This window comes from Acomys minous, assembly GCF_964271855.1.
Source record: "Acomys minous genome assembly, chromosome: 8".
NCBI classification, from domain to species: Eukaryota; Metazoa; Chordata; class Mammalia; order Rodentia; family Muridae; genus Acomys; species Acomys minous.
The window spans coordinates 41,018,277-41,069,016 of NC_140489.1; the positions used below are offsets into that span (position 1 = coordinate 41,018,277).

Genomic DNA, 50,740 nt, shown 5'->3' on the forward strand with positions numbered 1-50,740 from the left:
CCGAGTTTTCAGAGCGTGGTGGGACATCTGGAGTAACTTTGTCTCGCTGTAACCCTCCTAGCAGGAATGAGGACACTCTAACGGGACAGTTATATTCTGCCGGCTGCTGAGAAACAAAAATATCCCAGGGAATTGAATTTCCTTCTGGAATCTTGTCGGGAGAGAAGCTGCTTAGTGTCAGCCGGAGTAGAAACTTCTTTCCAGAAAAGAGATTTCACACAGATCACCTTGCCGGAGAAGACCACACCTTGACTTTAACTATTTAGCTCTTGTATAAGTCTGACTCTCTACTTAAACCTTACCCTCACATTAAGACCCAGAAGATAAGATTTCTTTTTGTCCTTCTTCCCAATGTGGCCTCTTTGAATAAATCTCTTTTTTTTTCTCTGTATTTTACCATTACTTTTTAATAGGCTTATTAAGGATGGTTGCCAAGCAGGGCATGGTGGTGCACGCCTTTAATCCCAGCACTCGGGGGAGGCAGGGGCAGGCGGATCACTGTGAGTTCGAGGCCAGCCTGGTCTGGTCTACAAAGCGAGTCCAGGACAGCCAAGGCTACACAGAGAAACAATGTCTCGAAAAACCAAATAAATAAATAAATAAAATAAAAAGGGGAGAGGGATCAACCTGGTTTCTTGGATTGTCAGGGCCCAGGGTCTGACTCCCAACTAGGGAGACTCACACAGTCTTGGCATATAGACAAGCTCACTACCACTGAACTAGAACCTAGCTTTCTATAACTTAAAAAATTCTGTCCTACTGGCTACCTTCCCAGGGTTGAAGCCCAGAGACAGGTTCAGCCTGCCGGGTGTAGGGCTCCTGCCCTGTGAGGGAGGGCATCAGGAGTCAGGGTGAGTGATCCTCTGCTCTCAGCAGAGACCACCTCGGGCATTAGCTGGAGGCCTGTAAGGCCGACACCTCTCCCTGTCTGCCCTGATGTGGAAATCAGTGTGAGCATTTCCTTCGGAGCCCGGTAGGACAGGGTCGGGGCTTTGCCTGTTCTGCTGCTGTAACTGGCCTGTATTCTTACCCTCCTCTGGTTGCAGTTTTCCCGACTCAGTTCTAAAGATAAGTCCTTGGAACTTCCCCACATAGCTGTTGACTTGTCAATCATTGTTAGAGTGCCACCTTTCAACTAATGGCATGACATGTGGTTGCCCTTGACCTTTAACCTAGGGCCTGCATGTTAGGCAAGGGCTTCCACCAACAGCTAGGTTCCAGCGCCAGAATAGAACTTGTACTGAACTTGACTTTTTTTTTTCTGCCCTAGTGTGCGGATTTTAGTTTGTAATTTTTTGCCTGAACTCACATTCATATATAGTTAGAAAATCTTCTGTGTTTCAATAGCAGTTTAACTGATGTATAATGTGCATACTGTGTAATTTGCCACTCCGCCTTTTTTTTTTTTCAAGATAGGGTTTCTCTGTGTAGCCCTGGCTGTCCCAGACTCATTTTGTAGACCAGGCTGGCCTCTAACTCACAGATATCTGCCTGCCTTTGTCTCCCAAGGGCTGGGATTAAAAGCGTGTACCACCATGCCCAGTTAATTTGCCCATTTTTAAGAACACAAGGCTATGATTTTTAGTTTACAAAGTTTACATTTACAGAGCTGTGCGATCATCACCATGATGTAATTAGGAAATTGTCACCGTCTTCAGTGTTGGTTGGTAATATATATATATATATATATATATATATATATATATATATATATATATATATTTTATCCAACTCAAGGCCTCTATTATGGTTAAACATGAGTTCTATTACTGAACTACAGCCCAAGCTTCTCCTTTTTTCTTTCTTTCTGTCTTTTCTTTTCTTTTTTTCTTTTTTCTTTTTTTATTTTTATTTTTTGAGACAAAGTTTTTCTATGTAGCCCTGGCTGTCCTGAAGATTGCTCTATAGACCCAGCTGGTCCCTCAAACTCATAGAGATTTACCTGCCTCTGCCTCCCAAGTGCTGGGAATAAAGAAAAGAGAGAGAGAGAGAGAGAGAGAGAGAGAGAGAGAGAGAGAGAGAGAGAGAGAGAGACCTGGAGAGATGGCTCTGTCTTTAAGAGCATTTGCTGCTTTTGAAAAGCACCCAGGCTTGGTTCCCAGCATCCACACAACAGTGTGGTTTACAACCACCTATAATTTCAGTTCCAGACAATCCAACTCCATCTTCTGACAGCCATAGCTCACACAAGCAATACATTTACAAACACATACAATAAATGTTTTAAAAATATTTATTTATTTATTTATTTATACAGTATTCTGCCTGCATATATGTCTGCAGGCTGGAAGAGAGCACCATATCTCATTAGAGATGGTTATGAGCCACCATGTGGTTGCTGGGAATTGAACTCAGAGCCTTTGGAAGACCAGCCAGTGCTCTTAACCTCTGAGCCATCTCTCCAGCCCCCTACAATAAATATTTTAAGTGGAAGAACATGGTCCTGTAAATTGCAGTTAGTATTGCACATTGCATTTCAAAGGAGATTTTTACCAGTTTAGCTAGCTTGTTTGTGAGGATGAGGCCCAACCCTGTAAACTCACATGCCAAAGCTATGCCTAGGTTGGGCTCCAAGCCTTGATGCCTCACCCCTAAGTCTGTTGCCTTTGACATCTCAACAGACTGGATTTCAGCTACAGTATCTATGTGTGACCTGTATAATTCATCCATCAAGCAAATAACTGTTGCATAGCCATTTCCTGCCCATAATTCTGCTCCAAATGCCCAGAATCACAGTGAACTGTTCCTGATCCTAGCTTATATTCTGGTGGAGGATACAAACATCAATTATATATGTAATTTTAGCGATGAAAAATAGTCATGCTATTTTTAAATTTTATTTTTCAGTGCTGGGAAATGAAAACCAAGATCCCGTACCTGCCGGGCAAACTCCATACTGACTGCTATATGCAGAGACTTGGGACTGTCTCCTAGTCCAGAGACAGGCTATAAAAAATGAAAATCAGCTAAGCCAGTGTGCTAGTTACTTTTCTGTTACTGTGACAAGAGGTATTTATAAGAAGAAGGTTTTATTTGGGCTTACGGTTCCAGAGGGGTAAGAGTGTCACTGCAACAGGAGGCACAACAGCAGGCTAGCATGGCACTGACAGGTAGAGCAGCAGCTGTGAGCTCACATCTCAAGCCCAAACAGGAAGCAGATAGTGCACTGGGAATGGCAAAGGCTCTAACACCTCAAAGCCCTCCCCCAGTGACGTGCTTCTTTCAGCAAGGCTGTACTTTCTAGTCCTCCATTAACTGGGGAGCAAAATATTCAATCATCTGGGCCTGTGGAGGACATTCTCACCACCAGAGCTGGGCGGTGGTGGCACACGCCATTAATCCCAGCACTTAGGAGGCAGACGCAGGCCTGTGAGTTCCAGGACAGCCATGGCTGTTACACAGAACAACCCTGTCTTGAAAACAAACAAACAAACAAACAAACAAACAAACAAAAAGAACAAAAGTTAAAAATAAAACAAAACCTCAGCTAAAAGAATAGGAGGTGACATCAGAGGAGATGAGGAAATGATGGGTTTTGTATGTTTGTCAGTTTACACTGCTGAAGGTTCAAATACACACAAGTACACGCTAGACAAGTGCTCAGTTGCTGTTCTGCACCCTCCGTCTAAGTGCTGTGTTTACAGGTGTGGTGAGAGAGGTTTCACTGGGCACCTGATGTGGGAGAAACCCAAGTCAAGCAAGGGGCTTGGAAGGTAAGAGAGAAAGCAAGGATCTGGCCTGAGCAACTAGGCAGGTAGAATAGCCATATTTAGCTTTGGGGGTGAAAGGATCACAGTGCGTGTGGCGGGGGTGGGGGTGGGGCTGCTACTGGTAAGATTCTCAAACCATTTAAAATATTTTTAGATGTCTCCTGGACATCCGGTCCCTAGAACATCTCAATGTTTAGAATCCCAGAAGATGGGCAGGTGAGATGGTTCCCTGGGTAAAAACACTTGCCATGCAAGCCTAACAGCCTGAGTTCTAACCCAGACCCAAAGTGAAAAGGTGGATGCGCTGGGGGTGCATCTGTCAAGCCACACTCCTCCCGTGAGGTGGAGGCAGCGAGAGGAGAACCATGTAGAAGCTAGAAACAGTGGAAACAATAAAAGACCCTGGCTCAAAACCGTGGAAAGAGAGAACTGACTCCTGAAAGTTATCCTTTGGCCTCCACATGCAGGTTTGGTGGACACACGTGTATGTACACACACACACAAAGAATGTAATGTCAGAATCCAGCCAGGGCTCAGGCTAGAGTACCCTGAAGCAATTCTACATCCGGCACAGATACCCACAGGCATGCTGCTGAGCCACTCTCTGTGAGTCTCTGGATTAGACTTTCGGGTGGTACGCTCTGATCTGAGGGAGTGGGCTTCCATTAAAGTGGGCGTGAGTGGCTTTCACATCCTGTTTCCCACCACCTTCTCTGTCTCCTGCCTGGGAATCCGAGGGCCTGGCTTCAGGTTTGTGTTTGTATCTACCCTCAGGATGGTATAAGAGGAGAACCCTGCTTCTGCTTCATGAGCCCTGATTTCCTTTCTTCAGAGTTCCCATCCATGGTGTTGTCTGTCTGTCTGTCCAGGGCACTAATAGCTCTTCTCTTCTTATTCTCCAACAATTCATCTCTGTGTCTTCTTGAGCCTCCACATAAGACCTTACACACGCACACGCACATGCACACTTCTCTAGACCCCCTCCACACAAATCTTTTTGTTGTTTAAGATCTTTTATTTATTTATTTATTTATTTATTTATTTATTTATTTATATTTTTTGGTTTTTCAAGACAGGGTTTCTCTGTGTAGCCTTTACTGTCTTAGATTCACTTTGTAGACCAGGCTAGCCTCGAACTCACAATGATCCTCCTGCCTCAGCCTCCAGAGTGCTGGAATAAAAGGCCTGTGTGCCTGCACACCAGAAGAGGGCACCAGATGTCATTGTAGATGGTTGTGAGCCACCATGTGGTTGCTGAGAATTGAACTCAAGACCTTTGAATGAATAGACAGTGTTCTTAACCTCTGAGCCATCTATCTCTCCATACATACACACACAGGCCTCCAGGAAATGAGGAGCTAGGGGAAAAAGGAAGGGAAAGGAGAGCCTAACATCTGAGTGGAAAACCATAACGCCTGCTATCTTAGAAAGCAAACGAGGAGGCAACCCCCAGTTGGCACCACTTGAGGAGGAAGCCGGAGAAGACCCCTAGCCCGGTGCCAAATAGGCCTGGGTGGCCAAACCTCAACCAGGATGTCCCCTGCTCCATGCCACATGGCATGCTGGGACATAGCAATCCTGAGATGACCCTAGACACCCAGAAGCCCTGGGCACTACTACTAAGATGAGCAAGTAAGTGGTGGAAAGATGTCAGAGAAAAAGAAACTTGGAGGTTCACTTTAAAAAACTATTTCAGAAAGAGTCAAATGGTATATACTCACTTATATCTGCATACTAGCCCAAGGGGCATGTCCCATGAAAGCCTTCACTAACCAGGAAACTGGGACAGAGGGGAGGACATGCTATTGAGACTCTAGATGAGAGAAGCATGGGAGAATGGCAAAGTTGAAGGATCCAGAGGATCCTAGAAACCTACAAGAAGAACATTATGATAGGCAGATTTGGGCCCAGGGGTCCTGCTCAAACTATGGCACCAGCCAAGGACAATACAGGTTGTAAACTTCAAACCCCTACCCAGATCTAGCCAATGGACAGGACATTCTCCACAGTTGAGTGGAGAGTGGGGTCTGACTTTCACATGTACTCTGGTGCCTCATATTTGACCAAGTCGCCTGAATGGGGAGGCCTGGTGGCACTCAGAGGAAGGATAGAAGGCTACTAAAAAGAGACTTGATACCCTATGAGCATATACAGGGGGAGGAGGTCCCCCTCAGTCATAGTCATAAGGGAGGGGAGTAAGGAGAAAATGGGAGGGAGGGAGGAATGGGAGGATACAAGGGAGGGGATAACCATTGAGATGTAATATGAATAAATTAATAAAATCTTAAAATCTATTTCAATTGGAATTTGTATGCCTCTACCTCCCTTCACCCCAATCCTTCCAACAACCCAACATTAGGTAAGAGAGAAAAGGTTAGTGGGGAAAGGAGGCATAGCTCTCTTTCACTACTTTCTGCTAGTTAGGGTCACTGAGTTCCTTGGGGCAAGTCCAATCTTTGTTTCAGGATATCTCCAGCTTCTCGCCGAACTGCATCAACAGCAACCAGGAGCAGCAGGGGGAGCAGCAGCCTCCTCCTTCTTTCTCGGCACCCCTGTCTCTCTCCTGGCTCTGGCATTTATTCCCTCTCCAGAGCGCTAAGAATTAAATTATCTGCAGCTGGCAAAGAGGCCCTCTCAGAGCCTGCACAAGGCAAAAAGTTTGCTGCTGTGGACAATTTGAATAAGCTTTATATCCTACACCTGGGATTAAAACAAAAAGATGTTTATATGAACATGACTGAGTTTTTTAAGACACCAAAACTTTTCACTACAGAAGTGGAAGGATCTGGAGACTGGAGAGTAGTGAGGAACAGCCTGAAATGAGTAGCTGCTGGCAATGCCCCCTAAGGCCATGGTGTGGTCCTGGCCTATGTGGCCACCGAGGGCCATACCTGAGTCTGTGGCCCTGCATCAGGGGTCTGTTACCAGCAAAGACCAGGCAGCTGTCCTTGGTCTGGGCTGCCATCTGGAGGCATGCTGATGTCTAAGGGCTGTGCAGACATGGCCCCACTCCTCACATGGACATCATGGGAGTGTGAGAGCAGGAGAACTGGTCCTGCCCTTCACAGGCTATGACACTTGGGAAAGCAGGCCCTGCACCTAGCCTGGACAGCACAATAGAGCTGTACCCTCAGGTGAGCCAGCTCTGAAGGCATGAGAGCAAGAGAGCTGGCTCTGGCCCTTGCCAGCTTTGACATTTGGTGAGCTAGCTAGCCAGAGCAGTGCTGAAGAGCTCACCCTGGACGTGTGAGTGCAGGAGAATTGGTGGGCTGACCAACAGCTATCATCCAGGCCGAGAGCTAGGGCTTTGAGTTGGCCCACCACAACATCTACCCCATCTATGAACTTCTGGTGTGCATGAAGGACCATGTCCTACAGATCCAAAGCGGCAGGATCTTCATGATACAGGGCAACAGCAGGATATCCGAGAAGAGTGGCCATGAGGATCCAGTATTGATGGTGTAGCAGAAGCCAGAGGCCTCCCACCAGACCAATGACTCATTGCAAGGAACATTTGCAAGTAAAGACGTGTAGACAAAAGTGGATACTGACAGACACATTGTGATACACTACAGCTCCCAGAATGAAATTTTTTTCTTTTCCTGGGGAGGTTGCAAGGGTGAAGGGCAAGCACAAAGGGACAGGGAGACCAGTGGGACTGGGGTGCATGATGAGAAATTCACAAAGAATCAATAAAAAGTTAAAATTTAAAAAAGCAAATGAGGATACATTTCATAGAAAGAAAGGCAGTTCTGCAGGATACTGAAGACAGAGCAAATAAGTAAAGACAAAAACGACCCTTTGTCTGAAACTAGAAAGACAAACTATTTAAATTTAATAATGGCAGTCACTACTAATACTCTGTATCATTTTTGCCTAGGCCCATTTTTAATGTCATAATATCTATCAAAAATTTAAATGTAGCATGGTGGCGCACTCCTTTAATCCCAGCAGTTGGGAGGCAGAGGCAGGGGAATCTCTGTGAGTTCAAGGCCAGGCTGATCTACATAGGGAGTTCTAGCCCAGAGGTACATAACTGAGACCTTGTTTTAAATATATATCTATTTAAATGTCAGGGTGAAATGGTACGTGCCTCAATGCCTCAAAGGTCCTCACTGTGGAGGTGCAAGGCTGATCTAGGCTAAACAAATTTTGTGCTACAAAAACAAAACAAAACAAAACAAAAACCTAAGCCAGTTGAGTGGTGCATGCCCATAATCCCAGCACTGAGATCTCTGTGAGTTCCAGGCCAGCTGGGTCTACAAAGTGAGTCCAGGACAGTCAAGGCTACACAGAGAAACCCTGTCTTTTTTTTTTTTTTTTTTTTTTGGTTTTTCGAGACAGGGTTTCTTTGTGTAGCCTTGACTGTCCTGGACTCACTATGTAGACCAGGCTGGCCTCGAACTCACAGCGATCCACCTGCCTCTGCCTCCTGAGTGCTGAGATTAAAGGCGTGCACCACCACGCCCGGCAAGAAACCCTGTCTTGAAGAACTAAAAACCAAAAACCTAAATGGGAATTTAGGTTTTCAGCTCTAAGAATTTATCCTACAGTAATATTTACACAGAAAGACGTATATATGAAAGCATTATTAATCAGAACATTAATATTAATAGTAAACATAAAGATCTCCATCATAACCTATCACTTTGCTAAAGAAACAGTAGATACACATATGAAGACAAATAACATATGTCCATACTGTTTTGTTATTGCTTATGTTATTACATGTTTTTTGAAACATGATCTCACTGTGTAGTCTAGATTGGCCTCAAATTCTTAATCAGTTACATGCATATCTCACAAGCCTGGCTTTTTTTTTTTTAAGAGGTGAGTTTATTAAAAAGGAAAACTGGGTTAGTCCATCCAGGCCTTCAGTGTCCTGATGATGATCTGTTTTTTGTGGTTTTTTAAAAAAATTTTTTCTGAGACAAGGTCTCTTTGTGTAGCCTTGGCTGCCCTGGACTCACTTTGTAGACCAGGCTGGCCATGAACTCACAATGATCCGCCTGCCTCTGCCTCCCGAGTGCTGGGATTAAAGACGTGTACCACCACGCCCGGCTTGATCTTGTCCTTTTCAATGATGTGGACAATGATGCCCATGCCTGATATGGCAGCCCGGTGCACAGCATTCAGCATGGCCTGGGAAATGGTATCAAACAGGTGTTCTGGATCCATGCTGGGCTCTCAGAGAGACTAACACATCCTGTACATTTGTTCAGAGCAGGTACCACTGACTACAAAGCCATCAGTCACCATGGGGCAGCCAATGAGGCCTAAAGAGCAAATGAAGGCCTTAAAGATCTTCCAGTCCAACCCAGCAATGGCAGGCTCTGTGTAGTAGGCACCAAACGGTTTCTCATACAAGCGGTTGGCCACTCTGCTCATGAGGGTGTAAGGCTTGATCGGCTGACCTTCCTTCAGCTGGTACTGGTTCAGCCAGAACTTGAGGCTCTGGGCGACTGTCTGGACGTTGTCGGTGGCCAGCCCAGCCAGGCCTATGTAGAGCCTGTCACCCATGGGAAAGATCTTCTAGAAGTCTATGGTTACCATCTGGCCCTGCATCCCAGAATGTCTGTCTGCAGCGATGGCCACACGGTTCTTTCCCTTCACGATCATGACGGCCTCTCTGTTAGAGGCCACCACTATGGTGCCTGCAAGCTGGCTCTGGCTTTCTCTGGGCCAATGCTCTCCCTGGCTTTTTTTTTTTTTTAACAAGGTCTCATAAGCCCAGCCTGGCCTTGAACTCCCTAGGTAATTGAGGATGGCCTACAGCTTCTAAACTTCCTGCCTCTGAGTGCTGGATTCACAGGCCTGTTACACACCTGTGCTGGCAGGATGCTGTCACCGTGTGTTGCAGGGCAGATCTTTTTCTCTGCCACTTTAAAGAATGAAAAGTTAGAAAAAGCAGGGCCTCAGAATTGAGTCAAGTTTTTACCAACACTGAAAGCACAGGGCCTCTGTGCCTCCGGGGAAGCCCTTCTACCACTGAGCTACACCCAAACCTCAGAGGATTTCATTTTAGAAATCTTACAGAGAAAATGTTGTTTTTCCTGGTTTAATTATCTACTAATCTCATTCTTGTGAATCAATTTCTTTCTGCTTAATTTTATTATATGTAAATAGACAGTGGACAGTCAGTTTCATCCCTAAACTTACATTTGAATGATCTTATAGATTAAAAAATATTTATGCCTAGGCTTCACCCTTGACTCAGAACTTGCAATGAGGTCAGTCTATCAATATTATTTGATATTTGAAGTGTCTTCTTAGCTATTTTGGTATCCAGAACATTACACACACACACACACACACACACACACACACACACACACACACATATACATATATATACATATGACAAACTTTCTCTGCTGTGAAAATATTTTCCTAGAATAAAAATTCTAGTTTTTGAGATAATAATCTTTTCCTTAGGAATAGTGGGTAGAACCATCATTTTTTATCCTCTTAGGGGTCTATTCCACAAAAGCCTCCAAATAGGATGTTTATGTTTGATGGAGTGTTTGTTCACTTTGGTAGGCTCACTTTCTTAAGCATTGTTTTTGTTTGCTTGGGTTTGTTTGTTTATTTTTTAATGTTCACTAACACTTGGTGAAAAATACTGTGTGCTTTTACTTCCTTAGGAAAATAACCGTGGTCTAACCGCCCCTTTGAGAGGGCCCTGCCTTCCTTGCTCTCTGTGATGTGTTCACCTAGCAACGGTTTCCATGGCGTGCAAACATTCCACGGGCAAATTGTTCAGGATGCCTGCTCATTTAGGTGTCTCCTGGAAATTGATCCTGGATTTGGGATTTTCTCTTGATCGTGATATGGTAAAAAAAAAAAGAAAAAAAAAGTTTTGTTCTTTCTACTAAGTGAACTATAGCAAACTGTATCTTATGTGTATGAAAGTAAGACACACAGAGAACATGAGGTGGGGTTTTCAGAGTTGTAGAAAGTAAGCTGGGACCTTAAATAATCTTAGCTAGAACTCAACTTCCATTTAAATAAAACAATTTTATTTACATATGTGCACATGTGTACTTAGCATTGTGCAAGGACAACTTGCAGGTGTGTGTGTGTGTGTGTGTGTGTGTGTGTGTGTGTGTGTGTGTGTGTATACACAAGTACATATGTCATTTGGAGGTCAGAGGACAACTTTCAGGGGCCAGTTTGCTCCTACCAGATGAGTCCTAGGAATTAAAACTCAGGTTTCAGGCGTTCGGTGGTGGCACGCAGCTTTACCTGGATAAACATCTCTTTGGCCTTCTTCCTTCTCTTGAGCCGCCAAAAAAGGAACTTCTAAATGATGAACAGGGCCCCTGAGTACCCTGACGTGTGTGGCCACCACTCTAGGGTAATCTGATGTGAGCTAACCCTCTGCTTCACACACTTTCCTTGCTGCTCTGCATATCTGTGTGTGCTTACTTCAGTGCTTTTAGTAAGACACCAAGAACCCGGGAACACAGGACTGGAGGGAGGGCTCAGTGATGGAGGACCCTCACTTCTCTTGGAGAGGAGCCGGATTCGATTCTCAGCACACACATGGTTGTTCACAACTACCCACAATTTCAGTTCCAGGAAACACAGTGCCCTCTTCTGACCTTTGAGGGCTTATATACATACCCACTTCATATACAGACCTCAGGTACACACATATGCACATACAATAAAGTAAATATTAAAAAAGAACACCCAGCCCAGACCTGGCCTCCGGTAACACTAGCACACTCAAGGACTTTGGTTTTGATCCTGATAACTGAAAGAAACCTATATATATATATATATAGGTTACATTTTGCTTTCCTTTGGGGCACAAAGAACTCTATAAACTATCATATGCATATTATCAATTTACATTTGAGCTTTTATAGGTTGGATGTTTCTTGAGTGCTATAGTTAGTATTTTTGATTGGTTGAAAAATTAAAAATGAGGGAAATTCACAGGTCATAGAGCTATGATTCAGACATAGCCTTAGGAATGACGTGTATATCTATACATATATTAGAAATATATAATTAAAAATTAAATGTATAATATAATGTAAATAAAAATATTTTAGAAAAAATATGTTCCTATAACTCCAAATGACCCTTCAACTATTTTACATTCTCTTCAGAACTAGGTTCACGTTGTCTCCAAGAAACAAGTTCAGCAGGCAGCTCCTTCTGAGACACTACTGGAACCTTCTAGAAGTCTTTGCTGTCGGCCCTGGACAGAGCACAACCTCTTCTCCTGAGCACTATACAGAAACTTCCCTTGGAAGCACCGTGGGTGACCGGTGGATCTGTTTCATGCTTCCGGTGCCTCTAGCATGTCAAGGCCACTCCAGTCTGTAAGTCACTCGGGTCCAGGGAGGCTTGCTAATAACCTAAGCAAAGAGGCCTGGGAGGCTTAGCCACCAGAAGCCAGCCACCTGTCACTTCACAGCTTGGGAAAATGTTCCAGTGGTGAATTGGACCCTGGCATGTTCTGTGTCCCCATTTTCAGAAGGAAGCAAACCATTGTTTGGGTACTGTTGAGAACCAATCTAAGAAAGGGACGGTTTGCTTCTGGTTGTCCATTTGTTGGTGTGGCTTAGCATTTCTTTGCTTCAGAATTATACAAAAGATAAATTCAGGGGTCTGCTGACAGAGTTCAACAGGTAACGGTGTTTGTTGCACGAGTCTGATGACCTGAGTTTGATTCCCGGGACCCGTGAGTTGGACTGAGAGAACCAAGTCCCAAAAGTTGTCCTCTGACCACCACATGCAAGCTGTGGCACACACTTGATCATACACACAAAAACAAATGTTTAAAAAAAATGAGGTTAAATTCTATTCTACTTTCTTGTTTCCTTTCTGAGACATGTCCTCTCCCTATAGCCCGGGTTGTAGCCCAGGCTATGGTCTAGGCTAGCCTCACATTTATGTCTCCTCCTACGTCAGCCTCCAGACTTCTAGGCTTGCAGGTGTGAGCCACCATACCTAGCCCTTGTATTTTTTTTTTTGACACTGTATCCATGACTGGCCTGACTCTATGTAATCAGACAAGCCTCACACGTATGCTGATGCCCTTGCCTCTGTTTCCCTAGTGTTGGAATTACAGGTAGGCTATCGTGCCAGTCTTCTTCCACTTACATTTTAAAAATGGTATTTATTTATCTACTGTGTATCTATGGAGGTCAGAGTTTAACCTGTGAGAGTCAGTTCTCGCCTTCCACCACATGGGTCTTAGGGACAGAACTCAAGCCTTCAGGTTTAGCAGCAAGTGCCTTTACCTGCTGAGCCATAAGTTTAAGTCCAGATCAAGAAAAAAAGTGAATCATCTAGATCTAATGACACCTCCAATAAGTTTTGGGGTCGCCTATATTTGGTAGTTCAGTTTATTAGTGCCCATTACTCCCAGTCAAAATGAAAGCCCACTGCAGAGGGTCTCTGATCTTACCATTTTATAGATTAGGAAATCCCACTAGAGAGTAGCCACAGTGATTTAGTAGCATCGCAAGATGGTCCAACTCTTCTCTGGTGCACTGCGGTGCTGCTGGGTTCATAGACTTTGTTCATGACCTTGATGGGGATTATTTCCACACCTATAAAGCTCTTATTATTGGGGTGGATTTGATCAAAATACACTTTATGCATCTATGAAATTCTTAATAGTTTTATTATAGTACCATATATATATACACACACATATATATATTCAGCAGAGTTAACTAAAATCTTAGTCATTTGAATTTTTTAATATTAAACTCTTGTAGTACTTCTTTTTCTGTTCTTTTTTGCTTTGTTTTGTATTTTGTTTTTTTGAGACAGGGTTTCTCTGTGTAACAGCTCTGGCTGTCCTGGAACTCTGTAGACCAGGCTGGCCTTGAACTCACAGAGATCTGCCTGCCTCTGCCTCCCAAATACTGGGATTAAAGGCATGAGCCACCACTGCCTGGCTCTTTTTCTGTTCTTAATAAGTATACCTTTAAAAATGAAATTACTGACGGGTATGATGGCACACATCTTTAATCGTAGCACTAGAGATGCTGAGGCAGGCAGATCTATGAATTCAAGGCCAGCTTGGCCTACAAATTGAGTTTCAGGACAGACAGGGATGCATGGTGAGACCCTGTCTCTAAATAGAAAAAAAAAAGTGCTTGTATTGTTGCTTTTCTATCGCTGTGGTACAACACCACAACAGAAAGTGACTATGGAAGAGTTTCTTTCAGCTTATGACTCTAGGCGGTTAAGAGTGTATCATGGTGGGAAGTAATGGCAGCAAGCAAGCAGGTGTGAGTGATGTCAGCATCAGGAAGCTGAGAGATCACATCTCAACCACAAGCCTGGGGGGAGAGATCCAGCTGGAAGTGGCAAGATGCTTTAAACTGGCAAAGCCTTTGCAGTGATGTTCTTCCTCCAGCAGCACCTCCCCAAACAGTGTCAGCCAATGGGGACCAAGTGTTCCGGTGCTTGACCCTAATGGGATTGGAGGAGCATTCCTTGTTCAAGCTGCCATACTGCTTTTATGGTGTGTGTGTGTGTGTGTGTGTGTGTGTGTGTGTGTGTGTGTGTGTGTGTGTGTGTGTTATATTTGTGATGCATGTAATTGTGTATGGTATATGTACACATGTGCCTGTGAGTGTACAAGCCTGTGCCCGGGCAAGTGGAAACCTGAGGAGGGAGTTGGATCCTCTATCACTCTCTGTCTTATTCTTTTGAGCCAGTATCTCTCTGAACACAGTTGCTAGGCTAGAAGCCAGCTACCAGCCTTGGAGATAACCACTGAGGCATCCCTCTAGCCCAGCCTTTTAGTACCTTTATTTCCTACTACCATTTAGGACTCACATCATATTCTATTCTGTTCTTCTTTTTGTCCTCCCTCTCCACTCTTTTGGCAATACTCCGTGGGTCCAGGTTGACCACAGACTCAGAGCAGTGTTCCTGCTTCGGCCTCACAAGTGCTGGGCTTATAGGCACTAGCCACAGCATCCAGCATGTCTGCCTCCTGTGTCTCACACTTGATAAGCTTGTTTTCTCTCTTTGCAGAATGCATCATTAGAAGCTTTCTAAAGTAAGCACACATTGTAGTAAACTCTTTGTATAAAATGTCTTTATTCTGTTCTTAATCTTTTTTGTTTGTTTGTTTTTCGAGACAGGGTTTCTCTGTGTAGCCTTGACTATCCTGGACTCGCTTTGTAGACCAGGGTGGCCTGGAACTCACAGAGATCCACCTGCCTCTGCTTCCCAAGTGCTGGGATTAAAGGTGTGCACCTGGCCAGTTCTTTTTTTTTTTTTAATATTTTTTAAGGATTTATTTATTTATTATTATGTATACAGTGCTCTGCCTGCATGTACACCTGCAGCCCAGAAGAGGGCATTAGATCACATTATAGATGGTTGTAAGCCACCATGTGGTTGCTGGGAATTGAACTCAGGACCTCTGGAAGAGCAGCCAGTGCTCTTAACCTCTGAGCCATATCTCCAGCCCACCTGGCCTGTTCTTAATATTAAAAAAATAATCTAGGCACATATTCCAAGTACTTGGGAGACAGGCGGGTCACAGTTTTTTTGAGTCCAGCTTGCGCTGTATATCTAGACCCTTCTCAAACACACACCTAGACATAACTTAATTCAGTATGAGCGTATGTTTCCAGCTAAGTACAAACAAAGCGAATTGTTTCTAAAATGCCACCCCAACTGCCAAGATAAGAAAATGTGGGAGGCTGGAGAAATATTCCCTTTTTAAACTGCATATATCATAAACATGAGAACCAGAGGTCAGTTTCTGGCACCCACATGAGCCCACAGGCACAGCCAAATGAGCCCAAAATTCCAGCGCTGTAGAGACAATAGAGAGACACAGGCAGATCCCTATTGGATGAACAAAAAGCCAGTGAGAGACATCTAAAAAACAAGGTGGATGGCACCTAAGGAAACACACACACACACACACCATAAAGGAAAATATGAAAATTTATGCTTCTTGGAATGGATGAAATATGGTACATTTTTCTTAGTACATTAAAGACGCCATTCTGCTATTTTCCCGTTTCTGTGTTACTAGTGAGAAATCACTTCGATTGTTTCAACTATCTTGCTTGTGTCTAGGCTACTCTCAAACTCAACATATAGTTGAGGATGCCCTTAAATGTCTTATTCTTCTGCCTCCACCTCCAGAGTGCTAGTGTGTGTGTGTGTGTGTGTGTGTGTGTGTGTGTGTGTGTGTGTGTGTGTGTACACATGAGTATAGGTGCTCTCAGAGGCCAAAAAGAGGACGTTATCTTGTCTTGAACAGGTAGCTGTGAACCACCTGACTTGGGTGCCGTGCTCTAGAAGAGCATCAGGTGCCCCTAACCTTTCTCTAAGCCCTAGAAATGACTTGTCTCTTTCTTTTTAGATTTATTTTATGTGCATGAATGTTTTGCTTTCATGTGTGTAGCTGCACAATGTGTGCCTGGTCCCCTTGGAGGTCAGAAGAAGGCATTTGATCACCTAAAAGTGGAGCCACAGATAGATATGAGTCACCATTCTGGTGCTAGGAATTGAATCTAGATTTTCTGCAAGAGCCACATGTGTTCTAAATTGTTATCTGTCCAGAAACTACTTTAAAAATTCTTAGTGCACATGCATTTGTGTGTATGTGTGAGGTGTATGCACACTTATGTCTATATCTGTGTTCATCTGCAAACATGCTTGGAAGGCAGAAGAGCATGTTGGGAGCTCTTTATCTTCCTCTATTTCTTTGAGGCAGACTTGCCCCCTGAACTTGGAGCTGTAGGCCTCCGTCCCCCTAGCCTCCACTCCCGTCTAGACTGGCAGCCAGCAAGCCTGGGAAATCCTTTTGTGTCCACCCTGCCCTGCCCTGGGTGGGCTACAGGTGTGTTCAGGGCCCTGATTTGCTGGAATCTGAACTCTTTTTTTTTTTTTTTTTTTTTTTTAAAGATTATTTATTTATTATTTATACAATGTTCTACAATGTTCTGCCTGCATGTACACCTGCACACCAGAAGAGGGCAGCAGATTTCATTATAGATGGCTATGAGCCACCATGTGGTTGCTGAGAATTGAACTCAGGACCTCTGGAAGAGCAGACAATGCTCTTAACCTCTGAGCCACCTCTCCAGCCCCCGGAATCTGAACTTTTGATCTCATGCTTGCCCACTGAGCCCTCTCCCCAGCCCTCTATAGAATTATTAGGTACACATGGAAATGTCTCCAGATGTTTTGTGCATGTTGTCTTGATTCCTGTACTTTCGGAGATCACGTCACACAATTCAGATAGTCTGCATTTGCTTCCTGCCAGTAGAAACTTTGACAGGTGAGTATTCTATTTAGCAGAAAGTAAAGCAGGTTAGCATGATCGTGGCTATTTCCCTGAAAACTGGGGGTTTGCTAGGATAGTATCTCAGAGTAAATACTTTTTTTTTTTTTTTGAGACAGATTTTCTTTGTGTAGCCCTGGCTGTCCTGGACTTGTTTTATGGACCAGGCTGGTCTTGAACTCACAGAGATCCACCTGCTTCTGCTTTCCTGAGTGCTGCTGGGATTACAGGCATACCCTACTGAGCCTGGCTCAGAATAAATAAGTATCTTAAATCCAGGTCCTGTTTGCAATTGTAAGAGTTTGTGTGGGCAACAACGTTTGTGGGTTTTGATCCGCAGGGCACATATTTAGTTAATTAACTGGCCATTTCTCTTTCTAGGCTTGCTTTGATGTACCTCTTGAAGTGGTTTCTGCCAGGAACCCAATCACATACAACAAAAAGGCAGCTGACCCAGTCCATCCTGACCTTGCCAGCTTGTTGGTGAAAAACAAGACTCTTTTAGCTGAGGTACACAGCTTAGAAAATAAAAGTGGGGATTATGTCTTCCATAAAGGTTGGGAGAGAGATTTCTGCTAACAGCATGAGGCGTTATCCTAACCCAGCTTTGTCCCTGTCCCTCCCACCCCCTCATACTGAACTCTCTCATCACTGAGGAGCACAGTTTGTACTCATGGCCACCTTTAACACTATGCTGAAGATGGCGCCTAGTTCAGTACTTTTGAAAGTCAGCAGGTTGCTTATGGAAAACCATGCCCACACTTTATGACATGGGGGCTAGAAAGATGGCTCAGCAAGTGACGAGCGCTGACTGTGCTTGCAGAGGACCCATGTTCGGTTCCTGGAGCCCACATGGTAGCTCTCAGATGTCCGTAACTCTGGTTCCAGAGGATCTGGTGCCTCCACAGGCACCATGCACACACGTGGCACATAGACATACATGCAGACAAAAACACCCATATGCATAAAATTAAAAAAAATATTTTAAGCAAATAAAAAATTATGGCCTAACAATAACCAATGTGAACTTTCACATCTAAGCAGGGCCAGCATTTGTGGAAGCGGCTAGAAGAATGTGCACCTCATCCAATCACAGTCTGGGGTGGGGTTTCTTCCTGTCCATATGAGTGACACTGAGTATGGATGGCCTTGTGCAGAACACCAAGTTTATGAGGGAAAAGGAAAAGCACGGGCTGGACTCGATGATTCCATTACAACTCCAGGGGGATTCCACTGACACCTGAGACGATCCGGCTTCAAGTGGACATTATGAAGGAAAGCAGGCGACCCTCGGGGAGCCCTACGCACTTCCTAGCTGCACCGTGCTGCACTCAGCAACCGAGCACCGAGCACCTGGGATGATGGCCTTCCAGAGGGGCAGCCCTGAGGGCTGAAGGGCAGCACAAAGATGGGGATACGTGGAGCTGTTTCATGTTAGGGACAGACGACGGGACGTGCTCCCCGGGAGCACCATAGTCTCCTCCTGTTGTCCAGCCTTGTGCAGAGTGGTTGCCTGCTTTATTTGGGAAGTCCTCCTCTTCCCACACAGGTTAAAAGCACCCACCAATCTTACAGAAGATCCAGGTTCCATTTCTAGCACCCAGCACCCACATGGTAGTTCACTGCTCTCTGGAACTCCAGTTCCAGAGGACCTGACGGCCTCTTTTAGCCACATATACATGCAGGCAGACACTTTTAAAATGCACAGAATTTGTATTCAACTCACAATATTCGACTTTATATATTACCAGCGACTTCTTAACTCATCACTGCTGCAGTCCACCTATGCAAGAGTTTTATCTCAACAGTATACTTGCTAAACCACACAACCACCAACTGAATAGGCTCATATTTATACCTTCTATATCTGGCCTTATCCGAATATAGATCTCTTGCACCTGTTTCTCCATTATAGAACAGGAACACTTTGCAATTATTTTTGTATGTTATACAAAGAGATAAGCTTAATTATAACAAAAAACTGACATGCATGCTGTGAAGAGGAAGAACTGCCTTATCAAGACAATTGGGTCCCTGTGGGACTAAATGCTGGGTTTCCGGGGAAGGCAAAGATGACTCATGCTGAGGAGCAGGTATCTTGTTGCAATCACTAAACTTCTGTTTGTGACATCAACCTGAGGATACCATATAATAATAACTGTCACCAAATTTTTATGTTTGAGACAAGGTCTCATTAGGCAATCCCAGCTAATCTTAGACTTAACACCTTATTTACTCAAGCTCTGGAGTACTGCCTCTATAGGAGTGTACAACTGTGCATGGCTTGATTTATGTTTATTTTTAAAATTATGTGTGTGTGTGTGTGTGTGTGTGTGTGTGTGTGTGTGTGTGTGTGTGAAATGCCAAGGTTCTCTTTCCACCATGCATACCCTGGGGACTAAACTCGGGTTGTCAGTCTTGGAGACAGGCCTTTACCCTTGTCTCTGGCTTGGGCTTGTAATGTTTATTAGATTAGAATAGGAGCAATAGGCTTCTACTTGGGAACCATGCAGTGGGTACCACAGCCTTTAATCCCAGCACCTGGGATGCAGAGGCAGGCTGATCTTTGTAAGTTCAAGGCCAGCCTGGTCTACAGAGCAAGGTCCAGGACAGCCAGAGCTACACAGAGAAACCCTGTCTCAAAAACAAAACAAAACAAAAAAACAAAAAACAAAACCAAAAAACCAAAAAACCCCAAAAAACAAAATACTATTTAGACAGGCAGATGTGGCTCGGTGGTGGCATATTTGTCCTATATGCGCATAGAGCTTCTTCAGGTGTACACACACACACACACACACACACACACACACACACACACACACACACGTGAGAGAGAGATACTTATTCACTATACATCTTAAATGAAGCATGTATTTTATTTACTAGCAAACACAGATGTTGGGTCAACACTCCCACCCCTATGGCTTGGGTCTGCAGCCCTGACTAGGAGCGCAGAGGGAAGGAAGAGATGACCAACACACAGATGCATGTGTAGAAAAGCTGGGGTCAGGTGGCTGTGCGTGCACTAACGGAACCGCACCTTCTACCGTAATAATCAGAAACCTCAGCACGTTTATTAGGTGCAGCACTGGGGGAGGAGTTAGCTGTCTCCACAGGACGTCTCTGTAGTGGAGTGGCTTCTTCCCATGGGTCAGATTCCTCGGTCCTTGGCATCACAGGCTCTTGTCAAACAATGCACACACACTCAGAACTTCCGTAGCTCGGGGCTTCACTTGTTGCCTACAGTGGCACAATTATTGACGAGAAACACAGCGAGACTGTGAAACACATCTTACCAGTCTCTGCAAACACAGCAGGAACCAGGTCCCGATGCGGGCAGGGTGTCGGGAAGCCCTTGGGAACTATATAAAACAAAGGGACATCACACACTGCCTACAGGAAGTAGGCTGGCACTCTGCCTAGCCGGGGCTGGTGGAGCTCAGCAGTCACGTGAGTGAGACAGTGGCCTGCCCTGCCTGGCAAAGAGGAGAGCTACCTGAGGCATCTGCCCAATATCTAATGCCATCAAGACCGTGCTTTGACTGTCTTCCCGGTTGTCTGTGGCTCTGGGCTCTGGTGGAGTGAGCTGCTTAGCCCTAGGAGGACTAGCCGGCAGCATGTGCCGCGCTCTGTCAGGCTGATACACTTCAGAGGAGCCGCTCTGAAGCCAGGCAGGTAGATTCATTCCAGCATGTAGACAGACATTCGAGCGGGTGAAATCAAGAGCAAAACGGATGTTTGCAAAGCAAAACTAGACACACCTGGATTTCAATCCGGAGATTTGGTGACTGATGAGTTCATGTTGTTAAACATTTTCATTTGGAACCTGAGCATGGGCTTAGATCTATCACTGTGGCTTTATTAATTGGGTGGTGGTGGGGTGGTGAGGATGATGATGATGATGATGATGATGGTGGTGGTGGTGGTGGTGATGGTGGTGGTGATGGTGGCGTTGGTGGTGGTGTGGTGAGGATGAGGATGATGATGATGATGATGATGATGATGATGATGATGGTGGTGGTGGTGGTGATGATGGTGGCGGTGGTAGTGGTGATGACAATGATTGACAGGCTTTCACTATGTAGCTCTGGCTGGCCTGAATGAACACCCTTATCTTCTCACAAGTGCGAGCCACCACACCCCACTGGTGGTCTCCTCCCCTGACCTCTGCTGTTCTTAGACTTGCTTTTCCTCTAGCGAGCTGTCTCTCTTACTTCTTTTCATAACTTTATGATCTCTTCTTCCCTTTATCTGTCTTTACATTTTAATTTTTATTCTTTTATGTGTATAAGTGTTTGCATGGGCATCTGTGCACCACAGAGGCCAGAAGAGGGCGTCAGTTCCTCTGGAACTGGCAACACAGACAGTTATGAGATAGTATGTGGGTGGTGACAATTGAACCTGGGTCCTCAGGAAGTACAACCAGTGCTTTTAACTGCTGCTGAGCCATCTTTCTCCTTCATCACACAGCTATTTATTTATTTATTTATGCATAGCCCTGGTTGTCTTGGAACTTACTATGTAGACCAGGTAGATCAGGCTGGCCTTGAACTCACAGAGATCCTCCTGCCTCTGCTTTTCGAGTGCTGGGATTAAAGACAGGCACCACCACACCCAGCTACCATTAGCCATTTTAATCTGCTCTCCTCTGGATTCTCTCCCTCTATTTTTCCCACTAGCACAAATGAGACTAGGAGCCAAGACAGACCTGCGAACACACCTGTGAGCCACACCAAAAAGCGCGACAGCTAAGGCTATAGCATTGCTCCTCTCTGACAGAAATCCCCAAACCCATTATTCCTGTAATTTAGGAGTTACAGAAGTACTAAAGACTCTTAGGACTTTTAATGTTGATAAACTATTCCAAATGTACTGCTCCATTGTATTGTATTTATTTTATTTTTGTTGTTGTTTGGTTTTGGGGTTTTTGTTTTGTTTTGTTTTTGAGACAGGGTTTTTCTGTGTAGCCCAGTCTGCCCTAGACTCACTTTGTAGACCAGGCTGGCCTCGAGCTCACAGAGACCCACCTGATTCTGTCTCCTGAGTGCTGGGATCATAAGTATGTGCCACCATGCACAACTCCATTGTATTTTATTTTAAAGGGCTTTTAGACATTAGGATATCCTGTCAAGGAACAGATTTGAAAGGCTTCACTTTATGCTGTAGGGACCTAACATCATGACGGGTTATTTTAAGTTGCACTTTCTTTCCCCCTTCTTATTAGCTGAGAAATCTTCAAAGCAAGCTTTTCATGAAAGAAACTTCATTGCAAAAGATAAAGACCGAGTTAGAGAGTTACAAAGAAAACAACGCCCAGCAGTCACTGCAGATGATGTCTCTGAGAGATGACATCAAGAACCTTCAGGACCTTATTGCTTCTCTAATGAAAATTAAGGTTATGAAAAACACAGATTCGCAGAATCTTGGAAGAGGCAACTGGAACCTAACTGAGCGAGTTGTGGACCTAGAGAACCATCTAAGGTAGGGATTTTCTAGTTTGTTTTCCAACATGTCTTTTGCCGTATGTTTCCAAATCTCATATAAGCCAGTATTTCTGATCAGATAATGTAGTAGAATTTCACTTAGTACCTGATGCTTTCAGTGCGTGCGAGTTAATTTTGTTTCTGTTTCTGTTTTTGTCAACTTGATGAAAGTGGATAATCTGGGAAGAGGGAATGTCAATTGAGAAGGTATCTCTATAAGCCTGGCCTGTAGGCAAGACTGTGGGGCATTTTCTTGATTAGTGATTTATATGGGAGGGCACAAGATCTTGGGCCATATAAGAAAGCAGGCTGAGCAAGCTATGGGGAGCAAACCAGTGAGCAGCACTGTCCACGGCCTCTGCTTCAGTTCCTGCCTCCAGGTTCCTGCCCTGAGTTCCCGCCTTGCCTTTGTCTCCATGTTACCCTCTAACATGGAAATGTAAAACAGGAAAATCTTCTTTTCCCACCAAGTTGCTATTGCTCATAGTCTGTATCACAGCAATAGACAGAAAACAGATGTTCTTTTCTGTCATTTGTTATTTCTGCTGGAAAGTGCACCATCTGCCTTCTTGCTCTTTGAAGTTCACATGGGCCTCTTGCAGTTTTTAATTGGTAGCAGCTTGACTGTGGTGTGGCTGTATATTTGTCCTGTTTCAGATTTGCAAACCTTACTGGATTTTCAATTAATGTCCTTGATTTTTATTAAAAATCAAGAGCTATTTTTCTATATATAGATTTTTTTCTCACCTTGTTACTTGTCTTATAGTGTTGAAGTTACAGGTCTATTAGATTTTTTTTTCTTTAGAGACAGGGTTTCTTCTCTGTGTAGCCTTGGCTGTCCTGTGTAGACTAGGCTGGCCTTGAACTCACAGCGATCCACCTGCCTCTACCTCCCAAGTACTGGGATTAAAGGCGTGTGCCACCACCGTCGGCTTAGATTTTTTTTTTACTTGACTCATTTATTAATGTTTTTAAATGTGAAAAAAATATATGTCTGGACATTGTGGCACACATCTTTAATCCCAGTACTCAGGAGGCGGAGACCGGTAGATTTTTGTGAGTTTGAGGACAGCCTAGTGTACAAAGTGAATTCCAAGACAGCCAGGGGTGTTACACAGAGAAAGCCTGTCTCAACAAAAACAATTTTTTAGTCATATTGAAAACTGGTTGAACCAATTTCATTGCATCACTGACCACTGGTACCCAACACAGAGAGCTCCTGGTGGAAAGAGAGAAGGCAGAAGGAAAGGCTCAGCTTCTGGAGAAAAGGTGGTCCTGCCCCAGCAGATGCTCTCCCTACGTACATTCGAAAGGACCAGAAGACTCCTTGGATATTTTCCCAGTGAAGGTGAGAAGGAGTTTTGACTATTTCCCTGGGTAAGTGTTGGGCAGGGTGCCAATTCTTTTGTGAATGGGAAACCGGAAGAAGCATGGTGGACCCGACGCCAGTGGTACTGCCAGGAGGACAGGAAGTTCCCTGTGATTTCACAGAAAGCTTTGGAGGGGAGAAAATGAGATGCCGGAGCTGCCCATTTCCTGTTCAGATTGGCTCCTGCAGATGAACACACTGGGCTTTGTGTGTCTGGATGTGGAGCAGCAGGCCCAGGCACCTCAAGCCAAGTTGTTGCTGGTCATCAATTTTTGGCGATTGACGTCTAGCAGTACAGATTCCGGGAGGAAGAGCACTTGGAAGAGAAGGGGAGGAGGCAGGTCATTGTCAAGGGGGCCGTGAAAGTTTATTGTGAGCTTAGATGATCACAGTGTGCTATGTGAAACAAGGGCCTGTGTGACTCAGTCAATGTGGGGGATCCCTTAGGAAAAAAAATCAAGGGCCGAAGAGATGGTCCAGCAGTTAAGAATGCTTGTTGTGAGCCGGGTGCGGTGGCACACTCCTGTAATCCCAGCACTCAGGAGGCAGAGGCAGGTGGATCTCTGTGAGTTCCAGGCCAGCCTGGTCTACAAAGTGAGTCCAGGCCAGCCAAGGCTACACAGAGAAAACCTGTCTTGAAAAACCAAACCAAACAAACAAATAAACAAAAGTAAAAAATAACAGAGAGTGATAGCACGGGGCACTCAACACCTTTCTGTGGCCTCTGTGTGCACACACACAGCTGTGCACATCTGTATACACATATATGTGTATGACACACATACATTCAGCAAGTACTTTCAATGTAATTCCAGTTTTTATATGCATCTCAAGTAATTGAGTTTTTGTTTGTTTGTTTGGAGGGTGTTTGTTTGTTTGAGACAGGGTTTCTCTGCTAGCCTTGGCTATCCAACACTCACTTTATAAACCAGGATGGCCCCAAATTCACTGTGATCCTCTGCCTCTGCCTCCCAGAGTGCTGGGATTGCAATCGTGTGTCACCACTCCCAGCAAGTAATTTTTTTTTTTAACATTTTTCCCCATTTGAACTTCTGTTATGAAACTCTCATGTCTAAAAAATATTCTCCAAGGGGGCTGGAGAGATGGCTCAGTGGTTAAGAGCACCGCCTGCTCTTCCAAAGGTCCTGAGTTCAATTCCCAGCAACCACATTGTGGCTCACAACCATCTGTAATGTGATCTGATGCCCTCTTCTGGCCTGCAGGTGTATGTGCAGGCAGAACACTGTACACGTAATAAATAAATCTTTAAAAAAATATTCTCCAAAAATTGCAATCCAAGCAGTTCTTTTTTGTTTTTTTTTCTATTCTTTTCCCCTCTAGGTTTTTAATGATATAAACTCATCCTGATTTCCACTATACTTTTTTTGTTTTTGTTTTTTAAAAAGATTTACTTACTTATTTATTATGTATACATTGCTCTGTCTGCTTGTACCCCTGCAGGCCAGAAGAGGGCATCAGAGATCACATTACAGATGCTTGTGAGCCACCATGTGGCTGCTGGGAATTGAACTCAGGATCTCTGAAAGAGCAGTCAGTGCTCCCAACCGCTGAGCCATTTCTCCAGCCCTTGTTTTGTTTTTTATCTCTGAACTTCACCCAAGAACCATCCCAACAGCAACTGAACTTGCTGACTCAGCAGGCAGACATCTCCAGTGGGAGGAGCTTAGCAGGGCCAGCAACGTGGCTCAGCTGGTAATATCTCTTGCTGAGAAAGCCTGATTACCATTGTTCAATCCTCAGATCCAATGGGGGGAGGAGAGGATCAACTCCCCAAAGTTTTCCTCTGACCTCTGGACTTGCACCGCACCCACCTATACACCATACCTACCCAACAACAATAAATACCTGTTAGTTACAACAACAACAACACACTCAACATTCTCTTCTTTCTTGTCATATTTACAATATAAATAGTCCAGGAGGAAGAGATACAACTTCTTTCACTTACATTAACAAGGTTGTTACATTCGATAAGCACGATTCTTTGATTCTTGTCGTACTGTGGATTGAACTCAGGACTTCTAGAATGTTAGGCAAACACTCTGCCACTGAGGTACCGTTTCAGCCCTATAGAAGTATAATTCCTTATGAAAACACATTTCCCTGAAGGCTCTTTACATAATGGCTTCAGTAGTCATTGGTGACCCTTGCCCAAGTCAGTTATTAGGAGTCACAGAATGATGTTTTCCAGCTGGGCATGGTGGCCCACAGCTGTAATCCCAGCACTGGGGAAGGCTGGGCTATGGGCTCTCTAGTTTGCAGTAGCTTGGACTGTACACCAGGACCTCTCAAAAAACCAAACAGAGTCAGTGCGATGGCTCAGTGGGTAAAAGCACATTTTTAAAAATTTATTTTATTTTTTTTTATTTAACTTTAATCTATGTACATTGGTGTGAGGGTGTCAGATCTTGGAGTTACAGACAGTTGCAAGATGCCATGTGGGTGCTGGGAATTGAACTCCGGTCTTTCGGAAGAGCAGGCAGTGCTCTTAACCACTGAGCCACCTCTCCAGCCCTACATTTTTTTTTTAACAGTCTGATACTAGACTTTGATTCCTGGTACCCTGTGATAGATTCCTCCAACTGTCTCTGCCCCTCCACCCCCCCCACCCCCCCGAGTGCTGGGCTTACAAGTGTGTGCCACCATACCTGGCTCAATTTCTACTTTTTGCAGTTATCATCTCTTTTTTTAAATCTGTCCCCTTGCTTCTTATGTGACTCCAATGTTTCAAATTAAGGGTCTTTTCTCTTGTGGTTTCCTGTTATTACTGTATACATAGTTCCTAAGAAGGGACACAAATATCTGCATGTTAAGCTTCAAATGGGGATTTTAATGCCTCTGTTGGTTGGTGTTTAGGACAATGGCGAAGCCTTCAACCTTGAGAGAGACAACATTGTTTACTCTGAAGGATCAATTGATGGACAAAACATTGGGGATAAATGTCAACAAGATTCGATCCACAAGGAAAAGCTGACATTTGAGGTGGGCAGACTGCCATCTTCCTGCCGCTGGGAAGCTACACCCGAGCAAGCCCATCACCAGAACTTCCTCAGTCAGCTGGCTACTCTACTGAGTGACAGCATCGGCCCCATCCTAGCCACAGAGGAAGCAGTGAAAGAGAGGATCCGGGAACTGGGCACAAACGAACAGTTGTGGAAATCTGTGAGTGTACCATCAGAGAAGTTATTCTCTCCTGCTTAATTCTTTTTTGTCTGTTTCGAGACAGGGTTTCTCTGTGTAGCCTTAGCTGTCCTGAAACTCACTCTATAGACGGGGCTGGCCTGGAACTCACAGAGATCTGCCTGCCTCTGCCTCCTGAGTGCTGGGATTAAAGACGTGTGCCATCACCGCCCAGCTTAATTCTTTTTTGATTTTGTTTTTTTAAATGTGTGTGTGTATGTGTGTGTGTGTGTGTGTGTGTGTGTGTGTGTGTGTACACACGCATATGCATGCTAATGTATTTGGAGTCCTGAGCTTGAGCCTGGGTGTGTTCATTGGAGGGCTCTGATTTGCAGTCTGGCTGGGCAGTGGGCTCTAGGGTTCTGCCTGCCTCTAGCAGTTGAGTGTGCACTAAGCTTTTTATATGAGTGGTGACTGTTCAAACGTGGGTCCTCATGTTTGCACAGCAAACACTTTACCATCTGAGCCATCTCGCCAGCTCTCCTGCTTTATTAGTTTAATATGTAGATTGTGATATTAGTCAACTAATAAGCTCTTTGGCTTCATTGTGACTTTTTTTTTAGTGATTTGTTTCTATTTTATTTACGTGCGTGTGTGCATGTGAATGTGTGCATTACTTGTGCACATGCATGCCTGTAGAGGCCAGAGGAGAGCCTCAGGTCCCCCTAGAGCTAGAGTTAGAAATAGTTATGAGCTGCCTGACTACAGGGGTTGGTCTCAGCAACTACCATAGCCGGCAGAGTAATGATCCGAGGGAGACAAGAAGCTAGTTGGTTCAGTTCAGTAGGACTCAGTAATGGGTGTTGGTTCAAAATTCAAGAATCTGACCCAGAGTAGTTTATTTTAGGCATATTTAATCACAGCACAACTTGGTGAAAACTTAACTCCTAGTGATACTTAACTCCATCCTGTGTGCTCAATGTAGACATAACTTTATTGAAACCCTTTGTAGGGCTGGAGAGATGGCTCAGAGGTTAAGAGCACTAACTGTTCTTCCAGAGGTCCTGAGTTCAATGCTCAGCAACCACATGGTGGCTCACAGCCATCTATAGTGTGATCTGATGCCCTCTTCTGGCCTGCAGGTGTATGTGCAGGCAGAATACTGTATAAATAATAAATACATCTTTTAAAAAAAAGAAAAAGAAATTCTTTGTAAAGCGCATGTGACATTTTCCATTAAGATGGGCTCTATAGATTTTACTACACATGACATCTTTCATAAAGACAGTTTCTATAGATTGACAAACTCACAGTAAGGGCCTGAGGGAGGATGCGATGTGGTCATCTTGGCCACACACATAGTGTAGCATAGTGCCAAGGTCACTGGGCTAATAATCACATCCCCTCCCAGCCTTCTGGGCAGAAAACAGGTTGCACATCTCTCCCGTTGAAGAGACAACCCTGTGTGCTTAACATCTCTGCTCTCCCTAGTATTTCTCTATAAGCCAGGAACTTCTGTGCCTACCACCCCTGACCTGGGTGTTGGGAACTGAGCCTGAAAGGTAAGTACTCTACAGCACAGAGCCATCTCTCCAGCTCCTCAATGTGATTTTGGTTGCATTTTTATTACTAGGTGGAAGAAGAGAACAGGGTGTCCTTGGTTGTATTGGAGGCCCCGGAGCGTGGCCAGAGCAGGAGCCCTGCTTTGACCCCACGCACCCCCGTCTGCCAGCTGTGCGTGCCTCGGCAGGTCACCCTTCTTCCCTGTGGTTTTAGTTCCATTTGTAAATGGGAGTGAAGAGGCGTCATTCCTTACTTTTCAGTGTGGTCCAAAGATTAAATGCATTGATACATGGTAAATGCTTACTGTAGTTCAATTAAATAAATATTAGCTTAGGGGCTGGAGAGATGGCTCAGAGGTTGAGAGCACTGCCTGCTCTTCCAAAGGTCCTGAGTTCAATTCCCAGCAACTACATGATGGCTCATAGCCCTCTTCTGGACTGCAGGTGTTACATTCAGGCAAAACACTCTATACATTATAAATAAATCAATCTTTTAAAAAAATATATTAGCTTAATAGTACTGTATTAGCTAGTCATGACAACATATATTAATAATCTCAGGCTGAGGGTAAGATTGTCCGTTCTAGGGCAGCCCTGTGGCAAGAGCCTGCCACAAAGAACAGCAACAAAACTGTTATGCAGCTTTATTTCACACTATGAACATATCTTATCCGTGTGTATCAAGGTTTTTTTTACTTCTTTCCTTTTTTTTTTTCATTTTTTGAGACAGGGTTTCTCTGTGTAGCTTTGGCTGTCCTGAACTCACTATGTAGACAAGGCTGGCCTCGAACTCACAGAGATCTACCTGCCTCTGTCTGCTGAGTGCTGAGATTACAGACGTGTGCCACTACGCCTGGCTCTCCTTCTTTATTAAAACAACAATCAGGATGTATGATCTCTAGATATGATACTAGTACTTGGGAAACTGAGGCAGGAGAAATGCTGTGAGTTCAAGACTATCCAGGCTGACAGAACAAGATGCTGTCTCAAAAATCCAAACAAACAATGCTATAGAGACGGCTCAGTGAGTAAGAGCACCTTCTGCTCTTGCAGAGGACCAAGGTTCGAATCCTAACACCTACATGGTGGCTCACAACTGCCTGTATCTCCAGGTCCAAGAGATCTTTTGCCTTTTCCAGTCTCCTTGGACACTAGGCATGCATGTTGTGGTGGTGCACAGACATACATGAAGGCAAAACACCTATACACACAATTAAAAAGCACATGTCAAATCTACTCACCTGTCTAGTAACTTAGTGTGGCACAGTGTCTAGAGAAATAGAGCTTGTACATAGTTTGAAACGGCGTGGGAAGCATGGGGCATTGGGAAGTGTCTATTTAATGTCCTGTTTTGTAGAAAATGGAAACCTTGCAACAGGAAATTCAGACGCTCACCAAGAGGCTTGAGTATCTGTACCGCCTTTATGAAGAAGCTGCTGAAGAAAATTACATGGAACAGAAAAGACACTTGCGACATCTGGAAGGAAAGGCTCCTGTCAACCCCTCCCTGAGGGGTTTAGACATGGGAAGGAAGAAGGTAAGAGCTTCCTGAAGGTGCCATGCTTCTCTAAGGGTGATCATGTTTTTGTTTATTTTCTCAACATTACTAAAGCTGCTTTTATTCTCTCTCTCTCTCTCTCTCTCTCTCTCTCTCTCTCTCTCTCTCTCTCTCTCTCTCTCTCTGTGTGTGTGTGTGTGTGTGAGCATCTTACTGTGTGGCCCTAGCTATATTCAAACTCACAGCTTCCTGACCTCAGCCACCCAAGTGTGGACAGGTGTGCACCACATCTGGCTTATACTTTTCTTGAGAACAGGAGAGGGGAATTTGCTTCAAAATGTTATTGCTTTTGGTTTTCTGAAAAAGCCTCTCTTCCTTCCATCTCTTTTTATATTTTATAAGTACTATGATGGCCCTTGTCAACATGAATCTTATTTTTAATAGTTTTTTTTTGGACAAGCTTTAGTTTAACAATATAATAGCTAGAATAAAACTCTCAAAGGAGCCAAGGCTGACCTTAAATGTATAGTCCCTCTGTCTCTGTCACCATCTCCATAGTCTAGCAGCAATCAGAAATATGTCCCCTGGCTAATGTGTATCTTAACTGACTTTTAAATGAGGACTATCAGGAAATGCAGTCAAAGGACTGCCTCTCCAGTGGCAAAATTCAAGGTCCTGTGACAGATTGACATAGGCATAGCTATGAGGGGCATAGATGTCTATGCAAAAAATTAAACAAGTTATTAAATTTTAAGAAAACACAAATAGCACATTTTCCCCTCCATTCTTTTAAAAGGTTTCAGAAAAGCAGTAATAATTGCAGAAGAGTCTGCAGAGTCTTTCTGACTCTGTCATCCCAGAAACCAATTATTTAGACATGCATCGTTCAGAGACATTGCTGTGGTGTCTTACAATAAGTGAACATCACAGCCAACTGAGTCTGGTGACATTTTTTGTTTGCTTGTTTCTCAGTGCATATAAAAATTATAATGACATGATATTGTAGCCTATTATGTTTTCATTATCTATAATATACGTGTCAAAACAAACTAGGAAAATGCTCTTTAGAAAGATAAAATAGCCAGCCAGGCAAGCTTACTTAAGGAGGTGAAAATATGCAGTTATTGTGTGGTGCTTTGAATGAGACCGGCCTCCATAGGCGCATATATTTGTATGCTTGTTTCCTAGTTGGTGGGACTGTTTTGGGAAGGATTAGGAGATGTGGTCTTTGGAGGAGGTGTGTCACTGGGTGTGTCACTGGGGCTGGGAATGTATATCTTATCATACTTAATTTAACTATTCTGATTTAACATTTGCGTAGTTTCCATATTTCCCCATTACAATTTGTTTTACATCGTACTGTGTGTGAATTCTTTATCCCAATCCTTAATACATTTTAATACGTTCCCAGAAAAAGATGGGTGAATCTGTGGTAACACATAGCACTGATCATAAAATTGACTGTTTAGCTGTACTTTCCCTAGCGTTGAGTCGTGATCCTCTATGCATATTTTATATTCCTGATTATTTTATCAGACAGATATTTTACTTGTGCAGTTATCATTAAGCCTTACCCAGAACAGCTTCTTAAAGTGCAGTTCTCGACTTCAATACTGTTAATTTCTACAAAGGAAAACTCCAGGACTCGGACTGCCCACACAGATAAGCACAGCAAGCTCGCACACTTAGGGGTGTTCTTGGATATTGAGCAGAATTCCAAGATGGCTTCAGCCCCAAGGATGGAGGAGAAAATTCAGAGACTTCAGAAGCAGCTTAGTGATTTGAAGTCGTCGAACAAAAACATGAAAACTCAACTGACAAGAATGAACGTCCTTAAGGTAAGTGAGAGAGGCTGGGCTTTCAAACACTCGCCTGTGCTTCGGGGCTCTTCCCGTTTTAGCTGCAGGTTTCCCAGGGACCTTTTATACTTTTTTACTTGTTTAGTTCATTACGGAGCAAAGTGGGGTTTACAGAATAAAGTGGGGGTGCTCGTGAGGAGTGAGGGTGGGTTGAAGGGACGGCTGCAGTGGGGAACCCTCTCACAGTGTGAGCATGAATGGTACAAGAGACTGTTACACTCAATGGACTTCGACACTTTCAGTGTTAGGGCTGGTGGGGTGACTCAGTGGGTAAAGGCACGGGCTGTCAAGCCTGCAGAATGAGTTGGATTCCCCGGATCCACGTGGTGGGAGAGGAGACTCCATGCCTCACAGCTGTCTTCCATCTCCACGTGGGAACTGAGAGCTAACTTGCTGGTCACGGCCTGTGCACCAAGCCAGGTTCCTCCACTCAATAAGCCGATGGAAGGGCTAAATTAGGGGCTCGAGAGACCGCTCAGGGGTTAAGAGCACTGGCTTCTCTTACAGAGGACCCGGGATCAGTTCCAAGGCCCCATTTCATGGCTAACAACTATCTGTAACTCCAGTTCCAGGGGATCCAACCTGACCCTCTTCCCGCCTCCTCAGGCATTGCACACACATGGTACACACAGGCATACACGCAGGCAAAACACTCATACACATAAAAGAAATAAAAAATATATTTTAAAAAACGGAGCCAAGTTAATAGCGCGGAAAACAAACAAACAAACAAACAACAAAGAGATTTATTCAGTTTGGCCACTTTGTGAAGGACAAAGAAATCCTGTGACACCTTTGACCCCACCCCACCACCCCTGCCCAAGCCCGTCTTTGGGGTCTTGAAGTGAGATCACAGTTTAAACATACACATTTAATGAACACAATCCTGGTCAAGGTGCAATTCTCCCTACCACTGATCCCTCACTGTCTGGGTCTCAGTCCCATCTTGTACATTGGTCTGAGAAGTTGTTAAAATTGTGTAAAATCTCCTCCTAGGAGACAGATTTCCCCACGGCCCATGACCTTTCCTTCTCCCAGCATGAGATTTCTGTGGAAATTCCCATTTCTTTGGGATCATCGAATAGTCTGATAGTCAGATTGAGAGACACAGTGTCTCCTTAGAACATATTAATTTCTGTCATGTTAGTTACAGTGCTTGCATGTGCGTACACACACACATGCATGCACAAACACCCCCCACCCACGCACAAGAAATGTCTAAAAGCTTTAATCTCAAAATGATTTTGTATACATGCAATATATATTAAAGCTTATAGGACAGTGCAGCCTCTATTCTAATTCTATTTAATACAGTTTGTCATGTTGTGATAGTGCCAACCATAAAATTATTTTTATTGCCACTTCATAACTGTAATTTTGCTACTGTTACAAGTTGTAATGTGAACATCTGTGTTTTCTGACAATCTTAGGCAACCCCTATGAAAGTATCATGGTCGTGACCCATAGGTTGAGAACCACTTCTATAGGATAATACATTAGATGTCTGTGTAGCCACCGAACAAAAAGTTGCTGCTCCCATTGAAGCCGGCGCATAGCTCACTACTTCTCAAGAGTAACTAGTAGTCAGTCTGTCGTGACTCTAAACCTCTTGCTTTTGGGGGGGGGGTTTAAAATTGTATTTATATGCATTTTTATTTTATGTGTATGCACCCACATGAGTTTATGTGTACCACATGCACCCAGATGCCCACAGAGGCCGGAATAGGGCATTTCAAGATCCCTTGGAAGTAGAGTGGGTGGGTGGGGGGTTGTGAGCTGTCTGATGGGGTTATAGGTCCCAAATGCAGGTCCTCTGCATGGGCACTAAGCACTCTTGATGGCTGAATGGTCTCTCCAGCCCCTTCTTTTGTTTTACTGTAGTGTTTGTTTGAAAAATGATCTCACCAAATAGCTCAGGCTGATCTGGAACTTCCGACCTTCCTGCCTCAGCCAATGAATTCTGGGGTCACAAGTATGCACATTCAGCTTTTACTATGGTATTTTTATTGGGTCAGTAGACTGAGTCAATTTTATTTCATGATTAATTAACTTTTTTGTTGCTTTTGAGCCTTCCAGCTTCTTGAACTATACTATTTCAAGGAGTAGCTGCATCAAATTCAAACGTGCACTAGGTAACTGACCATCTAGCCTGAACTTTTCAATGATATTTCTCTGCTGCAGAACCAGTTACTGTCTTTTCTGATAATTAGTTTACGTAGAGGACATAGAAAATGTGTTAAGCCTCTTTTTTTTTTTTTTTAAGCGTTTTGAGACAGGGTTTCTCTGTGTAGCCTTGACTGTCCTGTACTCACTTTGTAGACCTGGCTGGCCTCGAACTCACAGCAATCCACGTGCCTCTGCCTCCCAAATGCTGGGATTACAGGTGTGTGCCACCGTGCCCAGCTGTGTTTAGCCTCTTTAGATTCCATGTGTCCAGAATATAAAATTGCTAGGACAAGGTAGGCTATTAATGAATATTATAGTGAAGAAATATTCTTTTCATTCAGAAATTGGTGAGTTTTCCCCCATGTGTTTTATGAAGTTCCTTCTTCCTTCTTTCTTTCCTTTTTTTTATTATTATTAAAGGCATATGAACCAGGAGTAGTACACAAGCTTTTAATCCCAGCACCGGGGAGGTAGAGGCAGGAGGATCTCTGCAAATTCAAGGCCAGCCTGGTCTCCGGCCCGAGTTCCAGACCAGCCAGGGCTACATAGTGAGACCCTGCCTCAAAACAAGCAACGAAACAAAGATGAATCATCTTGTCTGTTATTTCCAGGAAAATCTAAGCACATTTTCCTCCTTCCTGTGCCCTATCTTTTATCCTCACACAGGACAAGACGATTGAGAGGCTCAGGCAATCTGTAACAAAAGTTGAAACAGTGAAAGAGAAGACAGGTGCCAAAACAGACAACTTAAAAACCACACCGGATGCTGCTGAGCAGGAGGCGAGATCAGAAAAGGAGAAGGCACCTCGGGCGGCAGCCCGGGGCCCTGTTGAGCCCCCCACCGGCAGGAGCCCCCCGAAAGGGGTCTCAGGACGAGAGCAAGAGGTCTCTTTCTTACGACTGTGTTAAAAACTAGTTTCATTGACGTGATCAAGACGCACCTCAACTTAGAATTTACTTTGACAAAAAGGGAATTTTTTTTCTTTCTTTCTTTCTTTCTTTCTTTTTTTTTTTTTTTTGGCTAATATCATCAGAGATGGTTTGAACTGCTGAAGCTCTCAGAAGGGCAGACACGTCCCTGAGTACCATGATCAGCACTTCATACCTTATACGGTGACAGTTTGTGTGTTTCACTAGCAGCTGTTTCCGCCCCCCCCCCATATGACAGGAAACATGGCCATGTACTTTCATATTTAGGTTCTATGACAGGAGCCATAACCCCAAGGGAAGTTCTTCTCCCTGTGAACCCAATATGGCTGGGGCCAGATGTGTGCTGCTTTTAGCTCACATTTGTGTATACAATAACCTCTAACAAATTAGGATGGTCAAAACATGTGATATAGGAAACTGTGTTTTATGTTGTGTCACAGTCCTTGGGTTAGCACACTCAAACTTGCTTAGATTTTCACTTTTGATATCAAACCCACAGCTGTCACCTCCAAGGTGATAAGAAACACAGCATACTCTAAAGCAAATGTGAGTGACCATGGTTTAGCCACAAAGATTTACATTACCCCAAATACCGTGTTCCAATGTGCTGGCAATTTCACAAAGATTTTGTAGTAACAGAACAATATATATATATAAATCAAAGACACATTGTGTTTTTTTAAGGATTCGTTTTGAGACAGGGTCTCACTATGTGACCTTGGTTGACCTCAGCTCTCTATGTACACCAGGCTGGCCTTGAACTCATAGAGATCTACCTGCCTCTGCTTCCCAAGTGCTGGGACTAAAGGTGTGCACCATTAGCCTGACAAGACATTTGAAACATGATTTACATTTTATATATAGGTGTTTTGCCTGCATGTGTGTGTGTGTGCATCATGTGTGTGCCTGTTGCCTTCAGAGACCAGAAGTGGGTATTGGATCCTCTGGAACTGGAGCTGTAGACAGTTGTGGGTGGGAATTGAACCTGGGACCTCTGGAAGAGCAGACAGACAGTGCTCTTAATGACTGGTCCATTCCTCCAGCCTATCTGTCTGTTGTCTGCCTGCCTGCCTATCTATCTATCTATCTATCTATCTATCTATCTATCTAGTGTTTTGTGTGCATATATGTCTGCATGCCATGTGTGTGCCTGATGATGCCCGAGGAGGCCAGAAGAAGGTGCCAGATCCCCTGGAACTGGAGTCACAGGTTGTGGTGACCGGCCACGTGAGGACTTGCAACCAAGAGCAGCCAGCGCTCTGATGCTGAGCCATCTCTCCAGCCCCCACTGTTAAAATCCACTGGTCCGTGTTTCATGACGGTGTGTTGTACAGTGAAGGGGGAAATCTGTGCTGTGGGTCTCAGGTGCTGTCTGATGACATCCTTAGCCTTGGTGTTGGTGGAAGAGAGGGGCCTGTTTGTACACTCTAAAAGGACGTCCCTAACAGACACAAGGCTGTCATGTGACACATAAAGCTGGGCAATAGACGGCACTCAAGAGGACAAGGTAGCTCAGGGTAATTTGGCTCTGGACCTGCAGCAGACTCTTCATATTTCTGGTTAGAGCACGTCTCTGGTTTCTACTAGGATCTTATTTTAGCTGAACACTGCCCTCTTCTGTTGTCATAGCAAGGGCACTTTTTACTTGTTTTTTGAGGTGCTGATGCAGGCCTTGCAAATGCTAGAAAAGATACTGCCTCTAAGCTCTAAACCCAGCACTTAAACTTTTTCTCTTGAGATAGGGTCTCACTCAGTTGCTTGAGCTGGGCTTGTACTCCTTCTACGGCCCAGGCAGGCCTTGAACTGTGGCTCATGTTACAGGTGCCAGTGGTTTCTTGACAAGTCTTTATTTGGAGGCGGAGGGTCTATGTGATGGCTCCTTCTGCAAACTCTTTATATATAATCCCTTAGTTTCATTTTCCCTCTTTTCCGCTCCCCACCTCTCCCTTACACACACTCTGCAGCCTCCCCTCAGAAACCTTGCCTTCAAGAAAAGGCCATTTCTGTTCTCACAGGCTTTCAAGCCTCTTTCTTTTCATTTTCCCACCGGTCAGTGTGCTGATCCTTGAGGTCTCCAGCTTGTTCTTGGCATTGTGTGTGGGGAATAAGGTTATCCACACCCTCGAACACCGAGTTTCCCCACCTTCTGGAGCTGCCTCTGCTGCCTGGGGCTACTTGTGTCCCCACTCACATGCAAAGGGAAGCCTGTCATTTTCTTTCAGTTGGCTCTATGGCTGTTTTTTATTTGCTGTTTTTGTCTGTCTCCTTGGCCTTTGGAGGAGATATGCACTGAGGACTGCGATTATCATTAAGCAAATCAGAAGCCCAAATGCAGTTTGCCACACCCAGTGGTACATGCCAATAGTCCCCACAGATTGAGGCTCTCAATAGATGAGTCACTCAAGCCTAGGTATTTTAAGCTAGGCTGGGTAGCAGAACACATGCAAAAAGTATGCTGGTAAGACATGCGCAGCGGGTAATGGTGCTTGCTGCCAAGCCTGGCAACCTGTGTTCAATCCCTGGTACCCACATGGTAGAAGGAGAGAACTGATGCCCGAAAAATGTCCTCTGACCTCCACATGCGTGCATGCATGCATGTACAAATAAATAAAGGTAAACTCTTAATTACATTATGAATGCAATATAATTAGTAATACAATCGGGCTTAATGTACAGAAGTACTAAATGGGAAAGCGATAAGAATGCTTAAGAAACTTTAAAGAATTCTTGTAATTGAATGGATTTTTCTAACTTGAAAATACTACTTCAGTCCAGCATGGAGGGATGCCTGGCTGTAATTGCAGTGCTTGGGAGACTGGGAAGAAGGTGGGTTTAAGGCCAGCTTAGCTGCGCAGCAAGACCCTTTAAAGCCTCCTAAGATAGATTGCACTAAGGAAATGTTTCATAAAACTAGATTTCAGTCCATGCCAGATTCATTGTACATAACGAAAGGGTGACTCATATCAGTGACATACTGATTTGTGCGGTGCTTTGTTACAGCTTACCGACTTTCGAGAAACCATTATGAAGATGTTGGGATTTAACATGAAAACAGCAGACAAGGAAGTCATCAATCAGCTGAAGCTCATCATCCAAGTCTATGAAATCTCCAAGAGATCAAAGACGGCTTCTCACTGTGAGAGCGGACAGGACAAGTGAGGAAGTTCCGCCTCTACTTGCTGCCAAGGACATACATACAGCGGTTTCCTGCAGCACCCAGAGTACAGCTACGTTGTGAATAAAAAGCACCCGGAAAGTTCCACTTAAACCCTCTTCTCCCCCATACTTAGTATTTACCTTTACTTCGTGATGACCAATCTTTATAGATCCCTGGCTCAGTCTGTACTGTCACTTGTGATACATGGCACTTAATCTGATTCCTTCTGGTAAAAGGATCTGAATCATAAACATTCTTATCTGTAATATTTATAACCATAGTCAATAACCCATGTCTTGAATGAATGATTTATTGGATAAACAACCCCACCCTTAGAAATGCAGTAAAGTTATGTTCTGTCAATTGAGTCTATCTTCTTAACAAGGCATATGGATATTAGATATGACATGTTGCGGGTTTGGAAGGCCATTAAGACTCCTTGTAAGGTCTGGGCATGGTGGCGCACACCTTTAATCTCAGCACTCAAGAGGCAGAAGCAGGAGGACTGCTGTGAGTTCAAGGCCAGCCTGGTCTACAAAGCAAGTCTAGGACAGCCAAGGCTACACAGGGAAACCCTGTCTTGGGGGAAAAAAAGACTCCTTGTAAAAAGAATGGGCAATAGACTGTCCTGAGGGTATTGTCCTAGTATGTAATAGTGTCTGCCTAGTGTAGGTTCATTTTCTACGTAATAGTTTCTCCATTCATTTACATTTGTGTTTTGAGAGAGGGCTGGCTTCACATTCATAGTTTTTCCAATTTCTAGACTCTAGAAACCTAGAAACCAACTCTAGAACTTAGAGGTTGTTCTCTCTCTCTCTCTCTCTCTCTCTCTCTCTCTCTCTCTGTGTGTGTGTGTGTGTGTGTGTGTGTGCGCGCGCGCGCGCGCCTGCGCATGCGCACGTGCATGAATGCATTTGAGATAGGAACATGCTAAGGAGCTCAGACTGGCCTCAAAGTCATGATCACATAACCTGGGCATGCCTAGCTTGCTCACATTCCTGCCTCATAATCTTCCTTCATTTTGATGACTTTGTAAAAATTTACTTTCACAAGTGTTTTGCCTGTGTGCATGTATGTGCATCACATGTGTGCAATGTCTGTGGAGGCCAGAAGGGAGCAGAGCCCCTGACACTGGAGTTACAGACTTCAGTTGTAATGTAGCGATGTAGCTGTGGCTTGTCTGAAACTTGCTATGTTAACTAGGTGGTCATGAACCACCATGTGGTTGCTGGGAATTGAACTCAGGACCTCTGGTAGAGCAGTCAGTGCTCTTAACCTCTGAGCCATCTCTCCAGGCCCAGTTCCTTGATGTAAAACCCCACTCTTGGTCACGATACTATTTCTCCAGTTCTCTTATGTGCTTCTTCTATTTCTTGTATCAGAGCCCTTGTCATTACATTTGGACAATCCAGAATGATGTCCCTATTTATCTTTTTAACTTTTATATGTACAGAGCTGGGGACCAAACCTGGGGCCCTTGCACATGGTCTACAAGTGCTCTACTACTGACCTACACCCGTAGGGTTGACCATTTTATTTTAAAGTCAGTCCATTATCAACCTCAATCCTCTTCTGCCTTGGAACTTAATACAGTCAGGTCCAGGACCAGACATTTTGAAGGCATTAGTTAGCATCCACTAAAATTGAACACAGGTAATTCCACGCCTACATATGCAACAGATGTGTATACATAGTCCACAAAAAGATATTTACTAGATTTCATATGGCACTGTTCATAATTGTACCACGGTGTATATTATCCAAATGATCAACCATCGCCCTAAGTACGGCAACTAGATCCATCAGTTCAGATCTCCTTTGGGAATGAACAGGGAGATGTTAACTAAGATGCTCCATTTTCTCAGCAGCCAAAGGTGGACAAACACGCGTTTGAGAAGTGGGTCTCCTTGAGAAAGGTCAGGAGACAAACATAGTGACAAATTCTACAAGGCTGTGCTTAGTTCTTGCTTGATGCCTATCAGCTTGGTTCAAGGCTGGAGCGTCTTAGAATCTGAACATTATCTCAAGATTAGACTAATGTGGCCTGGATCTCTGATTTCTAATGATGTGGGTACCTTCAATCACTCTGACAAAACACTTCCTGTAGTTACTGGAGCTCGTGGTACCAGAAGCACCTGAGCTAGAGGGCACAGTCCCGAGGCCGTATTCTATACTGGCTCTGTCCTTTGGCTGGCATATGGGGAGGAAAATTCTCCCTCATCTTACTCTGGCCATCACCTTCCTTTCCACAAGGAGAGACCCTACCTAATGTCCTTGCCTGCGGTTCAGATTACCCAAGGGGCCACCTAGGCCAAGATCACCTTCTTGCTCAGAATTTACTTTCGGGGTGCGACCAAACTTGAGGTCCCAAAGCTCCAGTTCAGCAGAAGAGGTTACCACGCCTGAGTCGGCGCAGGGCTTGTTGCACCAAAGAGGGCGTGGCGTTGGACACGCGCCTGGATTTCAGCCAATCAGAGTGCGGAGGTGGTACCAGAGTGGTGGCGGGGCGGAGCAGAACTGCACTTTTATTGGCTTCTGCTGTGGCAGGCGGGTGGCTTTTCTTACTTTGCTCTTTGAACACAAGGTAGGAGCTGGTGGCACGTTGGGTGACTTTCCACTATCTCTCACCGGCTCAGCCAGACTGGTCTGGCTCTAAATGAGAGGATCTGGGAGGTTTTCCAGAACTTTGCAAAAGTGCTGGCATCAGCTGTGCCCGTGCTCTGAGTGCAAAGGTCTCCTAAGCTACATCTGTACTCAGCTCTGCAAAGATTTAAAATACTTTTTTATCATTTTCTCACGTAAATTAGTAATTTATAGCTTATTAAAATTTAACCACGCCACAGCTACCCTAATGTAGTCTTTGTGTGTGTGTGTGTGTGTTGTTTGTTTGTTTTTGTTTTTTGTTTTTTAGTCCTGGGGATGGAACCCAGGGTCATGCACAAATTAGAAAAGTGCCCTGTCGCTGGTCCGCATTCTCATCCTCTTTTTTTCTTCCCTTTCCTTCCTTTCCTTTTTTGCTATTGTTTTGAGGCAGGGTCTCACTAGGCAGTTCTTGGCCAGCCAGGAACTCCCTACATAAACCAATCTGGCTTCAAACTCAAAATAACCGCTTGCCTTCCAAGTGCTGGTGTTAAAGTCTGGGCCACCATGCCCAGCTTCTTCTTTTTTAAAATATATTTTTATTTTATGTGCATATGTGAGTGTCTGTATGTTTCTATGTGCTCCATGTGTGTGCTGGTGCCTGTGGAGAGGCCAGAGGGAGGACTACCTGGACCTGATCTTGCAGGCAACTGTGAACTGCCATGTGGATGCGGGGGGGCTGAACCCTAGTTTTCTGCAAGAGCAGCCAGTACTCATAACTCCTAAGCCATCTCTCCAGACCTCCCTTTTTTCTTTGTAAAGATAGGCCAGCTGGAGGTAATGGCACACACCTTTAATCCCAGCACCTGTGAGGCAGGCTGCGCTGAGCTGTCCCCTTCCCTTAGCCAGTGGTGGTTTTATCTGATTTAAAAATAGTTCCCAGGAGTTGCAGGGAAAGCTTTTCTTGCTCTCAAAGGTGCAAGAAAGAGTTCAAATTTTCCTATTGAACTAGGGCTTGCATGGTCACAGTCACAGTCATTATAAAGGAGCCACCATTAGGACAGATTAGGATGCACCAAAGGCATCAAGCAGAAGATGGGCAGATTTGATGACAACCATGAGCTTCTGGATTAGTTAGCCTTAAAGGCTCCTCATATGAGACAGTTAGGGGAAATGTCGCTTTTATTTCACTTTCTGTTTTCCCTGTGTTGACTTTCTGATGTTAACATTTTCTATCCCTACAACTAAAACTGTCATCTACCAGCTGGCTGTGGGGCCATTTGCTCTACCTGCATAAGAAATGGCAGGCAGGTGTCGAGACTGTCTTTAAAGGCCAGTCTCTGGTACCTTTCCGGTCTGTGGTGGCAGTAAAGCAGACAGAAGCTGTGTCTAGTGTTAGGGCCCTCTAGGCCTGGGTTATTAGGACCCTTAGCAGCCTCCAGCATCTCCAGCTCTGACACTCCTGGCTTTTATGATGCTTTAGTTGCTAATAACTGGCTGCCTCCCCTTCTACAGCTCAGCCACTGCCGGGACGATTTGACTGTAAGTCACTCTACCTAACTACCTTGCTTTCTTTTTTTTATTGCTCTTGGAAATTAGTGAGAAAGGTTACTATTTTTAAATTTTTATTTGCTTTTAGTGCACTGGTGTTTTGCCTGCCTGTATATATCTGTGTGAGGGTGTTGGATCCTCTAGAGTTGGAATTACAGAGAGCTATAAGCTGCTATGTGGAAGAGCAGCCAGTGCTCTTAACCTCAGAGCCATCTCTCCAGCCCTGAGTCACTAATTTTTAATGAGCTATACACATCACAAAGTAGTTTAAACCAATAGCTACTTGAAACTGGGCATGGTGGCACACATGTTTAATTGTAGCACCCGGGAGGCAGATCCCTGTGAATGTGAGGCCAGCCTAGTCTACACAGCAAGTTCCAGGCAAGCCAGGGTTTCTGTGTGAGACCATGACAAAAAAAGAAAAAGAAAAAAATAAAGAAAGGAAGAGAGGAAGGAAGGAAGGAAGGAAGGAAGGGAAAGGAAAGAAAGAAAAGAAATCTAGCTAGTCATATCCTTTCCCGTCCACTAGGGGGAGACATGAGCCTGCTGTGTAATGCTTCCAGAGGCCTTAAGGAGAACTTGAGTAGTCTTCAGTAGATGAGATGGTTCTCTGTAGACTGTGAGGCCTGAATCAATTTCTGCAGGTCTTGAGGTCTCATAGAGTAAAAGATATTAAATGCAGAAGAAGAACACACATCTGCACCGGGGAGTGAGATGCTGGTTAACTCCAGCTCCACTGCTCACAGTGGAGATAAAAGACCTGTGCTAGGAAGCGCCCCCCCCCCACTTTCTCTCTCTCTCAATCTAAACAAGTTTTTAATTTTCTTTTTATTGTTTTATTATCCACGTGTGTTTTATTATGTTATGTGTATGTATGTATATCTGTGCACCATGTGCATGCCTTGTGCCCATGGAAATCAGAAGAGAGCATTAGATCCTCTGGAATGGAAAGTTCAGGACCAGCCTTGGGCAGCTTACAAGACCTTGCATCAGGATAAAAAGTACAGCAGCGAGATGGCTCAGTGGGTAAGAATGCTTGTGCTGCAAGTTTGAATTTCCAGCATCTACAATTAAAAGGCTGGCCACGACTGGTATGCTTGTAATCCCAGGATTGGGAGGCAGATCCTGAGAACTTGCTGGCTCAGCCACTGGACTAGCAGTGAGCTCCTGGTTCAGTGGGAGGCAATGTCTCAAGTGATAGAAAAAGACATGTGACGTCTGTTTTAGCCTCTACATGCTTGCGCACAGGCATGTGTGCTTGCAGACTCATGAGCACACAACACACACACACATACACACACACACCTACAAATACAAACTTCCTTCTCAAGGTACATTTGGTCAGCATTTTGTCACTGCAATATAAAGTAAACTAGGATACTTAGGAATGGGTTGGAGACAGAGCTCAGTTGTAGAAGTGCTTGGCCAATATTTGCAAGGTGCTAGGTTTGTTTCCTAGTTCTGCAGAACAAAGCATTATTGGGCTGGAGAGATGGCTCAGTGGTGAAGAGCACTGACTGCTCTTTCAGAGGACCTGAGTTCAATTCCCAACAACCACATGGTGGCTCACAGCCATCTGTAATGGACTCTGATGCCCTCTTCTGGTGTGCATAGAAACAGAGCACTCATATACATAAAATAAATAAATAAATCTTAAAAAAAAAAAAAAGAAAGAAACCAAAGCATTAACTATCCAGCATTTCTCCTGTGACACATACTCCCATGGGAAGCATTAATCCCAGGTTACAGAGAAAGATCAAAGACAGAAGTGTCCAGGCACATAGCTGGTGATTGAGTGATTGAGATGAAAAGCCACCCAAGGCCTGGATCCCACCCCAGGTGTGGGTGACCCTGGTCTCTCTGCCCTGGTGCCCTTCTGTTGTCTGCCCTACCCGTAGAAACCCCACAAGTACCAGGTGAGATTGGCCTGCCGAGCAAGTGGAGGTGGTTTCTGTAGCCTTCAGACTCCCTGAAAAGAAGCTTCTAGAAGACCAAACAGAAAGAATGCCAAGTTCTTCTAAGGAAGGCGTCACACCTGGTGTCCTGGTTAGTTTTTTTGTTTTTTGTTTTGTTTGTTTTTTGGTTTTTTGGTTTTTTGGTTTTTTTTTTTTTTTTTTTTATCAACTTGACCCAAGTTAGAGTCATCTGGCAAGTGGAGCCTCAGTTGAGCAAAACGCCTTCCTCACACTGGCCTGCCGCTAGGGTTTTTCTTGAGCGATGATTGATGCGGGATGGTCCAGCTCACTGTGGGCGGCGCCACCTCTGAGTAGGCGGTCCTGGGTTGGTCGAGCGAGCCAAGGAACAGCATTCACCCATGGCCTCTGCTTTAGCTCCTGCCTTGGATTCCTGCTCTGACCTCCCTCAAGGATGGGCTATAAGCTGTAAGCTGACGTAAACCCTCTCTCCACATTGCATTTGATCAGCATTTCTTTCATGGCCATATAAAGCAAGCAGGACAGCCAGGAGGATTCAGATGAGAGCCCGGGGAAATCAGCACTGCCGCGGTCTGAAACGCCACAGTCTGCTCGCTTAACAGTCCTTGAGGGATACAGTGAATTTCTCTCTAATAGGAATTTAAAAACACAGATATGGCTTCTCGTACCCTGAAAGCCTATAAAGTCCCCTGCCTCCACCAACCATTTCTCATTTACTTCTACCAGGCCCCGAGTGGGTTGCATGGATTTTTTTTTTTCTCCTACATTTATTGTACAAAGCCTGGGGAGAAAAGCACTGCAGAGAGCTTGGGCCTTTGGGATGAAATGGGTCTGGTTTGACCCCTTTACTGCTCAGTAGCTACGTGGGTTTCTGTGTAAATTCCCCGAGTCTTGGTCTCTTCATTTGTGAGGTGTTGACATAAACAGTGCCTCTCCCGTGTGACTGTGATGAGGGTTCCTATAGTTTGGACCTTGAATGTTCTTCAACCATCCATGTGTTGAAAGCTCGAGACCAGCCTCATTCACTCCTGCCAGGCAGTGGAGGCTTTAGGGGTGGGGCTCAGTGGGACCAAGCTAGGCCACTGGGGCACAGTCCAGCCTCTCATCTTGCTTCCCTTTTCTTCCTGCCACAAGGTGGTGAGCTTTAGCTGCCGTGTACCCTGCCTTGCTATAAGCGCAAAGCAATAGGGCCAACCAACCATGGGCCAGAAGCCCTGAAACCATCACCCAAAGGAAACTCTTTTGGGAGTAGGATAGGGAGAGGTAGAGTCTCATCATATAGATCAAGCTGGCCTTGGGCTCAGGGTCCTCCCGCGGTGGCCTCCCAAGTGCTGGGACTGCAGATCAGCTTCTCCTTTAAGTTAAGCTCAGGTCTTTAGTTACAGGAACGCAGGCCAATAAGCAAAGACTGAGCGAAGTGAAGCAGGTAAGGGGATGGGTGGGTGTGTCGTCCTTGTGTGAGAGCAAGCAGCCTCGCATTTCCTCAGGACTCAGACACTTGGGGCATTGTGGTTTTCAGCATCAAGGGAGCATCTTTAAAGACATAAATGCGCCAGGCCAATAGCATCCTCAAAGAACTTTAAAGACATAAATGCGCCAGGCCAATAGCATCCTCAAAGAAGAGTGTCGTATGAAAGAGTAAATGGAATGTTGACCCTCGGAGACACTTTAAGATGAAAATAACTGAAGAAGTTGCCAAGAGTTTTCTCTCCTAAGTTGTATTTTGGAGTGAGGTGGGCGTGGGAGGGCATAGGCAGGCAGAGAGGAATAGGGCAGGGCCATGCTGACAAGCCTGTCAGACAGTAGGTCTGGCCGTGGATATTTGCAGACCTCAGGTATCAGTATAATGATGGGATCTCCCTGAAGGACGTGGATAGAGACCAACATCCAGGCCAGACAGCCATGTTCCTAAAGATGTTGGGGCTGGAGAGATGGCTCCCTGGTTAAAAGCACCGGCTGCTCTTCCGGTGGACCAGGGTTCGATTCTCGGCACCCACATCGTGGCTCCCCACTGTCTGTAACTCTAGTCCCCGGTAATCAGATACTCACGTCTGATCTCTGAAGACACGTGGCATATGCAGGATGTACAGACAGACATGCAGGAAAGCACCCACATCTTTGTGGGCACAGTGTACTATGGGAATGCATGTGTTTAGAGTGTGGTGACAAGGCTAGCCGCTTCAGCAGCTATCATTTTCCTGGTGTTGAGGGGATTCAGCATTGTGTCCTCTAGCTTTTGGGTGGGGGACAGGGTCTCATTTACCCCAGGTTGGCCTTAAGCTCCTCATATGTCCTCTTTAACTCCTGATCCTCCCACCTCTGCCTGTCACATGCTTTGACTATAAACATGGGCCACCACACCTGGTGTCCTCACCTATTTTGAAACACACAGCACACTGCTTATAGTCACAGCTGCCCTTCTTTGGAATGCTGGAATTTATGTGTCCCTAACTATTATTTTGTACCCTTAATAAACCTTTGCAGATGTGAATTAAGAAGAAAAACAATTTATGCAATGTTTATCAGTGTTGATATGTGTCCAAAGGACAATATGAGCAATTTCCTTTGTCTTCATTTATTAGTAGTATGTGTGTCTGTGTATGCTCGCATGTGTGTGTTTGTATATGTATGTGTGTGTGCTGTGTGTGTGCATACATGCATGTGAGTGTGCATATGCTTATATGTGTGCATGTGTGTGTGTGTGCATGCATGTGTGTGTGTGCATGCATGTGTGTGTGCATGCATGTGTGTGTGTGCATGCATGTGTGTGTGTGTGTGATGCAGATGCAGGCAGGTGTGGAGCTCAAGAGGACAACTCGTGGGAATGGGCTCTTTCCTTCTATCTTTTTAGGGAGGTCCCAGGGACTGACCTTAGGCTATGGGCGGTTAATTTGCCTTTACTCTCTGAACCATTTCTCGAGTTAGGCATGAGGCATTTCTAATATTTTTCTCTAAAAAGCAAAATATTGGAAAATGTTAAATATGGGAGAAGTAAGGAAACAAAACATGGTCAATTAAAAAAAAAAAAAGACTGAACTATGGAATCAGACAGTCTTATTAGAATATGTGACCATGTCTGTCTAGAGCCCTTCTCCTTCCTGACCTCATTTTTGGGACTGTTACCCTGTCTGGCCTGTTATTAATACTGTTTCATTCTGAGCCACAAGGGGTAAGGATGCTGCAATTCCAGAATTGCGTTTGAGTCATTTATGAAATTGCATCTTACGATTAGCCACCTGTTCTGGAGGCTCTTTAGCATTTCTTTCTCTAATGGGCGTGTGCAGTCACACCAGGGGCTAGTTTTCCTTCTAGGTCTTATGAGAACTCTGCTTCAGAGCTGGGAGTGAGGCTATGGGGTGTGTGGGGGGGTAGGGGGTGGGGAGCCTACATTTTTCAGGTTGTTTGGTTTCAAATGGCTGGACTATTAGCAACTTGTAGTATCTGAGAGGCTCAGGTGGAGGTCAAGCATCTTCATGGGGGTAGCACAAAAGTTAATTTGCTTGCTTATTTACAGGCACCAAAGATCAAGATTGAGGCATGCGCAAGTGGCTTGTAGGGAGCTGGCTGCAGAAACTGGCTTGCCCAAATGGTTCATTTAAACTGCAGGTCAGAAGAATCTTGTCCTGTGGCCTGGGTACATAGATATCAATTAGGTCCCCATCACTGTTTATGCCCTCGGTACCTGGGGCGCCAATCGAATTCGGATCAGTACAGAGTTAAGTTATACATTTCACACAGCACTGCCAGTTCTATAGGACAGACCCACTTCAGGTTATGTCACACATAAGAAAAAAAATTATCATAGGCAAATAGACAGGAAGGCAGAAGGTTAGCAGGCGTAAAGATAAACTTGAGGCAGAACAGTTGTTTAGCCATATGTATGTAGAAGCACACCTCTTCTCTCTGAGCCTCAGTTTCCCCATCTGTAGAGAGGGACAAGCTCTTGGAATCTAGAGGGATCCAGTGAAGCAGGTGAACAAAACTCTGCAAAGTGGCTGTCTGAGGCCTGGGCTGGAAAGATGTTCAATAAACATGACATTTATTATTATTATTATTATTATTATTATTATTATTATTATTATTATTATTACAATTTTATGAACATGACATTTCTCAAAGACATGAGAGCTCTACTCAAACTTAACTCCCAAACATTGTCACATTATTGTAATAGTGCTGTGTCTTCCCAGTGAGAGAAGAGCCACTCCTAGCACTTGGACATGAAAAACTCTTTCATGGTGAGACACACCAGTTCTGGAATGCCCAAATGGGAACTGGCCACAGACAGGAACCTCCTCTTAGTGTATGTAGTCTCTCAGCCCCAAGTTATACTTTGAGCGATTAAACATGTTTTGTTTTGTTTCAAGGTTTGGCTGTTTGGACAAATGGAGAGATTTAGAATATAAAAATATTGTCATAGTTATCCTGGGACAGATGGGGGCTGGTTTTCTGGGGCAGCTGTTAGCTAGGATCTTCCCGTCTGCCTGGCAGAGCTGATAACGGGCACAGGGTTCAATTAGTGCTATCAGCCAGGGTCGTCTCCTCAAAACTGTCCCGCAGAGGCAGCGCTCCTTTAATTAACTTTACTTTTGTGCAATTTAATAGTTTCTAAGTGAGTCTATAGGTAAGTCCCTTATAACACCAGTTTGTTACCTCTGTTTCCTCCTGCAGCATTGTACAAAGTCTGGTTTCTTTTCTTTTCTCAAGACAGGGTTTCTCTGTGTAGCAGCCCTGGCTGTCCTGTAATCCGCTTTGTAGACCAGGCTGGCCTTAAACTCACAGAGATCTGCCTGCCTCTGCGTCCCGAGTGCTGGGATTAAATGGGGTGTGTAACTACGACTGACAGCCCACACAGTCTGATTTCTAAGCAGTGGAGACGCGCCCCCCCCCGCACCCCCTCCCTCTCCCGGCATGCTGCATGCATCCTGCATGGTCGCCACTCATCACCAATGAAGGTGTTAGCTTACTGCTTTGCGGTGATTTAGATTCAACTAGTGTGGGTTCTGCCTCTTCAGCTCCTTCTGAAGCAGACTAAGTTATAACCACAGCAGGTTCTGGTCCTATGCTTTAGAGCAGATAACAGCCTCCCAGGACCCGAATCCTCCAGCTACACGCAGAAGAGACAGAGAGCATCAATTCCAAAGGCGTTGCCCCAGCACTTATCGCTTCCTGGGCCGTTATTTTTTAGGGTTCCTACATCCTCTTCAATTTTTTGCATCGACTTTTTCTCTCTTGCCTTGAACAGTCTTCTGTTTGTTTTGCTTTTTTTTTTTTTTCCCAGTGACTGCCGTGGCATTGTGGAGGGTGCCAGAGACGCAGGGTGGCACCTGAGTCAAAGGTGAGCTGCACACTGCTGGGAGGTGGGGCGTACACTCGGCGCAGGGCTGGTGTTGGTAGAGGCAGGGTGGGTGGAGCCAGTGCTGTCTTCCGGAGTAGGCAGGGCCTCATCAGATTAGAGGCGGGATGAGAAAGTGGTGACTCCGCTTTCGTGCGTCCTTACGGCAGAAGTATATCTGTGACAAACAGGATTCTTTGCTTTCTCCAGTGTCGCCCATGCCACGCTCCAAGTTAATCTAGCTAGAGCCGCCCTGAGCACCAGTAGATAGAAAACAAATCAATTCGTTAAAAACTGTGGTGTGTGTGCTGGGAGTGCGCCTCAGCGACAGAGCAGACGCATAGGTAGCATTGTCAAAGCCTCGGGCTTCCTCCTTAGCCCCGAAAACAACAGCAAAAACAAGCTAGTGAACTGACGTTGCTCATCCTATGTAACACTAGTGAGTTCTAGTAAGTCGGCGCTTTATTCCTGAAGATGATTTACTTGCGAGGATTCGGTCTCTGTTATGGTGGTACTGTGGAAGAGAGGGAAACCGGCTCTTGTTATACCACGTGATTGCTTGGCTAGGCAGCCTGGGCACGAGAGAGATAAGACTGTGGCCCTGCCAAGCAAAAGCACCTTTCTTATCACTAGGTTGCAGGGTTCTTTTTTGGTCTAACCATTGGCATTCACTGTCTCAAGCATCCCTCCCTCGTTTTGGTCACAGTTCAGGTAGACTAGGGGGAGAATCATCCTTCTTAATGTCGTGGAGGCAGACAAAGCACCCATCTGAGGTCCATTATCTTTCCTGCCGGACAGGGTGAGTCAGAAAGGCAATTTCCTCACCTCCATTCAGTTTTCTTTGCTCCAGATGCCCAGCAATGACATGTCTTGTGTATTAAGCAGCAAGCTGTGGGTGTTTGGGGGTCTCTAAAGAGAGAACACGCTGCCCCGTGAGCAAGGCACGTTCTGAGGGAAGCATGACAGCCACCCTAGGGCTCCACTTCTGGAGCTGAGCAGACAGTGGTTTCACAGGTGGCAAGAGATGCTCAGGAGGGCTCTGTCTGTGGGAGGCATCGGGGCTCTGCATTGCATCGAGCAAACCTTCGAGTTGGCTTTACGGCTGAGCGATTGTACACGTGTGTTCTTTGTTTTTATTTTTATTATTTGTTTGGTTTTTTGAAACACGGTT

The 50,740-nt window shown here is 44.8% G+C and overlaps 1 protein-coding gene and 1 pseudogene across 2 annotated transcripts; one reads left to right on the plus strand and one right to left on the minus strand.

Annotated features, from left to right (window-relative positions):
* Positions 1–6,171: 6,171 nt before the first annotated feature.
* LOC311603401 (proteasome subunit beta type-3-like) lies at positions 6,172–10,440 on the minus strand (annotated as a pseudogene). Its single transcript has 3 exons — positions 10,424–10,440; positions 8,760–9,339; positions 6,172–6,198 (listed from the first exon to the last, which is right to left on the minus strand). The product of its transcript is annotated as a proteasome subunit beta type-3-like (transcript).
* Positions 10,387–38,532, plus strand: LOC311602949 (coiled-coil domain-containing protein 170-like). Its single transcript, XM_084791628.1, has 10 exons — positions 10,387–10,543; positions 11,831–12,046; positions 17,383–17,511; positions 22,229–22,485; positions 23,700–23,835; positions 26,734–27,039; positions 29,917–30,096; positions 31,689–31,895; positions 34,749–34,967; positions 38,013–38,532. Exons 2-10 carry the CDS (start codon positions 12,026–12,028, stop codon positions 38,169–38,171), a joined length of 1,614 nt encoding a protein of 537 aa, XP_084647754.1. The 5' UTR covers positions 10,387–10,543; positions 11,831–12,025; the 3' UTR covers positions 38,172–38,532.
* The last annotated feature ends 12,208 nt before the right edge of the window (positions 38,533–50,740 follow it).

Coding starts and splice junctions, on each gene's coding strand:
- LOC311602949 (XM_084791628.1), top strand. CDS start 12,026: ATGTCAAGGCCACTCCAGTCT. Junction 31,896..34,748: donor CAAGAATGAACGTCCTTAAG/GTAAGTGAGAGA, acceptor ATCCTCACACAG/GACAAGACGATTGAGAGGCT. Junction 34,968..38,012: donor TCTCAGGACGAGAGCAAGAG/GTCTCTTTCTTA, acceptor GCTTTGTTACAG/CTTACCGACTTTCGAGAAAC.